This window comes from Tenrec ecaudatus, chromosome 9 (assembly GCF_050624435.1).
Source record: "Tenrec ecaudatus isolate mTenEca1 chromosome 9, mTenEca1.hap1, whole genome shotgun sequence".
Lineage (NCBI taxonomy): Eukaryota > Metazoa > Chordata > Mammalia > Afrosoricida > Tenrecidae > Tenrec > Tenrec ecaudatus.
Genome location: NC_134538.1, coordinates 133478697 through 133550785, shown reverse-complemented (window position 1 = coordinate 133550785; position 72089 = coordinate 133478697). Strand labels below are relative to the sequence as shown.

The window sequence follows — 72089 nt, the reverse complement described above, 5'->3', positions numbered from 1 at the left end:
GAAGAGACCAATCCCTGGAAAAGGATGTTACATTTGGTGCTGCAGAAGAGTGTAAGGAGGAAGCGTCTTGATGAGATCAACTGACACAGTGGCTGTAACGATGGGCTCAAACATAATGATTGTGAGGACGGCACAGGACCAGGCAGTGTTTGCTGTTGTTCTGTTGTGCACAGATATCCTCCTTATGCATCAGAAACAACTCAACCATCTTTACTTTTTTTTTTTATCCTTAGCGTTCTTCAATAGATTAGCATAGAACAGTGAGTGCTTCCAGTTCTTCATGTGTTTAAGCATTGCTGTTGGTATTCTGGCAATTCCTGGTGTCTTCTTTTATTCTCATGCCTCCAGTGCAGCTTGGAAGTCTTCCTTCAACACTCTCACTTCTTAATTGAACTTGGCTGAATACTGACTAATATTTTTGGTATGGTTAATCTGTAGATTCCTCCCATATTATTTTAACACTTTCTGGATCTCTCAATCATTTGTTCATGGAATCCTTCAAAATTACAACTCAACTTGAGAAATACTGAATGTGTTCCTTCATTTTATCTTTCTAACTCCAGGCCTTTGCACATTATCATAATTTTATTTTCTCTTTGAAATGTTTTGTTCAGCTCATTAACTTCAGCTACTCTATCTTCAAGAACAGTGTTGAGAGACTCTTCTGACATCTACTTTGGTCCTTACTTTCATTCTTGTCCTTTTTTTAAAAAACATTTATTAGGGGCTCATACAACTCGTATCACAGTCCATACATATACATACATCAATTGTATAAAGCACATCCATACATTCCCCGCCCCAATCATTCTCAAAGCATTTGCTCTCCACTTAAGTCCTTTGCATCAGATCCTCTTTTTTTTCCCCTCCCTCCCCGCTCCCACCTCCCTCATGTGCCCTTGGTAATTTATACATCGTTATTTTGTCATATCTTGCCCTATCCGGAGTCTCCCTTCCCCCCTTCTCTGCCGTCCCTCTCCCAGGGAGGAGGTCACATGTGGATCCTTGTAATCAGTTCCCCCTTTCCAACCCACTCACCCTCCACTCTCCCAGCATCGCCCCTCACACCCTTGGTCCTGAAGGTGTCATCCACCCTGGATTCCCTGTGCCTCCATTCTTGTCCTTTTAATGAACTTTCGTTTCCTATGACCTTTGCTTTCTGCATGTATGATGTTCTTTATGTTATTCAACAACTTCTCTGGTCTTCAGCAATCAAGTAAGTGTTCAGTGCTTCAAATGTATTCTGGAAATGGCCCCTGAATTCATGAAGAATATACTCAAGGTAGTATGTTGACCCTGGTAGACTCGTTTCAATTTTCTTAAATATCAATATGAACTTACATATGAGCAATTGATGGCTTGTTCCACAGTTTTCCACTGGATTTGTTTTGGTTGATGATATTGAATTTTTCCATCATCTGTTCCTACTGATATAGTCAATTTGATTACTGCACATTCCATTTGATAAGGTCTATATTTACAGTTGTCATTTATGTTACTGGAAAAATTTATACGTACATATACATACACATATATATGTGTGTGTATAGTGCTGTATGATCAGATGATATCCATAAACTTTCAAGGAAAAAAAGTTACTTTAACACATTATTAAATATTATACATCGGGCACTAATGTCAATAATAAAGAAATTCATGAATTTTATAAACTTCTGCATTCTAAAATTGATCAAACATGCAATCAAAATGTATAGATATGTATTGCTAATTGGAATGTAGCAATTGGAAAAGATGATGAATTAATAATTAGAAAATAAAATTTTGGTGCTAAAAACAAGAACATCACAGAACTGGGTAAGACAATCACCTTGTCATCAAAAAGACCTGTTACCAACAATACACAAGTGAGTCAAAACTTATTTTTGCAAAATCACTGACAACTTTTAAAAATAAAATATCAAAATGTGCATTTTTTTTCTTGAAATATCTTCCGTCTAAGGCTATCCTTTTATGGAGGCAGTGTTTCCATTTAAAACTTCCCCGGGATTTCTGTGTTCTACAATTTACAGCACTCACCAAAACAGCATTTTTGACATCCCCAAATGTCTCAAAAGAGACTCCCTTTAAATGTCCTTTGATTTTGAAGAAACAAAGAGTCTAAAGGAGTAAGATAAAGTTGTATTGTGGATGGGGTAACATTTTCCAACAAATTTATCACAGGACAATCCTCACTACCACTGAAGAGTAGACACGAACATTGGCATGATGGAAACAACTGTCTTGACACAACTTTCTTGGCTATTTCTCTACAGTGTGTTTTTCACTTTTCTTAAAACTTACTCAAAATAAGCTTCTGTGGTAATTCTGTGTCCTTGGAGAAAATTTATGAAGTTTCCTTTTAATGGGATCCAAAAAGAGGCAGTCACCACAACCCTCCTAGCCCATGCCTTGAAGTTAACTGGATCAGCAGACGACCTCAAAAGTCAATATTCTGCTTTGACCTTATTTTCAAGGGTGTCCTAGGAAACCTGAGACAAATGTATTACTGAGAGATCATGTTACCCACTATCTGACACAAGAGTAAATACATTTTGTTTTGAATAAATACATGCATGCACAAACTGGAACATGAGGGGTGATACTCCTTCACTACAATGCATGTTTATTTAAATCAAAAGTTAAGTTTTAATTAGAGGAAAGAATAAATGAATATAGCAAAAGACATAGAACATTCACTTCTCAGCAAACAATGCTCTGTCACGGTGTACGATCCTAGGAGAACATAAAGTCCCTAACGCATGTGAACAGTGCAAAGAAAGAGGAGTCCACTCCCACTGGGAGAACACAGATGAAAACTAAGTACGTTACTTGCCAGTTTCTCTAAGGCAAAACCTTTCCTAGATTCTTTTGGCCCTAAGTAAAATGAACTCAAAGAACTCAGAAAAACACCAAAAATTCTTATTGTCTAAGTCATGAAATTTTAAGAAGTTTTAATATGAAAAAATATATATCTTGGCAGTATCCATTTATCCCCACTGATTTCCTGAAAATTGTGTTATGAAACAGAAATGTTTTTATCCATATGAACAATGTTATAATTCAGAGTCAACTTCTGACCCACGGGCTTAATATTAAAGCCATGACTGAAAGTGACCAAAAAAATCAGTAATACTAAACTCATCAATTTAAAAACCTAAAAGTAATAATATTAAACTTCAAATATCATAGATTGATGACATATATGTGAAATAGTGATTATAAAATATACAAGGTGTACAAAAATGTGACATGACAAAGTTACTCTATCATAAACTTGTCCAGAAACAAATCTAGTTATGCTAATGATGCTGTGGCACTACCGATTTCTAGAATATTGATGATGATAACCACCCAATAACATTCCATTGATATGAATTTTGTTTATAATTTAAAAGAAATTTTGGGGAGATTTGTTTTGATTAAAATAATTTGGTGCCTTCTTAAAATACTATTTAAAGAGGACGAAGCAGCACACAGTTGAGGTTGTCCATTACATTTAGAACTACCTCAGTGAACATCCGTATTCACTACATGCTTTTGTTATTGATGTGGGGAAAGCGGGGCTTTCTTTTCCAGGAGAGTCTCAGAAATTCACAAGGGCAGTTCCACCCTGTTCTGGAGGGTTTCTGTGAGTTGAAATTGACTCAAAGGCAGTGATTTGTTTGATTGTTTGTTTGTTTCATTTGTTGGTTCTCTTATTGAAAGGAACCCTGGTGTGATAGTTCATGGTCCACTGTCCAAAACCACCAGTTGTTCTGTGGACGCAGGCAAGGCTTTCTACCCTGTCTCGAATCTCACAGAGGCAGTGCTAACGCCCGATGGGTCCCTGGGAGTCAGAATGCACTTGAGTGGCAGGGAGTGAATCTGCTCCTGATGTGGCAGTGAGGAAATGGTGGGGTTTCTTCCACTACAAAGTTGTCATCCGAAGTATGGCATAGGATGGACTGCCCTTTCATCATCTCTCTGATCTATGCTAAAATGAGCAAAGCTAAATTGCACAGAATGCTGGAAGATACTGGGAATAATGTCTGCTGGAAGTAATAAATGCTACCAGAAATAGAATTCTTTTGAAGTAAGTACAATCACATTATGAATAAAATGGAGTAACATTCATTCATCAAAATTATTAACTATTAAAAGCACGTCCATAATGAAACCTGAGGGAGAAAAATTAAAAGATAAAGGAATAACTACTACCACCAACACCCACCATCGAACTTTTAAAAGTAAATTTTAAACGCTCACAGCATTATGAAAGCAGAAACCTCATGCCATCTATGACTACACTTTGATGATCCTGTAGCTGGTCAGAGAAATGACATAATTGGATGAGTAAAAGGCTAAAATAATTCATGAAGTAGCAGAGCAACAAATTGCTGAAATTTTAAAACATTATTTGACCTTCATCAAAATGACAGAAAATGCTAATGAAGAAATTTCACATAAGAAGTCTTATTACAGTATGTCTTGCTAATAACCCAAATACAAATAGCTTTTTAAAATTCATATTCCCAAAATAGAGTGATTTGAAACACCCAGTGAAAACATGTGTTAGGACAGGTCGACTAGAGAAGGAAATCCAGAGACACTCATATGTGTATAAGAAGAGCTTCGTATCAAAGAGTAATTGTACATTCCCAGCCCAGTCCAGATCAAGTCCACAGAGTGACATTAACCCTTCAGTCCAATACTAGTCCAAAAATCCTTCTCCAGACTCATGCAGTCACATGCAGTAATGAAAAATGCAGGAAGGGCACAGGCTGCTGGGTGCAGTCAGATGGAAGCATTTCAGCACTGGAGCGGGTCTCCACGAGGCTCCTCCAGCTCGCCCAGTGTCTCCACAGCAGGAAGGTGAAGCCCAGAGAAAGTGTGTCTCACTTCCAGGGATACAGAGCGGAAGCTCCCAGAATCCTCATAAGAAGGCCACGCCCACAGGGAGTCTTCATCATGCTGTGACCTGATTAACAAGCTAGACTCCACCACTCCATGTATCTATCAAGTTGACATAAAATTACATAACTACCACAAAAGGGGGAAAAAATTCACCTAAGGAAAAAGGTGGTTCATGTCTGCTAGTAACGGAATAAAATGAAAATAATACAAAACCAGAAAACATATTTTAACATGACCAGATAAAGTATATAAAAATGCTAACAACTCTTCTAAAGTAAAGAGATATATCCTGCCCTTTTAAATGGTATTTCATGGCCAAACGTACTAAGTAATAAAAATTACTATTGCCTGATGAAGCAGACAACTTTCTTCTACTTCTTAAATGCTTCCTGCCCCCATTATCATGATCCCAATTCTACCTTACAAATCTGGTTAGATCAGAGGATGTACACTGGTACAGACAGGAACTGGAAACACAGGTAATCCAGGACAGATGACCCCTTCAGGACCAGTGGTGAGAGTGGCAATACCAGGAGGGGGGTGGGAGGTAGGGTAAAAGGGGGGAAGCAATTATAAGGATCTATATATACCTCCTCCCTGGGGGATGCACAACAGACAATTGGGTGAAGGGAAATGTCAGACAGTGTAAGATATGAAAAAATAATAATAATTTTTGAATTATGAAGGGTTCATGAGGGAGGGGAGAGGGAGGAGGGAGGGAGAAAATGAGCTGATATTAAGGCCTCAAGTGGAAAGCAAATATTTTGAGAATGATGATGGCAACAAATGTACAAATGTGCTTGACACAATGGATATATATATGGATTGTGATAAGAATTGTACGAGCCCCAATAAAATGATTTTTTTAATTACTGTTTCCATTTTATATTATCAGTGACCTCAGCCTTATACTCTCCTTGATGGTCAATAAATAATTTTTTATTGTTAAAATGGATCTACTGCTTAATTGATGACAACATTAAACATTTAATTAACACTTTTTTACTTACAAAATTAAAATTCTGATTATGTACAATATACCTATGCAAACATAATTTATCTATTTCAAACACTGGTAGCTCTGAAACAGAAATTAAATGAGACTTTGGTGGCTTGAATCTAGCCTAAAGTCTGAACATCAGGTTGGTGTTTCACTTCACGCATTACAGGCCTACATTCCTGCACAATCCAGTTACAAAGAAGAGGATAGAGGTTTGCATTCGATAGTGAACATATGCAAAAGCTCATGAGTTAAGGACAGAACCAAAATATATCAGCATGACCAGATATTATAATATATACTTGCATAAATATGTGCATAGTCGCTATAGAAATGTGGATGTTGGGATAAAAAATACCACCCTTAATGACTGACACTGTCCAATATGTGAAACTAAAATACCGCAGTCAAAGCATGCTGCAATTCTGCCAGACGAGTGACTACATTTCCTTCAAAATTAATGTATTCAGAACTTTGCACTATTTGGATTTTATTTAAATTCAGGTCTTGGGGTGGGGTTCTTTTGAGTTATTTTTAGCTTTATTCCATCGTCTTTCCAATTCAGATTCCATTTCTGCTTGTTATGTGTAGGACTACAGAGATTGGCCTTTCCAATGAATTTATTTTCTTTAAATAATCAAGAGCTCTGAAGTCGCACTCACTGTGTGAAAAATATTGTCAGATGGCCCAGGGACATTTCTGCATACTCTGCCACTGTAAGCAAGACCCTATTTAACAGCTGCCTTGTCATTGCTGCTAGTGGGTAAGCAGAAATGCAGTACATCGAGGATTTTTCTAGAAGTGGGGCTGAGGTCCAGCCATATTACTTCCAATAATACTTGTGTCTGTAATTCATGAATGTAGCTACTGGTGGGCAAGAAGAGGTCACACTAATTTATGGATTATAGAGTACATCAAGACAACTATAGCAAGACATTTAAATATAAAGGTAAAAATGTATATAGTTTTATACATTCAGAGTATATGAGAGCTAATTCTTTAACATCCAATTTTTCTGAGCCTAAACCACTGCAGTAGGTAAGCCTGTCGCACCTCTTCCGGGGTCTAAAAGACCAGAGGTCACTTTGAGCACTATGTGCACCTGCGCCCAGCCATGGCATTTTCAATCACCTCATATGCATATGAAAGTGGGACACTGAAGAAGAATTGATGTGTTTGAATTAGGGTGCTGAAGAATAATGAACGTGCAAGGGACTTCCAAAGTAACAAACAAATATCTCTGGGGAGAAGAGCAACAAAAATGCTTGTGTGAGTCTGGGTAGACTAGAGAAACAAATCCATGGACACACATATGTGTATAAGAAAGAGATTTATATACAAGAGAAATTGAACATTGAGAAAACATTCCAGTCCAGTCCAGTTTAAGTCCGTAAGTCTGATATTAGCCCATGTGTCTGATACCATTCTATAAAGTCCTCTTCAGACTTACAAAACACATGCAATGATGCTGAATTTCAAGATCACAGGCCAGTGGGTAGAAAATCTTTGGATCCAGGGGCATTGGAAACATCTCCGTGCTGGCAGTGGTCTCTACATGGCTTTTCCAGCACTCAGTACTGCATCAGGGTGGGTCCATGTGTCTTGTCAGCTGCTGTGTGTCCCAGGGTATGAGCAGAGATTCTCCCACCTCCAAGGAGGAAATTTAGGACTTCCCAGAATTCTCAGAAGGCCATGCCCATTCAGAGGCCTCATTGGCTATGATCTGATTGACAGGCTAGACTTCCCTCTACATTCTTATTCCTTAAATTGATAATTATATAACTACCATAATGCTCCTTAGACAGAAGGATGGCGAAGACTTTGTCTCACGTATTTGGACAGGTTATCATGAGACCACCCGCTAGAGAAGGACATCCCACTTGGTAAAATAGATGGGAAGTGAAAAAGAGGAAGTCCTTGAGAGATGGGTGACACAGTGACTACAAGAATGGATTCAAATATAAGATCAATTGTGTGGATGTTTCAGGACCAGGAGGCTTTTCATTCCACGTGTCGGAACTGATAGTATATGTCAGAATGGACTTGGTGGTACCTAACACCACTAACAAACCCTTCTGAGGTTCCCAGGGTCAGATAAATGGTTAACCTGCTCATCCTCTAATCAAAAGGCTAGAGTTGACATCTACCTTGAAGTACCTCAAAATATCAGTGCTTGAAAAACTCTATGGGGTCCAGTTCTAATGTGACACACATGGGTCTCTCTGAATGGGAAAGTCCTCAACGGCAAATGGTTGATATTGTGAACTATTTCTTAAGGGTTGGGGCCAGAGAACTCACAGTAAAGAAAAAGTACAATAACAAACCACTGTAATGCATGTGATAAAGGTTTTGATTCATCACGCCTTTGTCAGTTTGGCACATGTGGTGACTTGCATGTGGCTATGATACTAGATGGCATACGTCTGGTATATCAAATACCAGCCGGCTCACCACAGTGCACAGATTTCAGAATATGCCACAGACTAAGACCATGAAGAAATGCCTACTTCTAAAAATTGGCCAATGAAAAACATGGCCTGACTCACTCTCTTTAGACACATAAGTGGAGGGTGGATCTCATAGTCCTGAAGTTAGGGACCAGGAAAGTGAAGGAGATACCCAGGGAGAAGGATTGACAGAGTGGCTGCAAGAGCAGGTTCAAATACAGTAACAATTTGGAGGATGAAGCAGGACTAGGCACTTTTCTTCCGGCCCGGCCACCAGGGGTTGTAGTTGATTCCACAGCAGCTAGCAACAAAGGTTATAATAAAAAAAATTAAGAATACACCTAAGGTAGGATCTTAGATAATAAAATTTATAATGACGCCAATATTGGATGACACAATTATTCATGTAAAGATATACCATCTGCCTTGACCATCAGTCTTTGCGGTGGTTTCAACCAACTTCCAATTTGCTTTCCACTCGTAGGACTTAATGGGATGCTGCAGAACTGAGACGAGACCTTACTTGACAAGGGAACTAGGACAGGCAGACCCATACCTTCAAAAATCATCTTGAAAATAATAAAAACAGGACCGATCATGGTAAAACATTTCCTGAATTCTGGGGCATATTCATTACCAAGGCAATTTTATAACTGCATAATATAATTTGCGGTGTTGTTATTTTGAATAACACTTAGAATGGCTCCTCTTTTTCAAGTATGATCTTGTGCTCATACTCTCAGATCAGCACTTTGTTGGTGGGCAGATCTCACCCCTGTGTTTTATACATATTTATTTCTATTCACAAAAATGCAGCTGAATGCATCCTGGTTAGGTAAATTAGCAAATTGGAGCTCAGAAATTTGACAGAGATAAAAAAAAAATCTAGTCTACCTCAGAGGTAGAATGTGAATATTGACTAGCTCTACCACTCCTTGCTATTATTTACAGATTACAAGTTCATTTCCCCCATGGTCCTCCCAGCCTCACCAGCTTCCCTGCACAGCACAAGTCCTGTAGTTCAGATTGCTCTCATCTCATCTCTTCACATTTCAACAGTCTGTTCTCTATATACCTAATGCCTTGGTTCAAATCTAACCTAACTCTGAGTCTAGTTCCCATGGCTACCTTTTCCAATACCCCCAAGCCATCCTCCTCAAGTTCACTCAGCATTTTATTTATACTTCTTTGGCACTCTTTCATTATGAACTTGTACTTCAGAATGTTATGTCTCAACTTGTAGGCTAAGAACTCCTTGAAGAACCTGAACCACATCTTATTCATCTTTCCTGTGCTCAGCATGGCCACCCTATCTAAACAGGTGATCATAATCGCCTGTTTTCATATTGGTTTATGCTTTTCTGCCATATTATGACCATTAACATCTATTTCCATAGTCTCATCTCCCGTTCTTCAATTATCTTAGTCTTCAGAATCAACATTTCACTGTCTTTCAAAAAGTGAGTCCAACTTTCAGAATTCTATTTAATTCACTCCTTCTCACTTATACACATTACATCATTATTTCCTCAACTTTAGTATCAGCCTATAAAATCCTCCAAAACTCAATTCTGCTATTACCCCATACAGGAAAAATACTTGTTAGCTCACCTATTATAAACCTTTCCCTCTTTACTCCCGATGATCTGTAAAGGATTTATCAGCTGCATTTCAGAAGGCTGTGATTATGACAAAACATAAAGGACCATGCATGATATTCTTCTTTTTCACATACCCCTGCAACCCATTATAGCACAAAGCCCTGCCAGTAAACATTCATTTAATGATAGCGTGACTTGACTTGGATCTATGAGTTATAAACTGCAAGTCTGCAAAATATAACAACATTAAATAAATCTTCCCTCATGTTCCCACTATACTTTGCCCTGGTACAGCAGGGATTCTATTGTACTGTCCTCACTGGGATGAATCTGATGGCAGGAAGGAGGTCGGGAACCTTAATGACTGACGCTGCCCAGTGTGTTCCACTAGAGTAAACAACACAGAGGAGAAGCATGCGGCCACTCCATCCACCAAGTGAAGACAGTTCTTTTCCTTGAACAGTTCGTGCCTTCCGTGCTGGGCACTATTTGGATATTTTGTTGAATGTGGATGCCTTTTTTGTATGCTTTCATTGACGTCTTTCCCACGCAGGCTCATATTTTTACATGATGATGAAAACAAAGGCAATGCATAAAGATAACGGAAATGTTCATCTAAGCACTCTGTCATGAAGCATTTTAAACATCAGATTTTGACCTTTGAAGCTCTAAAGGCAAGGACAGTATACTTCATTATTTTCATTTTACCAAGAGTGCTACCCCTATTCAGACATATTCTGGGTCAATGCTGTGGGTCATCTGATTACATCTATCTCCCTTTAATTCTGGCTCAATAGTCCTCAAGCAACCTTGATACCAGGATTTTTATGTACCTTCAGATGTTGCTCTGCCAACAGAACACAACAGTGCTACTTTTCCAATTTTCTGGTTTTTACTCTTTATGATCAAATTCCTCATTCAGGTTAATAAACTAAATCTAGGTACATAGTTGGAGCTCATTGATCCTTTCTGTCCTACACATTGTAGCCCTTTGTCTGTCTTTCTAGAAGCTGTCTTTCTAGAAGCTATGCCATCAACTTCTCAATCATCAACAAAGTGACACATGGAGAACAGGATTCAGGAAAACGTTCAGATTACAGTAGACTAGGACTGAAGGCTTTGTGCTCTACCTCCAAAAATTAGGTAATGAAAGTCCCACGGATCATAGCTTTGAAATAAGTTCTCTATGATGAAAATCACTAAAGCAAACAGTTATCTCAAGCATACCAACACAGTTGAAGCATGGGACAATCTTTCATTCTATTTTACATGATGTTGTTAGAATCAAAAGCCAACTCAATGCTGCTAACAGCAACCTCTAGAAACTTATAAGAGGGCACCAAAAAAAGAAGCAGAACAGCTCCACCGGGCAGAGCTTTCTGAGTATGCATCTTTGTCTACAGGTGAGCATCAAGCAACTCGCTCTGAGTTAAGTGCACCCAGTGGCATTGCCTGGGAAGGTTCTCTCTGGTTACAATAAAGTTTTTTTGTACAAGCAGTCTCGCTCAATTCTTGTTTTGTTTTTTTTTTGTGATGACTGATTTAAGAGAACAGTGGCTGTGAATTTTTGTTTCTGGCTTGGGAAAAATGCCCCAGAAACTGTTGTGATGTTGAAAACAGCTTACTAGGACTGTGCTATGGGAAAAACTCAGTGTAAAAGTGACTCATTGCAAAAAAGGTGAAATGTTTATTGATAACAAACCTCATTCTGGATGTCCACCAACTTCCCAAACAGATTAAAATGTCAACAAAATTTATGCACTTGCGCTCAAAGACCAATGATGGAGCAAAAGAAAAGAATTAAGTATAGTCTACTGAATAGTACCCAAATAATGGAAATTCATTGTATTATAAGTAATAAATATTACTTTTATAATTATAGCCTCTGTCCAAGTAAGACATAGTCTATTCTTCACTTTCTTTTAAAAACAAAAGCATTTATGAGTAAATTATATTTGCAATCAAAATCAATTTCTCAAGTATAACCTTATGTAAAGAGTTTATTATTAAAGACTTAATATGTTAACACAATAATAAATGTTGTGTTTTGATCCAAAAAACAAAGGAGAGATAAAGATGGGAACGTTTTCCGGACTATCTTGAAGCTTGGTTCATCTAATAGTAATGGAAGATTTGGGAATGAGAAGGGCCACTATGAAATTTGTGTTCGGATTCTGACTGACAAGAAAAAAGACCATCCAGTGGAAACATGCCATGCTTTGAAAGAACAGCTCCAAAGAAACGCAGACATTTTTGCTAAGGTCATTACTGGTAATGATACATGTGCTATTCTCATGACCCTGAAAGCAAACATCAGTCAAGCCAGTGGAAGAAGCCATTGTCACCTTGTCCAAATAAAGCTCATCCAGTGAAATCAAAGATGAAGATGATGCTCATTTGTGTTTTTGATGTGAGAGGGATAGGGCATTTGGAGTCCATTCCAATAGGTCAAATTATTAATCAAAGTTTCTATTTAGAAGTTGTGAAAAGATTACAAAACAATGTGTGACAAAATAAAAGGCCTGGTTTATAGTAGACAGGGGGCTGTTTTTGCTAACACAACAATGCACCTGCTCACACAGCCATCTCACTGCACCAGTTTTTGGCAACAAACAAACAAACCCCAGCATGCCTCTCTTCTTCCATATACTTTACTCACCTGACCTCACTTCATGTGACTTCTTTTGGTTTTCAAGAATGAAGATGGACATAAAAGGAAAATGAGTTGAGTACACAGAAGAGGTGAAGAAAAAAGCAAGGAATGTGCTGGCAGTCATCCAAAGACATGAGTTTGAAAAATGTTTCAAAGAATGGAATCACAGATTTGACAAATATATTAAATGTAATGGAGAGTACTGTGAAGGTGATAAGGTTGTTTTGTAATACACACACACACACACACACACACATGTGCGTGCACACACATACATAAAAACAAACTTTTTGGGGGGTTACCCCCTTGGAGATCCATTAAAGAATTAACCTAAAAACCATTGTTACAGTTGAGATTCTGTGTCATCAGGTTGATTTCAATTCATAGTAATCCTGTGCACAACAGAAGGAAGTGATACACATTCCTGGGGCACCCTCACATTCGTGACTCTTGTAGCCACTGTGACAATCTCTCTCATTGAGAGTCCTCCTCTTTTCCATTGACCCTCGATTTATCAAGCAGGATACTCTTCTCGTGCCTGATAACAGACCCAAAGTACACAAGATGAAGTCTCATTCCCTGGCTTTTAAGGAATATTCTAGTTGTACTCTTTCATACATAGTTTTTCATTATTTTGGTAAAGGATATTAAAATTCTTCACCAACACTGGAATTCAACTACATAAATTCTTCTTCAGTATTCCTATTCACTCTCCAGTTTTCAAAAGCACAAGAGGAGACTGAAAATAACAATAGCTTGCTTTGAACTCCTCTTAGACCTGAGATTGACCTCTTGGCTTTTTAACACTTTTAAGACTTTAATATGTTTACAATTTTGCCCAATGCTGCTTCCCTGGTCATTGGTATGAGTCCAAGTAAATTGAAAGTTTTGACAACTTCAATTTTTTTCTCACTCATAATGATGTTGTTTATTCGTCAAATTGTAAGTTTTCTTTTGTTTCCTTTAGGTTGTGGTAAAGAGACTTGATGAAGATGATAATCAGGTTAGCCTTAGATTCACTAACCTTAAAGGTCAGTGAATCAAAGCAACAGCCATTCCCTGGAAAATGGGGAAGGTTTTCTGCTCTCAGAAAAATGGACAGCCTCTAAACACTCGACAAGGTCGCTATGAGCCAGAATTGACAGAGAGAGTGGGTTACCTGTAAGTGTGATCCATAATGAAGGCAGTAGTCTTTCATCTCCATCAGTAAGTGCTTCCAATCCTTTTGGTTGCCATCAAGCCAACCATCTGCATAGAGCAGGCTGTTAATGAAGTCTTCTCCAATACTGATGCTGCACTAATCTAATATATTCCAATGACTAAGATTTCTTGCATATTGTATAGTTTGCATAAGTATGATGAAAACAGACAAACCTAGTGAGCAACTTTTATAACGTCAAAGCACGCTAAGTCCTCTCTGAATGAATGCCTCTCGGTCTCTGTTCAACAGCAAAATTAAGTGCTCTAGAATTCCCACTTGGCAAGAGTATTCATAATTTGTTGTGATTCACATAACCAAATGACTTTGCATTGCCAATAAAAGGCAGACAAACATCTTTCTGGTATTCTCTGCTCTCAGTCAAGATCCATGTGACATCAGCAATGTTATCTATTATTTCATGTCCTCTTCTAAATCCAGCTTGAAATACTAGCAGTGTATTTTTATATACTGCAAATCATTTTTAATTACTGCAAGAAAATTTTTATTTGCATGTGATATTAATGATCCTATATGAATGATATTATTTTATAATTTCTGTATTTTCTCAGATCACCTTTCTTTGGAATTAGCACAAATATGGGTATTTTTTCCACTTGGTTGGCCAGGTAGTCGTCTTCCTAATTACTAATGACATAATGGAGGGAGGGCTTCCAAAGTCGTATTTATTTGTAGAAAGACTTCAGTTGATATTCTTTTAATTCCTTGAGCCTTGTTTTTCACCAAAGCTGTCGGGCAGTTTGGACAAGCCTTCGGTACCATTATATCTTGATCATATTCTACTGAACATCAACCAATTTTTTAATGCTTTTATTGGGGGCGCTTACATCTCTTATCACAATCCATACATTCATCATTGTGTCAAGCACTTGCTGCCATCATCATTTTCAAAGCATTTTCTTGTTACTTGAGTTCTTGATATCAGCTCCTCATTTTTATGCCCACCCTCCCTCAGAAGCCCTTGATAAGTTATAGATTATTATTTTCATATCTTACATTATCCTCTGTCACCCTTCCCCCATGTTTCCATTGTTTGTCCCCCTGGAAGGGGGCTATATGTTGATCTTTGTGATAGATTCCTCTTTTCTCCCCCCACCATCCCCTAATCCTCCTGGTATCTCTATTCTCATTGTTGGCCCTGAGGGGTTTATCTATCCTGGATTCCCTGTGTTGTGAGCTCTTCTCTCTAGCAGTGTGCACATTCTGGTGTAATCCCATTTGTAAGGTAGAATTGAGGTCATAATAGTGGGTGGAAGGAAGGACCAAAGAACTAGAAGAAAGTTGTGGGTTTCATTGGTGCTATACTGCACTCTGACTGGCTCCTCTCTTCCTTTTGACCCGTCTGTGAAGGGATGTCCAATTGTCTACATATGGGCTTTAGAGCTCCACTCCAGCCCACCCCCATCCCCCACTCACATTGTGTATGATTTTGTTCTGGGTCTTAGATGCCTTATACCCGATCCCATCAACACTTCATGATCACACAGGCTTGCGTGCTTCCATGTGGGCTTTGCTGCTTCTCAGCTAGATGGCTGTTTGTTTATCTTTAAGCCTTTAAGATCCCAGATGCTATATATTTTGATAGCCGGGCACCATAAGCTTTCCTTACTACATTTGCTTATGTACCCGCTTTGTCTTCAGTGATCATGTTGGGAAGGTGAGCATCACAGAATACTGGATTGCTAGAACAAAGTGTTCTTGTGCCTCAACCAATTTTTATAGGCACAATGACTGGTATTCTTTAGAGTCCTTCCATATTGTACCCATAGAGCTCAATATTACAACTGAAAACTTGAATTTCACTTTTTTCAGCTTGAGGAAAGCCAAGTGTGTTCTACCCTTTTCATTTCTTAAGTCAAGGTCTTTTCATCTTACATTATAATGTTTTATTTTGCATTCTTAAGCTGTTCTTTGAATATTTATCGAGCTATTTTACATTATCATTTTCCCATTCATTTTAACTACTCAATATTTGAGAACAATATCAAAATTTCTTCTGACATCCACTTTAGTCTTTTATTTCATTCCTATTTTGTAAAAAGGTACTTGAAGAAGAACCAATGGTACTGAAGTAAGAAATTCAGGCTGCACTGAAGGTATTAGCCACAAAGAAGGCTCCAGGAGTTGGTTGATGGAATACCAAATGAAATGTTCAACAAACTGATGAACGGGAAGCATTCACTACAGATGAAGCACTCACAAACTGATGAACTGGAAGCATTATTCCAAGACATCTGGAAGGCATCCACTTGACCATCTCAAGTGGAAGCAACTCATATTTGTGCCCATCCCAAAGAAAGGTGATACAACAGAATGTGTAAATTATAAAACATTGTCATTGATACCACATGCAAGTAAAATTTTTCTGAAAGTCATCTAACAATCACTTCAGTAGTACATTAACAGAGAGCTGTCAAAGGTTCAAGTCAAAGTCAGAAGATGTGGAATAATGGATATTATTGCTAATGTCAGTTGGATCTTGCCTGAAAGCAGAGTATACCAGACATATATTTCCATGTGTTTCATTGACTATGCAAAGGTATTTGACTGCATGGATCATAATGAACTATGGGTAGTCTTGAGAAGAATAGGAATTCCTGAACACCTAATTGCATTAATGCAGAACCTCTTCATGGATCAAGGGGCATTTTTGTGAACAAAACAAGGGAATACCCCATAGTTTAAAATCAGGAAAAGTGTGCATCATGGCTGTATCCTCTCATTATACTTATTCAAGACGTATGATGAGCAAATAATCAAAGAAGCTGGATTATATGAAAAAGAATGCAGCATCAGCACTGGAGGAAGGCTTATTAACAACTTGTGATATGCAAATAATACAACTTTGCTTGCTGAAAATGAGGAAGACTTGAAGAACTTGCTGATGAAGATCAAGAATCGCAGCCTTTAGTATATATTATCATTCATTTTAAAGAAAACCAAAAATCCTTACAACTGAACAAGTGGGAAAAATCATGATAAATGGAGAAAAGATTGAAGTTGTCAAGGATTTCATCTGTTTTGGATCCACAATCAATGAAAAACATGTAAAATATAAATAAGATCACTGTCCTGCCAGAACAAAATCTGTCTAGAACATAAGTAGCTTCAAGTTACCAGTAAACAGTCTCTGTTATAAGGAAACATCACATTCATAAGCAATGAATAAAACTGTAAAATGACTATGCTTCTTTTTACCAATACAGATAAACTCACTCTCCAGTAATCAAAAATATATAAATTAAAACAACAGCTAAATGTAATTTCCCATCAGGGGGGGAGGGGATTGACATTGTGAACGATGTCATTTTGCTTAGATCCACAATCAATTCCCAGGGAAGGAGTAGTCAAGAGATCAAATGACTCACTGCTTTAGGTAAATGTGCTGCACAAGACCTCTGTTAAAGTGCTGTAAAGCAAGGATGTGGCTTTGAGGACTAGGGTATTCATGACCAAAGCCGCAGTGCTTTTCATACTCTCATATGCCTGTGAAAGTTGGATTAAGGCAGAGTGAAGAAAGTTCAGTGCATTTGCACTATGGTGTCAGCCAACAATATTGAACATTAAATGGACGCCCAAAGGAACAGACATATCTTGGAAGAAGGACAGCTGGGAGAATAATATGACTCCATTTCGTGTACTTTAGACCTATTTTCAGGAGAGGCAATCCCTGATAAGGATACCATGTTTTTTAAAGTCGACTGGAATTGGCACAGTGCCTATATCAATGGGCTCCGGTATAAGAGCAGCGATGAGGCCAGAGCAGGAGCTGGAAGGGCTTTTTCTCTTGTACATAAGACTGCTAGGAGTGGGAAGTGACTGAACGGCACCTAACAACAACGATCTCTCTAATGACCTGTTCTATTTTCACATAGGATGTTCTTGTGTCATCCTACAACTTATCTGGTCTTGTAGTTTTGAGTAGTCCCAAACACTTAAGCAGCTAATGACTCAGCTACTAAGCAAAAAATTGGTACTTCAAACCCACCAAGAGTTATATTGAGAAAAAGACCTGGTGACTCGCTCTGGAAGTCAATGTCTTGAAAACCTGAGACCACAGGTATCTTCTGGAACATGTGGGGTCAAGATGAGTCAGAATCAACTAGACAGTAATTGGTTTTGGTTTGATTTTTCATACCATTACTTGTAAAAATCCAATCATCCATCCAATGTCATAATTCATTAACTAGAGAAACATTATGCAGGGCATTATTTTTCATATTTTCAAATCAGAATATTTGTATTAGTTTTTTACATGATAATATCCATAATTTTCTTTCAAGCAAGGATAATTTACTACTGACATTTAGAAACCACTAATTTTGGGGGATACAGCTCATTTTCTTGAAGAAGTTTAATTTTGTTTCATCTTACTTGAGATGGAAAGTGGAAAAAGAGCCTGCAGGAGATGCAACATTTTACCTCACAATACTAAGTTACAAAATAAAACCCTAACGCAATCATCAGAAATCAGACATGTACTCATAAAATGAACCTAACAATAATATGAAACAAATACATGTTAGAAAATCTTTCCTATATGTCCACATTGAAATGAATGGATACAGAGACCACAGGTATCTTCTGGAACATGTGGGGTCAAGATGAGTCAGAATCAACTAGACAGTAATTGGTTTTGGTTTGATTTTTCATACCATTACTTGTAAAAATCCAATCATCCATCCAATGTCATAATTCATTAACTAGAGAAACATTATGCAGGGCATTATTTTTCATATTTTCAAATCAGAATATTTGTATTAGTTTTTTACATGATAATATCCATAATTTTCTTTCAAGCAAGGATAATTTACTACTGACATTTAGAAACCACTAATTTTGGGGGATACAGCTCATTTTCTTGAAGAAGTTTAATTTTGTTTCATCTTACTTGAGATGGAAAGTGGAAAAAGAGCCTGCAGGAGATGCAACATTTTACCTCACAATACTAAGTTACAAAATAAAACCCTAACGCAATCATCAGAAATCAGACATGTACTCATAAAATGAACCTAACAATAATATGAAACAAATACATGTTAGAAAATCTTTCCTATATGTCCACATTGAAATGAATGGATACACTGCATATATAACATAAAATGAGAATATGAAATGCTTTTCTCATTTATTTTTGTGTTAAGTTTACTTGTCCATGTTTTTACCATACATTTAATTAGGGCTAACGCTAACTACCATAGCAATATATTCATCTCAGAGACCTGAAATGTTGGTGTATATGTAACAGTAATTAAGTAGTGTCTCAGAAATACCAAAAGGAAGAGGATACGAATGAGTAATCGCACAACTAATGGGAGGGATTTATGTTTTATTATAATGACTTATAGAAAATTCCCCTACCTTTGTCCTCACGTTTTCATCTCAGGACTTTTGGTTAAGAAATGCGACTAGCTCATTCTGTTCTTTCATGAACTTTTTATCATAGGAGGGGAAAAGACTCCTATGACTGACCAGCTTGAGTGAATAGACTGAGTATTCCCAATTCCTCTACTTTAACTCAACTCAGTTCTGCCTGTGGACAGGATGCATGCGAGTCTGTTTTGATCCACCCCTCCATGGAAGAGGATCACGGAGGTCCAGCTGTGCCGGTGGCTGTAACAGTAGAAGTCTAACTCAGGGGTGAAATCCATTTTATCTGCACATATAATGCATATTCTCCAAGTCAGCTTCTTCTATCAGTAATAAAACTGATACTTTGATCTCCATCTGCCCAGCACCTGTGTCTCTCAGATATTTCTAAATTCTGAAGGGGGCATGATTTATAAGATTTATCCCGCCCCTGAAACGCCAGCTGGATGGTCTTTTGAAGTGGAGGTAAGATCTAAATAGATTTTGTACTGTGAGGCCGCCTGTTTTCATTCACATTCATTCATCGAATATGTATTGAACATTTGCTATAGTCCAGGCATTGTGTATGCAAGGGATATGATAGAAAGAACAGTATAACGCACCCTCTTAGGAAAGTCCACCAAACCCACATCAAGGTTGAAGCTTGCGTGTGTCAAAAGGGAAACAAAGAGAAGAACACATTTGTAGTCTCTTTTAACGGATTTCTGAGTCTAAAATTTAGTATTTAAATATACTGATAAACAGTGTATATAAACGTAATGATGCGCAATACACAGTTTTAAAAGTGAACAAATAAAAGGTGATGCACAACCTGTCCGCCTCAGGGATTTCAGGCACTGCCCAGGGATGTCGGCCATTACTGCATTCAGTCTGCGAACACCGAAATAAACTGTCGAGCAGCAGCCTATGCTTCAAGAGGAGTCAAGATTAATAGGAAATAAAGTGATCTCTTGAATAGCAGCAAGAAATTGTACTGTGCTAGTCTGTTACTACTTCTTTGGATTATTGCTAATCTACATATACTCAGTTAATGAAAGAATGTGGTTTGTCAACTTATAACTGTAAGAAGTTTAAATGAAAATGTCTTTTACAATGTATATGTGACATGTGATAGACCATTACTCTAGGGGGGGGAAATGTACCCATACTTGTCAAGAGTATGAGTTCTTACGTGTGTTCAGATTTATATCCTGCCTCCTGCAGGCTGTTCGACTAGTCAGTTAAGCTCTCTCTGCTGAAGAAATAAGGCATCCTACAGGTTAGCCACTGGGCTGCTACCTGCAGATCTGGAAGTCCACCATCCCCTCCGAGGGAGAAAGCGAAGACTGCCTCCCCTGAACAGATTACCAGTCTGGGAAATCTTATACAGAGTCCAGGTGAGTCAGAATGGGCGTGATAGCAGTGGGTGGTAATGAAGTACAATGAAAAGAATAGTTGGATTATGAAAAGTCAATGAACAGTCCATGTCAACACACAGCAGGACTTCACAGAAACTCATTGTGTGCAATCCAGTCACTACTGAAAATTCAGAGTCAAGGATGGAGATATTTTTTAAATGTAAATATCTTTTTTTTAAATTAGCATGCTCTACAGACGTGTGGCAATATCTTGTCCTCTTGTATTTCTTTTCATACAATCAAGATTTTTTAAAAGTAAATTTTCACTTATATCCTATTTACTCTACATCACAGCTATAATATGTTTACTGAATCTGGCACAAGGTGAGAACTCTGGTGTGGCTCAAATTGGAGCCCTAGTGGCAGAGTAAGTTATGTGTTGGACTGCTAGCCATAAGGTAAGCAGTTCAAGACCACCAGCCAACTCAGAAAAAAAAGGAGGAGGCTTGCTACTCAAATAAAAATTTGCCATCTCAGAAATACACAAGAGCAGCTCTATCCTTTCCTAGAAGGTTGTTATGATTCAGAATCAACCTTGATGGCAAAGAGATGTTGGTCAGGTTTTACTAAAGATTGATAGTCTATAAATCTAATCCTTTCTAATTAGGTTAGTATTAATAAACTTATCAAAATTTGAATAATTCTATCACATATAGTTACTTCTCCATTATTTTTCATCATAGAATTCAAATAAAGCTTAAAGAATACACTATAGTCAAATCGACTTTGACCCACCATCATCCTGTATCCCAAAGAAGTACCCCATAGGGAATCCATGGGTAGAAATCACTAGGAAGGTGATTGTCATATATCCATGATTCATGACTTTGAACTGCTGATCTTTTTGTTAGCACTGAGTTAGCACTGAGAGTTTTAGATGATGAATCAACTCAATGGCAGTGAGTTTACTTGTGTGAAATTATCATGCAGAGAAAAATTATCTCATATTCAAAATGACAAATTCCAGAAACTACAAACCTCAATATATTTTCAAGACATTCTAGAAAAGATATGAGAATGGGAAATGATTCAATAACAGGGAAGAAATTAATTGCTTGTGTTTACAAATTAAGGAAGCTAAACAGAAAAAGGGATAATGACATCAGGCATTACTGTATGATTCTGCAATGTCATTTGATTCAAGATGTACCTCACATCTCAATATTTTTGAGAGTCTTAGAAAGCTGAATTATTTTATGTTTATTGATTTCAAACTCTACAGAATACATTAGTCTTTGTTTTACATGCACAGAATTTATACCAACTAGCAGAGCCTGTATCTTTGTACAGTGGTTCTACTATGTCTAGGCAATTGCTAGACACAGTTGTGTCAATAGATGAGTTTAGGGGCACTTCTGAAATGCTCTCAAGTGTATTTGTGTGGAAGAAGCAAACAGTGGGCTAGTCCTTATAGGAAAGGGAAAAGAGGAATCTGAAAATCCTAACTGCTTGATTTGTGAGAAAAAAATACATCTAACCAGGTTGATAGCATCAAAATGATGGCAAAAATAATTTTTGGTGCTTTTTCTTTGAGTGGGTCAAACTCAGAAATCACTCGTTAAGGACTTGCAGACTGGACGCCGGGAAGCACACAATCACCAGACTACTTGCTCACCTATCCAACAGGACCACAAAAGTTTATGGGAAAAGGCCATTATCTTTGCATTCCATTTTTCAATGCAAACTTTTTGAAGCCCCCTCGTTTGAGTCCTAAAGTAGATGCGAAAGCTGGCACCAAGCAAGCCATTTACTTCCACAAGTTTTCCAGGGCAAGGTTTTTTCCAGCCCCCTGGCAATCTTTCCTCACCGGATGTTGTTGTTGTTTCTCTTAGAAAAGTACTTTCCCCACCCTTGTTTTTCTGCCTTATTTCTTTGCCATTTTAATTCATACCATCTTGCTGTGTTTTGTGAATCCTAAGCTGCCTTGAAAACATTCCAGTATTAAGCAGCACATTACAAAAAGGAGAGAATAAAAAATTAAAAAGCACGTTTAGATGAGGAAGTTCAAGTTGAGGAATCCCAGACATCCAGTACTTGAAAGTCAAGCTTTAAAATAGTAAGCTCCTATTATTTAGCTCACACACTGGCAAAAGAGTTAGAAGATTATAATTTTAATTCTATCTCAATATCCATGAAATATTAGGCATTAGTTTAAGCCTCAAAAAGTATAGGTTTTTTCTTTAATCGGTAAAACAAAGATAAAGCAAACCAAGTCACAGGATTCCATTTGTCTATAACAGAGTAGTCATCATGTATGAGGTATCAACAAAATCAACTTTATATCCCTCCTTTCCAGACTCATTAGCTATATTGTTTTTAAACGTGAAATGCCAGTCAAAAACACAGTCTGAATTATTAGCAAAAAAAAAATTAGAACAAATGTGAAAATCAGAATATGGAAAAGAGAAAAACAAAGTTCAAGATCCTGACCACACTTTCCTATAGTTATTACACTGACCTCAAGGGCTTTGCTGTCTCTCTAAAAGAAAAACATTGGTTTGTGTTTTAAGTTCTGTTTTGTTGTTGTTTAAAGAAGGAAAGTGTTCTGTTATTCCCTTTAAATTCCTGCTTCTAAATTAGAATGCATATGGCCTCTGGATATGTGATGTAGTTAAGTAAGGTTTAGGGGGACCATAAGAAATCACAGAATAAATATTTTCCTGCTGTTTTACTTTAAAATACATATCAACAATTTTTAATATAGAAAAAGCATGGGTATGTCATTAAATAGAATGCAAAATTTCAATACCAATGGATTTGTAGGAAAAAGCCCAAGTTGCATTTCAGGCACAGGTGGCAAACAAGGCTCTGGGATTTCATGGGACACCACCTGAAATATTTCCAAAATACCTGATGCAGCACTGAAAAATCTCAGTAGTCTAAACCAAAAAATTCGTTAGACAGTTATCAGGGCAGCAAATAGAAGTGATCTTTTTAGTGCCCGTTCCCAAGAAAGATGACCCAACAGGAAGTGAAAATTATCAATGTAACTAATATTACAAGTGTAAAATTTTGAAGGAAACTAGTTGTAGTAGTACTTTGTAAGGAGCTGTCAGAAAGACAAGGCAGAATCAGAAGAGAGCAGGGAATGGGAGGATATCAAATGGGTCTGGGCTGAAAGCAGAGAATACCAGAAAGAAGCTTCCTTGTGTTTTATTGACTCTGCATAGGCATTCTCACAGTGCAGATCATGACAAACTGCAGACAACATTCCAAAGAATGGCAATTACAGAACACTTAAGTATACTCATATAAAACTTGTAAACAGACTAGTAGTCAATCATTTACACAAAACAATGCAATACTGCATGGTTTAAAATCAGGAAAGGGCCACATCAGGATTCACAAAATTTATCCATTTGGTATGATGATCAAATAATCCAGTACCATATTATATAAAGAAGAGCATGACATTATGATTGAAGGAAGGCTTATTAACAACCAGCAATATGCATATGACACAGCCTTGCTTGATGAAATCAAAGAGGATGTAAAGTGCTTACTGATGATTAAAGACTGCAGCCTTCAAGATAGATTATGACTCAAGGTAGGGGAAACAAAAATCCTCTAAGAAGTAACATAAATGATCAATACAGAAAAGACTGGATTTGTCAAGGATGTCATGTTCCTTCTATCCACAATCTCTGCTCATGGAGGCTTAGCAGTAAAGAAATTAGTGGGGTGGACAAATCTGCTACAAAATATGCCTTCAATTGCTCAAGAGCAAAGGTAGCATGTTGAAGACCAGCTGGAATCTTACCCAAGGCGTAGTATTTTCAAGTCACGTGCATGGGGAAGAGCAGAAAGAAAGAACAATACAAATGAATGCATTTCCATTATGATATTGGTGAGGAATATTGGAATAATGGAAATAATGGATTTCCAGAAGAAATAAAATCTCTCTTGGAAGAAATTGAACCGGAATGCATCTTCAAAGTAAGTGCAGTGATTTTTCCATCTCACATATCTTAGACATGTTATCAGGAGGGACAAGTCCCTGGTAAACAGACATTCAATTGCAAAGAGAAAACCCTCCAGGAGATGGCTTGACAAAAAATAACCGTCAGGAAGGCGCAGGGCCAGGTAATGTTCCATTATGCTGTACTTGAGGTTGCAATAAGTCAGAAATGACTAAATGCCACCTAACAAGTTTTCCTTAAATATTTTAACCCAAATATCAGATATCAGTAATGAATTCCACTTGCAAGGGCACTTTCTGCCTATATGTCTACCAATAAAAATAGTACCAAAAGCCTCTGAAGCTTTTTCCTTTTAAAAGATTGATCAGAGGAATCCAAGATGACCAGAAAATGTAAAGAACCTAGAATACACCAAAAATTTGTTTTAAACAATTGAAAAGTTAGAAGTCTTCTATGACCTGATTTCAAAATGCCCTATAAAGCTGTAATGATTAAAACAATGTGGTACTCCTGGAAACAATATCGAAATGACTGAAACAGAACAGAATGCCTCAAAATAAATGCTTAAAATAGATGGTGTGTTAGTCCGGGTAGACTAGAGAAACAGATTTGTAGACACTCATATGTGAAAAAGAAAGAGCTTTATACAAAGAGTAATTGTACATTAAGAAAATATCCCAGCCCAGTCCAGATCAAGTCCATAAGTCTGATATCAACCCAAAGGGCCAATACAAATCTATGAATTCCACTTCCTATTTATGAAGCACACGCAATGATGCTGAATGCAGGAACATCTCATGGCAGTGGGTGAGAAGTGTTGTGGATCCAGTGGTGTTGTAAGCATCTCAGCACTGACAGGGGTTTCCACAAGGCTCCTCCAGCTCCCAGGGCTCTGGCTCCATCGGGGTAGCTTCATGTGGCTTCTCGTCAGAAATATCTCACAGGGCGTGAATGAGTGTCCCGCTTCCAGCACGATATTTATCTCCTTAGCACCTCCAAATGAGGTCATCAAGCTGCAACCGTATTGACAAGAAAACGCCACCCCTTCACTCGTAAGCCTCAAATTGACAATAGATTATGTAACTACCACAGATGGTTAATTGATTTTTTAAACTCTTCTTATTGTGCACTGTGGAAAGGTTGACAGTGTTGGTTAAGAGAAATACAGATTGTCCAACAGTGAGATATTTCAGCTTGTTAACATTCTTGTGTCTGTTACCATTTGCCCCAAATATCCAGAATGTAAGCGTACAAGACAGTTTATGTCATTTCATAGAGTCCCTCTTTTCATCGCAATGTATTTTTTTCTTGTTAAACATTTGATGTGAATTAGGCGATGATTACAGAGTAGACCATCAGTTTTGCATCCAACAGTCCGTACACAGTCGTTTCATTACCATCACGCAGCGCACCCCATGTTTCCTGTCTCTGGTTCTGGTTCTTTCCTAGTCCTTCTGGACTTTTTTCCCGGGGTTAACACTGCCCTTTAGATCTGAACTAGTTCATCAATAGTGCAAGGTATACATAAATCAGTAAGTTTTGTTGTTCTCCATGGTGGATTGTTTGGCTGAAAATGGAACCGCGGTGGCAAGAGTTCAGTTCCAGACCTGATGAGTAACTAAGGGCCATAAATAGTCTGGCTTTCCAGAACGCTCTGATGAGTACGCCTGTTTGACCTCTTTTCTGATCTAAATCTTTGCTATGTTCTCTCCCACTCTATCCTGGACCTTCTTATGCAGCGGGTCTCAACCGGTGGGTCACAACAGTAGCAAAATAAGAGTTATGAAGTAGCAATGAGAAGAATTTTTATGGTTGGGGGAGTCACCACAACACGAGGAACTACATAAAAGTGTCATGGCATTAGGAAGGTTGAGAACCACTGTTTTAACAGGACCCCGTTGAGAGCAGTTGGCAGTGGTTGCCAAGAACCATTTGGTTTCACTGGCCTCGGGGTTGTGGAGAACGCTGTTTGTGTGGTCAGAGTTCACTCAACTAATTGTTTCCATGTGTCTTTTAATTTTCATCACTCTCCTATCTTCCTGACACTGCCCAATAGTTGCCCTAGATGGCTACTCAGCAGCGTAGGATGCATATCATTGTCTTGTGGATTACAGGAGAGTCAACTGAATTTTTACAAAAGTGACAAATCAATGAGACAGAATGGTCTTTTTCAATGACTGGTTCTGCAACTAGATAGTTGCTGAGGCAGTGGATTCTTTAATGTGGTTCTTCTATCCAAAGTCTCTAACTCCCTTTTGGTGGTGAGGGAAGATACTGTTAGGACTGAAGTATGAGAAACTGTGAACAGGATGCACCGAATGACATCCCGAGCCCTTTGAGAAACAGGAGGAGGGGTCTCATGAGCAAGCAGCAGGATCCAGGGGTTGCGAGCATCTTCTGGTCCCCAAGATCCATGTGCAGTGAGCCTCCTGGAAGTAGAAGAGAGCTGTAACATCTGAGGAGCAACAGAACGAGGAGCCAAAATGTGAAACAGCTGTGGAATTCCCAGCCCAAAGAGTTGCTGCTTCAGGGGAGGAGATTGGCTTGTGTGGCTGAGTGCTTCTGGACACTAATTGGTGATGTTGGGCTTATTAAAACATGGTAGAGGAGCCAAGTGCCTTTCGGTTGAGGCTTACTGGAGTAGGTGCCTCTGGAAATTTAATTCATGGAAGTGGGCTTGCAGACCCACATAGCTTGAGCTGAATGCCATCATATTGAGGCTCCCTGCAGAGTGGTATGCCCTCTGGGTATCTATTAGCTGCCCTGAAAGAACTTTGCAACAGGTCCTGTGAATAAACCCTTTCATGATTAATTTTGTCTGTGAGTTCTGTGTAGCCATTATAATGGTTAATTAAAACCTAGATATCAAAATGGAGAATATCAGTTAACACAATATCCGTAAGTAAATAAGTGACTTAGATTTTCACACAGTACACAAAAAGTGACAACTAGATCATGTATGCATAGAAAATTTAAATTTGCAACAAAAGAGCAGACATGCTGATTGTCAAAACTCTAGAGGAACCCCTGAGACTGCCGCCTGAGATAGTCTTCAAACATTAAGCTGAAGAAAGACTCAGAGGCCACCATATAGCCAAATAATAGATGAGACTATAAAATAATAACACCTGTAAAGAGTGTACTTCTAAGAACCACCATTTGCCCAAAACCAAAGATGCAAAAACAGGAAGGAGTGGGAAAGCAGATTAATAGAAAGGGGGAGGCTCAAGGAAGAAACAGGGAGAGTGCTGACACATTTTTGGTATTTCAACCAATGTCTGGAAACAATTGGTGCTTGAATTGTTGATAGAAAAACTAATTTGCTATGTCAGATTTCACCTAAAAACAAGAAAAAAATGTTTTTAATTTTAACATGTTTTTGGACAAAAGATTCTAATGGACAAATGACTGAAAGACATACAATGGCCACTAAATATCATTAGCCATAGGGATATGAAAATTAAAAGGGTAATGAGATACCACTATATTCCCATTAGAATTTCTCTTATCAAAAACACTGCAAATACCAATGTTTGCAAGCCTACAGAGATAAGGAAACTCTCCAACATGGCTTTCCAACTTTCCTTCCTTCTAATTTTCTCCAAAGATGTTTATCCCAAGACTGTTCATGTCACTGGAGTACACACTAATCTCCATTTAATTATCTACTTACCGAGAACCTCAACCAATTCCATAAAATTCAATATATGGAACTTGTGATGTCTTTATGTTTACCATTTCCCCTCTCTAGTTTCTATACAGAACTTGGAGAAAATTCGTGACTAAAGGGTTCATTAAGGAAGTTAACCAGTTGTAATACCAGTGAAAAAATCCTCAAGATTGAGTTGTTTATCAGGACATGTTACAAAGTTATTTGAGGTCTGCTAATAAATGCCCAAAGGGGGATACTACCCTACTGGAAGCCAACACCTGAAAGCATTTGGCTCGAGTCCTGTGGGTCCGCAAACCCAGCTTCCTGATTTACGGTGAGTGTCCAGAGACACTACTCCAGTAATCCTCATCAAATGGCACTCAGCTCCACCTCAATGGGTCAGCAAGCCCTGCCTCCTCATTAAAGGGCCCAGGGCAACTTGCTCTACAGTCCGGCCTCCTGCACAAAAGCACTCAGCTTTACTTCCTTTGTGGGTGGGGAAGTCTTATCTCTCTGTTCTGTGCTCTGGTTCTGGTTTTGCTGCTGCTCATCTTCTGGATTAAGGAGGTTCACTGCACAGGAATCTTGGGGCCTGAGCATGTACTACACTCCTGACACTTCTGGTAAAGAAATTCTCACCTGCTGTTTCTCAGAGGATTCCTTTTATACCCAGCAGGTTTGCACTCCAGGGAATCCTGCTCACAATTACTCCCAGGCAAATCCTTTCACTTTCTATATCTTCTTACCAGACCCATGCAGGGAAGTGTTGTTTGAAAGGATTTAGAGACTTTGGATAGAAGATTCACATTAAATAATTCACTGCCCCACCATCCTTACTTTACCTTTTACTATGGTCACTCAATACATAATTATTAATCTCAAATCACCTTTTATTTCCTCCTGACCTCCCAGTTATTGTGTATTGCTTTATTTTTCATCCTAGTCAATGTGTCTGCCCTATTCAGTAATTTATGCTCCATTCCTCGCCTACCCCTGGTTACTATCAAATAATGTTTCTTCCCATATCAGAAACATTTCCGGACTTTTTATTAATAGTGGTCTCATACAATGTTTGTCCTTTAGGACTGACTTGCTGTATTCATATGAGGTCCTACAGCTTTATCCATGTTATAAGCTATTTTACGGATTCTTCAGTATTGATTAACACTGTGCAGTAGAACCCTGGACTTCAACACTAATCTGTTCTAGACAGAGTGTGGAGATATGATGCAGTCGAGTTCCGAAACAATTTTTCCCATAAGAAATAGCTGAAATGGATTAATCTGGTCTCGACCACCAACTTTTTACCCTATCCTTGCCTTTTTATACAAAACATTACATAGAAATTTCAAAGTAACTAAGTTCAGAGTAAAATGATATAATTTAAATAAGAGACACAATAATAAATTTTTTAAAACTACAGTATGGCCCATACCTTGAGATTGATGAGGATCTGAATCTGTGGACACAGATGTGGAGAGGAGGTAGGAGAAAGAGAGAGAGAGAGAGAGAGAGAGAGAGAGAGAGAGAGAGAGAGAGAGAGAGAGAGAGAGAGAGTCATTGTTTGGAAGGGGAATCTCCTTCCATCAAATCAACTGGCAGCTGCTGTCAAATGTGGTCTGCTATTGGTGTCTCCTTACTGTTTTCTAAAAGGGTTTACTAAATTATCATCAACAATATCGATAACAGAGCTAACCAGTTCCTTTTCACAACAAGTCTTTTCAAAAAACTCTTTCTTAGGACCCATCTTTTTTATCTAAAAACAGTACAAAAAGCCATAAAACCTAAAAAATTTATAGCAAAACACTTGGAACACAACTGCAAAAGGTTTAAACAAACTCCTACTAACAACATCAACTAACACCAAATGACTGAAATGTGAACTGCTTTTGTTTAAAAAGTCACGTGTGTTGGGTCGGATACTGATGTTTTTGTTTGAACTCAGATGCAAAATTTTCTCATCATTTCGCGTCGAAGTCTGATAATGGCCAGTACTGATGGGGTCGAGTACCAGGGTTCCACGGTGTCGTATTCTATTGTGTGTGTGCACCAAGGTTAGTTTAACCATCTTCCATTGACAGGCATGCAGGCTGCTTCCATATTTTTACTACTGTCAATGGGGCTTCAATGAGGGTGCTGTATGGGCCATGGTTCTTTCTCTAGAATGTACACCATGTAACAGTCACTTTTTTTAGAAAAAAAATTAAATTTTGAACATGCTGGGCTGCTAACTACAAGATTAGCAGTGTGAAACCAGAAGCCACTCCTTAAAAGAAAAGTGAACTTTCTACTCCAGTAAAGAGTTGTATTCATGGAAAGCTACAGGGTGGTTCCACCCTTGTCTATAGGGTCGGTAGAAGCTGGAATAGAGTTGAAGATGGTGAGGGTGATTTTGGAAAAATGTAGTGATAATTTGACAACCCATGACTTTTACTGTGAAATGCATAAATGGTTCATGCCTTTTAATGAAATTATGTTTTAATATGGTTTGATGTCTTTTGGCAAAAAGCAAGAAAAGAAAATGAATCCAAAAGAAATTGTACTATCAACCACTCTTGAGTACTGAGAAACAGAAAGAGACAGGTTTTGTTAGGGGTATCAATGCTAGGGAGGAACACAAAGCAAAATTAAAATTCCTGATCGGAATTATTAGGGATAGATATAACTGCAACCGTCTAAGGAGACCTGGCAGGCCTATCAGGTAAGAGGTGTGCTGCTAACATCCAGTTCCGAATTTCATGCCCATTAGCTTCTCCTCAGGAGGAAGACAAAACCATCTGTCCCACTAAAGAATGACAGCTTCTGAAACTCCATTGCAGACACGGTGGCCCTGGCTGGGTTTGCCTCTATCAGGAGCCCTCTTTGCGTAACTAGCAGGTGCTCAGATGCTAACCACACATGGGATGAACCACCCCACCCATCAGTGTCACTGGAGAAAAACTGCTGGTTTGTTTCTAAAAAGACCATAGCCATGAAAATCCTACCAGGCATTTCCACTCTGTCGCAATTAGTCACTTTGAATCAGAATTGATTGACAGCACTCAACAGCTCACTATATTTAAACTAATCAAAACAATCATCAAGTCAGTGCAATTTATGTTGCTATTGGCTTCTATTAGTCCAAAACATTATTTCTTCCTACCAGAAAAATATCAAAAATTTAAATATGTGAATGTGTTCTTGCAAATGGGTTGATCTCTATGTCTGTTAAGTTATACAATTTATTTAAACATTTGATGGGAACAGGGATCATATTTCAATTATTCGGGGTTCTAGGAGAAATGTAGCACTTAAATCTACAAATAATCTGAGACCCCTTTTTAGCTTATTACAATCTTCTAGCCTATTAAAAAACTTTCTGAAACTGCTTGTTAGTAAATAAATAATCTGAACATTACTCTTTTCCTATTTGTAAAAGATTCAAAAGCATCAGTGAAATGGCCAAAGGGCACCAACTTGAGAGAATTAAGTCAGTAGTAGCTGTCAGTAGTAGCTAAGTCCCTAAATAATCCTCAAAGTACTTTATGTCTTGAATAAGCAGGAGTTGTCAAATATGTTTGCAAGAACACATTGAAAGAATCTTTTCTCTGGAGTTTCAGACTGGATCAAGATTTTGTTGCCTTCTGCCCAAAGCCATTGCAGGATTTCCAGAGTAAGGAGAAAGTGTAGTGTGATCCTTCAGGGGAGTTAAAAAGAGCAAAACACACGCACAGGATTTCACTGCTTTACAAATCAGGAACATTTCTTAGTGAAATTCAAATATATGTCTCTATGCTTTAATTTTACTTTATAAAATAATCTTAACTCTTTCTTTTTGCAGTGCCCAGGCAACAAGTGATCCATGACTGTAAATGCCACAAGAGCAGGGTCATCTTATTTCAATGTGTAACATGAAGCCTGGAATACAGGCTTTCACCAAAAAACAAAAAAAAGAAAAGATTCTATATAAAACCAAGTGCTTCCACCTACACAGAAGTTTTGGACTCAGCAATGTGAGTAGACCACAAAATGTGCAGATGTGTGCATTATCATTTAAGAAATACCACTGAATCACTTGCAACCCAAGTAACACCAAGGGACGGAGTAGATCTGCCCTCAGGATTTTCTTGGCTGTAATCTCTCCAGCACAGTCACTGGGCAGGGTCACACCAAAATCTCCTGGTTCAGCAGCCGTTGTGTTAGCTTGCCTATTATGAGACCACCATCCTTCCTCTGAGAATAGCTAGTAGGTCAGTAAAAACCAAACGAATCCATGGATTCCAGTGTTTAGTTCCCAATCTTCACAAAAGCTTTATGAGAAATTACTATTTCATATAGAACACAGAGGGAAAGAAGTCTCCTTGGTGCCTAATGCAGCTGTGGCTACTGGGGTGCACAAACACAGGATCAAGAATAACAAGCGGCCCTCTAGCTGAGAAGCAACATAGCCCACATGGAAGAAGCACACCAGTCTGTGTGATCATGAGGTGTCGAAGGGATCAGGTATCAGACATCAAAGAACAAAAACTCATATCTTTGAGAATGAGGGGCAGTGGTGAGTGGGGATCCAAAGCCCACCTGTAAGCAACTGGACAGCCCCTTACAGAAGGGTTATGGGGAGGAGATGAGCCAGTCAGGGTGCAGTGTAGCAACAATGAAACACACAGCTTTCCTCTAGTTCCTAAATGCTTTCTCCCCACCCACTATCATGATCCCAATTCTACCTTACAAATCCAACTAGACAAGAGGATGTACACTGGTACAGATAAGAACTAGAAACACAGGGAATCCAGGATGGGGAATCCAGGATGGATGATCCCTTCAGGACCAGTGGTGAGAGTGGCAATGCCAGGAGGGTGGAGGGGAGGTGGGGTGGAAAGGGGGAACCGATTACAAAGATCTACATATAACCCCCTCCCTGGGGGACAGGCAAAAGAAAAGTGGGTGAAGGGAGATGTCGACAGTGTAAGACATAACAAAATAATAATATATAATTATAAATTATAAAATGTATATAATTTATCAATTATCAAGGGTTCATGAGGGAGGAGGGAGCGGGGAGGGAGGAGACAAAATGAGAAGCTAACACCAAGTGCTCAATTAGAAAGCAAATGTTTTGAGAATGATGAGGGCAACAAATGCACAAATGTGCCTGACATAGGGAATGTATTCATGGATAGTGGTAAGAGTTGCAGGAGCCTCCAATGAAATGATTTTTAAAAATAAAGATATCTCAGAGCAATAAAAATTGTAATGTGTTAAAGAGTTGTAGACAAGGTTTGGCCCACTTCAAGCATTTAATGATGTAATGATTTTTCAACTACACATAAGGTAGGAGATTTACTAAATTAGATAACATTTTTCTGAATGTTAATAGTATAGTTCAGCAGATTGCTAGACACACCCTGGTGGCTCAGTGGATTACACATTGGGTCGCTACCCCAAGAGCAACAGTTTGAACCCACTGTCCACTCCATAGGAGAACGATGGAACTTTCTATTCCCATCAGTATTCACAGCATCAGAAACCCAATGGAGCAGTCCTCGTCTGCCCTAGAGGGACACTGAGGGAGAACTGAGTCATGCAGCTCCCCTGGATGGAGTATCTATCTGGTTCTCCACCTTCTTAAGGCCGCAACCCTTTCCTATAGTTCCTCGTGTTGTGGTGACCCCCCAACCATAAAATTATTTTCATTGCTACTTCATAACCATAACTTTGCTACTGGTATGAATCTGGGACCCCTGTGAACAGGTCATTCGACCCCTCAAAGGGGTTGCGACCCACAGGTTGAGAACCGATGATTTAGAGTATGAGCAGATTTCCTTAACCTATGATAGACTGGTTTATAATTGCCATACAACTGAGTTTTTCGTTGTATTTTTTATTAGGAATTTTTATTATAAATTAGGTGGGGGCTACATTCCAGATCATCAGTTTTGTATTTAACAGTTCAAATTACTAACCAAGCCCCTTAATAGTTTACTCTCTGCCCGCCCCTTAGCTCTCCACAAGTCAGAATGGACTCAACAGCAACAGACTAATCTAAGAAATAAAAAGTTAGACTATACATGTGGCTCTCATTTTGCTATCTATAAATAATTTAACCCCCCTACAAGAAAAGGTACACAAATATATATAGTCTTCTGCTGGGAAGTGCAGTTCAGTGCAAGGAGGAGGTTCACAGATTCAGTAACAGCGATATGCAAATAGCGTGAGGCAGTGATTTTGTGCCCACAACCTCAAGGTCACTTTTGTGTGTTGATTTCTGATGCTCTAAGAGTGGAAAGGCACCCCAGATAGAGTGCAGACAGGCCCCTCCCTGGGCAACAAATCGACAATTGAGTCCATTGGAATAGATAACAGAATAAAAGGAGAAACACATATATCAGGTAATGTCGTTACGCTTGAAAAACAAGCACAAATATTTGTGGTTTTTTTTTTTTAAGATGCTGGAGGGTTGCTGAAGGGAAATGTCATCATATGATCCAGGACTTATGAGGACACTACGGGGTGAAGACAGACTTCAGGTTTGTCAGGGAAGGAAACTAATGTGGACTGACTCCCGAACCTAACTATTGCACCTGTCCTATCTAATTTAGTCCTAACATGAGGGATAGATTTCAAAAACATAGTACAAAGGTTGCTGTGATCATACAGCTAGAAACTTATGCTCAAAAAATACACAAAAAAAGATCATGTTCGCTGTAAATACAGGTAAGTTGCAGAGGATAAAAGCGCGGGAGCCATCATGCCTTATGTTTATGTGCAAATTAGATGATAATGCCGTGCTGAGTCTGATGATTAAAGGTGGCCAGCGGAATTTAAAGCAGTGAGGAAGATCTGGAGCAGTCACAGAAAATGAAAGAATGGGAGGGAGTGGGAGAATGAGCTAATCAAGAGGAAGTAGTAAAAAGACTGGTAACAGATGTCAAACATCATTAAGTAATAACGCAACTAGAGAAAATGTATTGAGTTCTTATTATGTTCCAAGCACTGGCCAGTCCTTTTATATGAACCCTCATTTAATACCCAATGCATCTAATTAAGTGAGTATAATTATATATCCCTATATTTTAGATGAAAATTAGAGTTAAGTAATTTGACCTTTCACCACAGAGGGATGATTCAAACTCTCTTTGGCAGGTCTGGAGCTCCTTAACCGGGTTTCTAGTGGCGCTATAATGTGAGCAATCTGAAATCCTACTCTGTCACAAAGGAAGAAGATCCTTCATCTTTACAGCAAAGACCTACTTGGGCCTAAAGAACTTCAAATAACATTATCTTAGATATCAAGACTTCGACATGATAGTGCCAGGGCTAAAAAATGGCTCTCAAATGTTCAGATAAAGTGCTTGGGGGAAAACGTAATAAATTCATGCACCGATGTGAAAGAAAAGTATAATTTTAAGCTATTATATATAAACCAGGGTATGATTTAACTGGCATATCAACTATATTGGCTTACTTACGACAAGCTTTTATATTAAAAGTTTTACCAAAGTGGATATTACGTGTGTCAAAGTAATCATTTGCTATATATTAGGCAAACCTGTGTGGAATCTGTGATTTGTTTCACCCTGTATAACATCTATGGTATTTTAAGTATACATACATCAGTATAAAATCTTTTTAAACTGTTACTTGTTACTTTATTTAAATTTAAAACCCAGTCATATTTGTAACCATAACTTTTATTTTTAACTTTCAATTCTTTGTTTTTATGTTAACTTCTATTCTTAGACCATTCTGTCCAAATCCCTGTTGGATTTCAGTTTAGAGCCTCATCATCGTACGGCTCCTGTCTTCACTTGTGCACTATGCTGCTGTAGCACTACTGAGTAAGGCCAAGCATAGAGTTCTGAGAATCAGTATGATCGGCTTGTTCTACACATATTTGTTAGCTTATTCATTTCTAAACCTTCCACAAAGTTGAGGAAACAAAATTATACCTATTGCAAATGATTCCAATTCATAGTGACCTCAGAAGACAGAGCAGAAAGCTCAGGTTTCAGAGCTCTGTTTTAAGAAATGTCGATGAACACGTACCTTTCTTCCTCGGCGCTGAAAGGTATCACCAACCTTTCACTTAGTTAGCTAGCAGTTGAACGCTTAACAACTGAGCCATAAGCAATTCCTACAAGGTACATAATAAGACATTAAAAGCAGATCTGCCCCTGAATATTGAGGGATGTCCCCAAAGTACTAAACCTAGGGGCAGGCCGCCACCAAGCAAACACTGAGATGTTCCTGATGGGGCTTCTGTGGCAGGTAGAAGCTGGGCTATAAAAATGTGTGTGATCAGTTCCTGTTCCCCTGAATGACGGCTTTCAGTTATCACCGTGTTGGAGGGGCATATGGCTCACTAAATGGAGAATGAAACCTAGAAACCTCGTGCGAATGAAATACTAATGATCAATACACACAGAACTTATTACAGTGACATAATTCTATAGCCTCTAGAGTCCTTTCACATGACCATTATGAGGAATTTCCCAACTGTATGGCATATATATGTGTGTGTATATATATGTGTGTTTTTATTATTTCAAACAAAGAAACTAATTTCAAGGAGTTATACCATTAATCAGAAAAATTATGAGAAATAGACTCAAGATGACTTTTTGTTTTAACATCACCTCTTATTTTTTTTCCATGGAATAAAGCCAATGAAATTAGTGTTACAAAATCTGGGGTGTTATTAGGTTCTATACCTCAAAAAAAGTGCATATGAAAATATTTTTAAAACAAGTAAAATTTCATTCATGAAAAGGAAAACTTTTATAATTCTTTGGAGCTCCCAATGAGCATGTATCTGAATTACCTGCCATTTTTATTAAAACAGATTGTTGGCCCTGGGCTCAGAGTGTCACCTGAAACAGGTCTGAGGTGGAAACCCCCAAATTATAATCTCCAGCAAGGGTTCCCCCTTGATGCCAGTTTTGAACCACATTATGTAAATGACTGACCTCAATTGAAGTTACTTGTAAATAAATATGCCTGAGAAGTACCAAGGGTGCATTTTGAATAAATGCACACAGAGACATAAACAGAATACTAAAGTAGATCACCAAGATTTTCATCCAATCCTCTTACAGAATGTTTTACAGAGACCTGTTTTACAGAGGGAAACTATAAGATGCTTCTAGCTTATTTCAATGATCTCCAGATTTGAAATTAATAGTCCAAGATTACCAAACTAGGGAATAAAGTACCATACATAAAGTACCAAGTTTCTCAGCACATTTTTTATGCCATTTTGTGGTAAAATTAAGTGCCTTGGCTGATTTTCGGGTTGGTTTATACTCGAGTATATATGATAAGTCTCATTCCTTTAATGAGATTAGTAAAAAGCACCAGGAGTATTGATTATGGGGTTACAAATAAATTTTAGCAAGTAAGCAAATTCACAAATGTAAAATCCATGAATAATGGGGTTGACTATTTTCTTAACTACTTTTTACTATATCTACTTAAAGGAATGAGACTCACTTTATTCCCCAATTTGATAATCTTAGACTATTAATTTCAAATCTGAAGACCATTGCAATAAACTAGAAACATCTTATAATTTCCCTCTGTAAAACAGGTCTCATTCTATAAGATAAACTGGATGAAAATCTTGGAGATCTACTTTAGAATTCTAGTTATGCATTGTGTGCTTGTCATACATTTTTATTTACAAGCCTACAAAAGTCACAGCCTCATCAATACTGAAACCAAAAGAACTAGATGGTACCCAGCACTATTACTAACCATGCTAATCATGGCCACAATAGATGAGCCTTGACAGATTGGTAAATAGATTCCCAATCCTGAAAAAGTATTGACTTGCTAGACCAAAGAAGACCAAAGCACTCTCTGAGAAGAGTGACTGAACATGCACTATAACCTTGAACTGAAATTGTCATGAGATTACCTTTTGACAAAGTTAGGCAGCAGTACAAAGCAATGTCTACCACCCATGGGTATGGTACTCTTTTTTAAAAAGTCCCTAAGCAAGCCAGAGAACAATGCTTACATAAAAACCATGATAGGAATGTAAGGAACCAAGAAAACTATAGTACCCGAAATGGGACATAAAAAAAAAAAAAAGAAAGAAAGAGATTGTAGACTCATGATAAAAAATGTCACTAAGTCACTGAGCAAGTTGTATAGAAATGGTAAAATTAGACCTTAATTTATTAGATGAAATTTTATTGAAAACACATTAAAATATTGCTTTACAAAATAATTAGCAAGCCTCAGTAGTATTTGCTTATTAAAATTAACAGATGAAAGAAAACTATCAACAATGAGTCATATATTAATAAGATACATATAAATTATATACAGATTATATATACAATCTGTGTTTATCTGAATTATAAACAAAACTGATGGTGGAGTATGCTTTCATTATTGAATGGACTGTAAATGAAACTTAGATTGAATATGGAGAGGATGTACAAGCGTAGAGGAGGAGAGTGAGAGAAGAGGATCGATGATGTCAGGCTGAAGGCAGTGACGTGGACTCTCTTGGTTTCTTGTTGTTCAGGGACAGAATGTCTCTCGAGACCTTTTGTCTTGAAGCAGAAATGACTTACTCAAGATTCCATTCACTTTCTTCTGTTCCCTTATAACAATTACCTACTCTTCTCCTCCCATGAAAAGTGACCACGTCTCTGACTCACAGGCAATTCTTAGAATGCCCCAAGACAGGCACAAAATCCAGGAAAATTATTTTTAAATCTAATATGTACTAAGCTAAATATATATATCTGGACAGATGAAACACTCATATATAAGAATAACAATTTCATTAGAATACATTATTTCTGATTATCCTTTTGATCGGTGCTCATATTACAAGAGCATTCTATGTAATCTCAAAGATGTAAAAATAGCAAAATTGTTTATAGTCTAGCTACAAATATTTGTAGCTTCGTTCATATCACAAATATAGTCTATATAGTTAAAATTAGCGTAGTAGAAAAACAGAAAATAATCAAGTTAGTTATACATATGAGCACACCAACTATCTGGGTTTTGATTCACAGCAAAATACTAGTAGCAAGAAAGAAATCAAAAAGGAAATACACTATAAACTGTACAGTCCATATAATGTTGGAATAAATGTTATTTTTGTCTTTCCCTGCAGTATGGAGGATTTAATAGCATTGTCTCTCTTTAATTCAGTGTGGGTAAGCACGGTAGGTTCTTACAGCATCGTATACAAAAGAAAACATAAAATTAAAAAGATAAAACAAAAGGGGAAAAAATCAATGAAGTAACACAATGTTAAGAAGAAGTAACATTTAAGAGGAAATCAAAGGAAGGGAGAGCAGCTGAAAAGACTCAAAGGAAGATAAAGGGCAAAGGATTTAAAAATTAAACACAGCGACGAGATTAAAGAAGGAAAGCAAAAGGCAGTGCAGCAGGATTTAAGAAGCCGGTAAAAAGAAAAGACAAGCAATGACGACAAAGTGCCAAAGGAAATGTACTCCAAGAAAAGGGAAGAGAGAAAAGGGAGTGAAAGAAAGAGCAGCTGAAAATTAATGTTAAGACATATCAGAGCACAGATATAATGTTCATGGGCTTCTGATTTTGTTTTAATCTCCTTTTCTCTGTTATTGGTTAAAAGGAAACCCAGTTGCTATGTTTCAGTTTAAAAGAAAATTTCCAATGCGCAGCAACCCAGGGTAGTTTAGCAGAAAGCAATCTGTTCCTTGCTACCAGCTAGTTCATGTCACTACATCTCTCGGTTCTTTAATTTTTAGACTCAAAGTGATTGTCACCTTACCTCGGACGCCAAAAAGTCGACTAGAGGTTGTGGGTTTTATTATAATCACCACTACTTCTCTTTAATGAAGTTACTATTTTATGGTGAAATAAGTATATTTTCTAATAGATTACAAATAAACTTATCATTATATAATAAACAGTTGTTTTCAAAAGGAATAGGGCTGCAGAAAGTTTTAGAAAATGAAAGTGACACTTTTAGCTGTCAAAAAATTGAAGGGAAATGTTAGTATTTAAAGAGGAAAAATATGGGAGATGTTAGATGCCCTGAAATATCCTGAAGATTCTGCAGATATAAACATGAGTGATCAAAGCATAGTAACCAAACCCTATCTTCATCTTATAATGAAATATTAAGTATGATTGCATGTATTTAAAATGTATACAATTTCTGAAACTCTAATTCTTAAATCAAGAGCTATATTTTGCTTCATTAGAATTTAGCCAAGGGATGTCCACTTTTTTCTAAAATCATATCATCACTCATAGCAATGCTGTTCTTCATTATTTGACATTCTGGTAGAAAATGGCATCAACTTGATTTCACAGATATGGTGATTCAATATACATGGATAAGAATGTACTAAATAAATGTCTGGCCATTTATATAAACATATATCAATGACAAATTATATTAGAGCTTTACATAGCTTCTGTTCAAATAAATATATAAATAGATTTGAGAATAGTAAAGACAGTGCTATAATATACTTGCTATTAAAAAATGTTATTAGATATGAGAGCATCAAGGGCCACTGACCTAAGGCTTAGGAACTGAGCTACAAGAACTCTTTAAGATCAGAGGTGATGGGGCTCAGGTAAGCGACTGTTCACGAAATAAGCGCATAGAGGGAAAGCGAATACAACATCATTTCGACACAGCCCGCCACTCTCCATTCATAAGAGCTTACTTCTATTAAACTGTAGGGAATCCTTTCACTGCCTCAAAAGCCAAGAAAGCTAATGTGATTACGTTAAATGTATATAACACCGTATTTTGATTAGAGCCTCTTTTCTAGTACCTTTAGGATCAAGTGTTTAGCAATAAAGCTTAAAATCATAAAAACTTTATATTCAAGCTTTACTTACACAAGAATGACATACAAACTATGACTGACTTTCATAAATCTAGATCATTTAAAAGTATTGTTGGAAAGTTCATGAATGAGGTGACCTGTTCATAATTCATCAACAGAAGAACGACGGGCCGAATGTCCTTAGGCCACCATTGCATGGAGGCCCGCTGGGAAAGGCTCTGTGTTTGAACTCCCCGCTCTACCTCCAATCCTCTCAAGAGCAAAGAGAAACTAAAACTAACAGGGAAGATGGAGTTAAACACGATGTTCATTGGGCAACAGGTTACAGGCCCTCTCTTTGGATTTCATATTATTGAGGAATTGTTTCTCTTCTGTCTTCCCGTGCACAAGAAGATATTTCATAGGCCTCCGTGGAAAGTGGTATGAAAAGCTTCCAGTTAAAAACAAAAGTAGATCGTGACTCCCAGCATTTTCCCCGTCTCCCTCCCTAAACCATGTAAAAACAGCAAGTACGGGCTGTCCAAAAAAGGAGTACACTTACAGGGATAACATGTTCAGTAAGGAAGACAATAGCAAAAGGAATGTCCAAGTAGGAAAACAAGTACATGACTTGGCACTTCTCATAGAGCTGACTCCTTGGCCGGTAGGGTGAACAAGACAGGAAGTGATTTCATCCATAATTCTGGAGCTTCCCAACTGCATTTTTATTTTAGAGATAACTCTTCTATTAGGTCTTTAATGGGACAAAGACAAGACACATATAAATCACCCAGATGAGAGAGTCCATACTGATGGACACATGACTAATTGCAGAACATGGAAAACAAAGGAAATGGTAACAAAATCATGGTTGGCGGCAGATCACGTCATCACGCTTGCAGGTGGGATGATGTAAGTAAGAAAAGTCTCGCGGTTGGGGCACTTACACAACTGATGCCTATGAAGGCTGAGCGAACTGCTGCACTTAAATCACACGGTACCCCTTTTCTGCACAGATGACTGCCGCATGGTCTACACACAGGTTCTGCATGTGCCTAAGTACGTGTTCTGGAGTTCCTTATTCTTCACCATGGTATCAACAAAGTGATGTCACTCACACAATTGAATGCATTTCCATATTCAATGAACCACAAATAAACATCTTACTGGCATTCTCTGCTTTCAGTCAAGATCCATCTGACATCAGCAATGGTACCTATCTTTCATTCCACTTCCTCTTCTGACTCAGACTTGAATTTCTATGCGATCCATGTCAATGAGCACTACAACAGTTTTAAAATTATTTTCAGCAAAATTTCACTTGAGTACATTTCTTCAATGGTTTCTACATTCTGTGGGCTCACCTTTGTTTCGATGCACCAAATCCGGACTCGTGTGGGCCGACTTGCTCTCTTCTTTATCCCTGGGACACATGAATGAGTGTGTCCAGGAGTCTGCTTGTTAAAACACTGCAGTTGGTGGTCTGTCAATTCTTGGGAGTCTTGTTTTTAACCAATGTCTTCAGTGTACCTTGAACTTCTTCCCCTAATAGCATCAGTTCACTATAATGTGCCATATCTTGAAATGCTAGAATGTCAAACAATTGTTTTTGTACAGTGATTGTATATTCCTTCATCTTTTGATACTTCCAAAATCATTAAATATTTTTCCTACAGAACCCCTCAATATTGAAAGAAGAAGCCTGAAGGTCTGTTGGTTTGGCAGGATATTTTGCAGTTCTTTCAACATAATTCAGCAACTACCTTTCTCTCTTTTAGGTTTCTTATGTCAGGTCTGACACATTTCATTATAATACTTGTCTTCTTGAACCAAACCTTATGTTCAGCACTTTTACATCATTATCTCTTCCATTCATGCTAGCTACTAGTTACACTCAAGAATAAATTTCAGCTTCTCCTGACATATATTTTGCTTGTTTAATGACCTTCTGCTTTCTTCAGTTAAGATGTCCTTGATGTCATCTCATCACTCTTCAGGCCTTTGGTCATAAGTTCAATAAAAATCAGAATGCTCAATAAATAAAAACTAGCTCAACAAGCATACTTTACATGGATGAATGAGAATTTGTAAAACCCAAAATAGAATAAGACTAAAAGCAATCAATTATGGAATTATGTTGATCTTCACAAGAAATAAGAACAAAAATAGTTGAGTACTTGCTGGAACTACCTGACACTTGGCTATCTCTACAGAATTGAAGTAGTAAAGCTAGTATAGTAAATAAGTATTCTGAAGCTTCCTAATTTTGTGGCCTATGAAAGTGCTACAAATAAAGATCAAGATATTAACTACATCCTATTTAAGTCTCACAGATTACAGCATAAAGCAAAAATATTATCATTGATTCTTTAAAATAAATAAAATATTCTCAAGTTACTCAAGTTAAGAAGAGAAAGCACTGTACTAAGTATTTTTTTCTTTCTTCCAAGGGAGAGATGAGGGAAAGAAAAGATGAAGATTAGATGTTTATGAAACTTGTTTCCATAAATAACTTAAACAATATCTGTTTAAATATATGCATTATAGAAATGAAGATTTTGCTTCAAAGGAAAAATCAGTTCAGTAAACATACTTTTAATTGGAGAAGATATTACAGAGACTCTAACAGAATGTTTTATATATCTAGTGAGCTAAAAATATTGTTATATATTATAGAAAAGTAGTGTCAATGCATAGACACATGATTTTTGTATATGAAAATTAAGTGACTCAATCATAAGATGACATTGTCAAGAAATAATATTAATAGGATGTAGGCTTAGGGTATGGCAGGTGGGGAAGGTAAAACATACAAAAAGAAATATATACAATTTTTTGAATTCTGTTTTTCTGGGTGGCTCCACTTATCGTGTAATGAACATTTCATTTCTGCATAACTGATGGGATTAAAGCCTTCAACTGTAGCGAATGAATCACTCTGGATGTAACCCAGCCCTTAAATGTTATTGCTGATCTCTCATTTTTCATTGTCTAACAAATGTGTTTATGAATAAACACCAAGAATCTGTATCTTCTACACGATGGATCATTCATGTGCTCCCAATTCATTCATTCATTCATTCATTCAATAAATAGTATTGATCTACAACAAGCCAGGTAATGTATTCAACGACAGACAACCAAACTCACACATCCCATGCCCTCATGGAATCCAAGCTGTGACACAGTAAAAGAAAATAAAGGTGTGGGCATTCCATTAGACAGAAATTTCAACAGTAGCTTACAGAGCGGGCTTCACTGAAACTCAGGCTCCAAAGATAAGAAGCAGCAGCCCATGCAAAGGCAGGAAAGAAAGCATTCCAGGAGAAGGAATGAGCAAGTGCATAGGCCCCCCAAAGACCGGTATTTAAAAACTGATGAAAAGCCAACCATCACAGGCAGAATGTATACGGGAGAAAACGGAAGCTGATAAAGTGGAAAGTTTGGAAGCAGCCAGATTATAGAAGGCTCTTTAAACCAAAGTAAAAGGTTTATTTTACTTCAAGGACAAGGAAAGGTTTGAACCCTGGGGAGTGATATGATCCGATGGACATTTTCAGCAAGACACCATGACTGTATTCTGTGCATAATATATTTTTGGTAGGGCTCCAAACCAAGATGGCCCTGGTACAATGAAAACTTCTGTCCTAGTGAAGACTACAATCTGTTCTCATAATGTTTTTAATACATCAAAATATAAAGCTCACACACAATCCTAATTATAGTGAAAATAAACTATTTCAAGAGGTAGCATATGACCAAGAACTAATGACATGAAGGATGAAATTCTAGTTCCAATGAGGGACAGGCTCTAGGAGGTGATGGAATACCAACTGAAAATTCTTCAAGTGCTCACCCATCTACGCAAAAAATAATTACCTGGCCCACTGTCTGCCAAATAGCTATAATTATGTCCATTCTTAAGAAGGTGACCCATTAATATCATATGCGAGTAAATTTTTTCCGAGGATAATTTGACAATAGTTATAGCAGAACTTGAACAGGAAGCTGCCAGAAATCCAAACTGGATTCAGAAGAGGACGTGGCACGTGGGCTATCACGGCTGAGATCACGTGAATCTTTACAAAAATCGGACAATAGCAGAACGACGTTTCCCTGTGTTCTATTGACTATGAAAAGGGACTCAGCTTTTCAGGTGATAATACACTACAGATAACAATGAGAAGACTGGAGATTGCAGCGCACTTTGTTGTCTGCATGCAGAACATAGCAGTTGTACAAATAGAGCAAGGAAATACTACATGGCTTACAATCACGAAAGGTGTGCATCAGTGTTCTCATGCTTACTCAATCTGCATATTGTACAAGTAATCAGAAAAGCTGGACTATGTGGGGAAAAAACAGCATCCAGACGGGAGAAAGGCTTATTAACAACCTGCGGTATGCAGAAAGGGGCAGGGACCCTGCTGGCAGAGGTTACACGCTGGGCGGCTCACCACAAAGTCAATAGTTCAAAACCACCAGCAACTTGGCAGGAGAAAGATTACGCTTTCTATTCCCATAAAGACTGACAATCTTAGAACACACACCCCCCACCACCTCCCCGCCACCAGGCAGTTCTGCTCATGGTGTAGGCTCTCCTGGAGACTCATTGTGACTTGGAATTGACCGGGTGACAGAGATTTTGATTTGGGGATTTTTTGGGTAAATCATTTGTCCCAGCAGGGTCATTACTTAAACTCATCTAGGTAAAACAACAATAACTTCAACTCCTTTCTTTTCCCTGAGCCAATTGCTAGCGTTTTTCCCACTTCTGAACACAAAGTAGCAGTTCCATCTCTCTTCTCTAGCTCAGCATCAGAATCGACCTGATGGCGAGAAAATTTGATTTTTGTCTTGGTTCGTTTGGGTTTTACTCTCTTCTAGAAATTAAGCTATGTGATTTATATGACATTCATATTAAGGTACAAAACTCTGTAAGCTAGGCTGTGATTTTTAAAGCCTTTCTACAAATGAGTGAATTAAAGCTCAGAGATATTACATAATTTGTCTAACCAAACCAAACTCCCTACCATGCGGAACGGCCCCTGTGAGTTGCTGAGACTGCCACTCTCTATGGGAGTAGAAAGCCTACCAGCGCATAGTCAATAAACTACAGCACCGGAATGAAATCTTGGTCAAAATCCCGAGTCGGGTGTCACTAAGCATCCACCAAGTGCTCAATGATGGGCATATATCAACCATGACTCCAATGGTAATTCAACAAAATCTTGACACTACAGCTGGGGGAAAAAATGACCCTTTGGCATCCTTTCAGCTAAAGAAGACTCTAGCAACCGTCCATAATTAACATGTTGACATTTTAATTGTGAAACAGAAGTTATTTCTACCTCTCTTTAAAACTTAGCTACAGTTAAACAGTTGGCAATTCCAGGCTTCCACACTTGAACTTGTTAAAGGTAATCCAAAAACAAATTACTGAAGTACTAGCAGAAGCAAAAGCTAAACAAAAAATGCTACTTGTATATTTGTAAGCAATTAAAAAGGGAGAAAACGTGCTGCCTTCAAAATACCCTAAATTTCTGAACAGCTTTTCCAAAAGGAAGCAAACATTTTTTGTCTTCAAGACAAAAAAGCACAACTGGATTTTCCACTACAGACACAATGCCCAGCCTTGATGCTGAAGATCCCTGAAGCCCCATCACCACCAACTGCTCTATCTGTGGAATGTGCTCTTTGAACCTTACAAAAGCCTTTCTTGCATTCTGCAAACAACTGCCAAGTGCAGTATTTCTCTGATTTCACCACTAGTGTTACATTGCCCCCTCCTTTTCCTCTCTACAGCCTACCTGCAATATCTACATTTATTAATGCATACAATAATCAGCATTCCTAATAAAATTGAAACTTGTTCTAGGAGTATCACAGTTGGACTAAACATAAGATAAAATTCAACAGGTACCATGTTTTTTTGTTTTAAGAACTTTAATTCTATAGATAGATTCAAGTATTGAATGAGGTTAGTCTACTTAATTATATGACTGGTATCTTTGGCTGGAAATCTCTCATAAAAAAATGCAAGCACGACAAAGGCCATATTTTTAAAATCTAAAATACTCTGCCAGCCCTCAATAAGAAAAAAATAAAAGAATTGCCCACTAAGAAGGTGGGCAAAGGACCTGAACAAAAGTTATACAAGGGCAGAAATCTGAATGGTCAATAAACATATGAGAAAATGTTCCCAATCATTAGCCATATGAGGGATGCAAATTAAAGTAACTATGAGATGCCACCTAACACCCTCAAAGACAGTGCAATTCAAAAAATCAGAAAGTAGCGAGTGTTGGAGGGGCTGTGGTGAGAGAGGAACTCTCAATCACTGCGAGTGAACCTGTAGGTACGTACAGCCATTATGAAAATCAATTTGGTGTTATCTAAAAAAGTGGACATCAAGATACCATGTGACCCAGCAATCCCCCTACTGGGAATGTAGCCAGAAGAGGCATGAAAAAAAGCATGGTCAGGCATCTGTGCTTCATCGCGGCACAGTTCACAGATGCAAGGAGTTGGAAACAACCCAAATCTCTGTCAACAGATGAATGGATTAAAAAAAAACTGTGGTACATACATACAATGGAGCACTACACATCCGTAAAAAGCAGTGATGAACACAGGAAACACACCACCACATAGAAAGAACTGGAGAAAATTAAGCTGAGCAGAGTAAGCCAAGCACAAAGGACAAGTACAACATGAGTCCACTGCGGTAAACTTAAAAAGGGGGGCAGATGGGAAAAGATACATACATTCCTGGGGTGAGATCCAGGTAGTATGACAGGAGCCAAACCCAATCCAGGGATACATATGGCAGCCAACTAAATAGGAGGGGGAAAGAAAGAAGAAGGGAAAAAAAAAAGACATGGGTGGGTAGGATCAGGGTACTAACCTACCGAAGGGGAAGGGTATTGTTTATATCGCCACAGGAGAGGGACCAAGAGACCAGGCTTCAACCCTGTGTGCCAAGACATTCATAAAACATACCAGCATGTAGCAGGAACTGATAGAGAGGTCTGAGAGACACCCCCCCCCCAACCCCCAGAAGAATGCACTCAGAGGAGAGCGCTGAAGCTACAGCTTGGGGAAAGGGGCATGTCTGACTGGAGCCCCCAGAGAAAATGAAGAGGGAAGGAAAGTGAGTGAACACATCCTGGCCCACCAAGCCCCGAGGATGCCATTCCTGCTCAGAGCCAACAATGCACAGAGAGGCCCATAGGGCCTGACTGGCCCCACCATGAGATACAACTTCCCTCACTGAACCATAGCACTACAGGAGATAACATTAGAGGGAAAAATGATATTAGGGTTGTTGTCTATATCATGTAAACTTTGACCTATGGCAATTTTATACCCAACTGAATGAAACACTGCCCAGCCCTATATCATTCCCACAACTCCTGACTATTCGAGTTCATTGTTGCTGCTACTGGGCAGTGGATGGCCAGCCCATTACTCCTAAATTGTCTCAATCTGGGTGCTCCTCAGCAACCTGTCCACATGTGTGACTCTGATAGTATCTGAAATACCAGTGGCATTGGGACAGGTATCACAGCACTGTGAATGCCACCACGCTGTGACAAACTCACAGGTGATGATGGGATCACCTTGTGCTACAGAGAATGGAGAAGTGCCTTCCCTGAGATCAGCTCATTCACGCTTGTTAAATCAAGACTAGGCATTGGGGATATGGTGTTGAACAGGGTATAAGGAATTAACTTACTAGTGAATGTAAATAAGAAGAATGGAGACTAGGGTGGTACCTGTGTAGTGTCAACTAGTATTCTCTACTTTATTTTCTAGGTTCTAATAACCATTGCAATGACTATACAGAATTCACCAACATATGTCATTATGAAAGGTTCATTAAGGAAGGTAACAGGTTGTAATGCAAGCGAGAAATGCTCAGGGCAGGTCACAAAACTCTTTCAGGGCTGCTCCCCAAAGGTATTCAGCTCATAGGTCAACAAACCCAGGCACCTGAACTAAGTGCCCAGAAGATCCCCACTTCACAAACCACCCTACTGCCCCAAAGCACTCAGCCTTACTTGCTCTGTGGGTTGGGAATTCCATCACACTCTTTCATGCTCATGGTTCAGTTCATGGTTCTAGCTGGGTTTCAGCTCCTGGTTCAACTGGGGCTGCTCCTCTGAGATCATTGTGTCTTCTGGATCCAGGAGGTTCACTGCATAGCATCTCGGGTCCAGAGGACAAACTGGTTCTTGTTGGTAATGAGATTTCCCCCTTCTGCTTCTCAGAGGGTTCATGTTATACACAGCAGGATGGCATTCCAGGGAATCCTATTCATGATTATTCACAGGTGACTCCTATCAGCATCACTCACCACATTCTTACCAGACCCAGGCAGGAAAAGTTATTTGGTGGGAGGTAGAGATTTAGCTAAAAGAGCCACAATAAATATTTCACTGCCCTGCAGTACCTATACCACTGATCCTTAAAGTCTAGATAACAACCAGCTATGTTTTTGTATCTAGATACCATATACATTAGCATCAATCAATATAATGAAACTGTTAAAAATTACATTGCTTAAACTGTCTTAATTAGTGAACTAACCATCTATCTAAATACAGACTTAAGTAGTAAAGCAAGCATGTCCAATCTCAAGTCGTTTTAAGCATGAACCAATTTTAATAAAGATAGGGAAGAAAAAAAGATTCTTTGAAATCTGCAGAACAAAAGCAAAGCTCTCTTTTGCAGAAGCCTTCTAATAATACCATTTATGCATAAAAGGTATTGACAAGTTACAAACCTGGCGAGAGTAGGATATTCCATTAAAAAATACATTCTTTTACTGTTAAAAATACATATGTAGGGTTAGGGTTAGGAGAAAAAAATACATATGGATCCTGTCCGATAGGACTGCTATGAGTCAAAATTGACTCAATGGAAGTATGAGTGTGCGTGTGTGTGTGTGTGCACGCACGTGTGCAAAAGCAAGCGTGAGACTGACTGACTGTTGGGGAGAACTCTGCTGATATCCAGAATGAAACAGGAGGACGAACACGGATTGGAAGATATTTGGGGAGTAATATACATTACTTATTTGAAGAGGAAAAGTATTTACTAGACTGAGACTAATTTAGTGTGTGAAGGGTTTGGCAATAGGAGAAGATAGACATTAAAAATGTTTAAAAGAAAAAATGATGACGAACTAATTTGGATTTTGCTCTGGAGACAAAATTAAGACCCTAGATTAATGGTCTGGCTTGAGTCATTCTATTAATAGTACCTGGCTGTTCCTATGCCTAGTTAAAAAAAATTAATCTACTGGTATCATCTACACAAACTATAAAATAAAAAATATATCATAGTCATCAAGCGCACTGGGAAGGACTAAACACATGTGGGCTATTGTCACAGGGGGGTCCGACTCTCCTATGGGGTCACTCACTATGAGTCAAAATTGATTGGAGGGCATTGAGTTTGATTGTTTTTTTTTATTGTTCATTTTGAATGATACAGAAGTTCTACTTCTAGGTAAACAGATATGCACAATATGTAAAAGATGTGGAATCTTTAGATTAGTATTATTTCTAATAGCCAGAAGAGGAAAAGACTCCAAATACCCCGAGGGGATGGGTGGAGAAAAACAGCTACAAGTGAATTGTAGCACATCATGCAATGCAATACTGTCTAGTACTCAGACCAGATAACTGCACACAACCATGTGGTGGCAACTTATAGCTTCACATTGCGAAACAGCAGACACATATGATACTACTCACTGCATGATTCCATTAATATCAAGTTCACGCACAGACCACACGGACTCTGAGTTGCTAGGATAGCTGCACCCTGCTGGCAAAAGAGGAGAGTAACTGAAAGGTGGGACAGGATGGGGGCTGGGTGAGTCCTAAGAGCTAGCAGCAGACTGTTTCTTGAGCTGAGAACTGATTACGTAGGTGTGTTCATTCTATGGAAATTCATCAGGAGGTACATTCAACTACGTACATCAATATGTATATGTATGATTTGTTCCATGTGGTATGTAAGTTATACTTCAATCAAGGCTACATTAAAGCAAGAGATAAGACATTGGTCTTTGTGTAGTGATACAGATAAACTCCAGATATATTCCATTTTTAAGGGAAAAAAATTCAGGAAGGCGCATTTACGATGCTGCAAGGTGTGTAAAAATTGTAATCATAGAAGGAAAACTGCAAGAATATCTATAAATACCAACTTTAGGATAATTAAAAATTTTTAAAGCTATATAGAGTAAAAGGTCCATGATGAGACAAATCCATAATCACATCTGTGGCATCGTATTCCTTCCAAACAGTGAGCAAGAGCAAAGTGAGCATCATCAAATGTTCACATATGTCAAAGGTAGGTTTGTGGTTCCCATTACATGACTTCTGCATGCTTGTGCTATTTCAAAATAAAAGCCTTTCAAAAGGCTACCACTTGGAATTATGGCCTGACAGGAATCTCTGAAATGATTGTCGATAAAAGACATCCTTAATAAATATGTTCACATCAGCAGATTAACAAATGCTTTGTAATACGTTTAAGCTATGTGAGCTGGTTGGTGTGTGTTTACTTTAGGAAAGATTTTAATTCTCAATACAGGCAATATCATTTGAACAAAACAAAGTATATACCTAATAAAATTTGCATTCTTTCAAGCAAATCAAGATGTGGGGTCTATTCATTTGCACAGGAAATAAAAGAGCCGTCTACGGCCATACCACCCTGAATGCGCCCGATCTCATCTGATCTCGTAAGCTAAGCAGGGTCGGGCCTGATTAGTACTTGGATGGGAGAAAATAAAAGAGCCATTAAAATATTTCAGAAGCGGAAGACAGTGTTCTTTCTTATGGTGGGGAAGATATATTTTCAAACTACTCTTTGATACCTGACCCCAGGCCACTTTGTTGTCCCTTGCTGTTCTTCTACGTGGCTCAACTCACAATGGAGCGTGTGTGTAATGGTGGCGACGTGGGGGAATTACCAACTACAGAACATGGTCACTAAAGAAGGAAGCAAAACGTTTTAGTAACACCCAGTCCCATGTCCCAGATAGCACTCTGGATCATTAAGTTGGCAAGGAAATCCCAACTAGGTAAGAGGTCCCTCAAATCAGTGTGGAGTTGACCACCTTTTTTGTGTGTTTAATGAGTTTTGTCTTACCATCATCTTTAAAACCCAAAGAAATGCAAGAATACATATCTAAAGCATAGGTTCTACATATTTCTCAATAATAATAATAACTAATAATAGTGATAACCACTTGAAACAGAAAGGTCAAGCTTTCATACTAAGCAGACTGATGGATTTCACATGAAGTATTATTCTGTTTCTCTGTCTTGATCTCCCTTCCTGACCCCCCTCCCGCTTACAGTTCCTTAGAGCAGTAATTAGTCAAGATTTGAGGTACCTACTCATCAGTCACAAGATACAAAGCCAGAAAAAGTTATTTAGGGAAACTAGATGGGCTTAAGATGTCTCAGGATACTGATAGCTAATTTTATTAGAAAGGCCTTGGAGATTATCTGAGACCATCAAGCATTGTGCCTCCTTTTACTATTCCACAAAGGCTCAAATCAGTTAGAAAGACCTACAGCTGAACAATCCTTCCTAGGAATTTGGCCCTTGCTATTTAGTCCACGTTCAAGGAGATACGTGGTACTTTTTCAGAAGGATTCTGTTCTTACACCATGCATATTATGGCTTGTCAAAATGGACACTTCTCTTAATACACATTTAATAAATAAATTGGATTTGTTTCCCAGATTTCTACGCATCTTCTCATGTTGATCAATGCACAACTTTTTGGATTGTAATCAAGATGTAAAAGTGTATCATTATCTGAATTACACACTGAAATGGGTAATGCATGATAACCATTAAGTCCCCACAATTACCTGGTGGGAATTGACAGATGAAATGTAAATATATATCAGATATTATCTTAAAGATTTATAAACATTCCAGGTAGGTTAATATAAAGTCAGGGAAATATGAGGCTAACATGAAATAAGAATGGGCTAAGTATTTCCACATGGTCAAAATCCATGTTTCCTGAATACCAGAACTATATTCTTTCTAGAAGAATTCACTGTGATTCAGAACTTTCAGACAGAACAAATGGCTACAAGAAATTTCTTAGCTCTATCTCAATTATCTCTTTGCATACAGAAAAATGCAGAAAAGCTTGCCAAAGCTGAAATTCATGTAATTTGAAAACCTGTCAGAGAAGGAAAATTCAACTGTTTTTCATAAAATGAGAGGTCAAAAAGTGGTAAGACTGAATCCTATCAAAAGCAGAACCTAAAAGATCTAAGTCCTTTCCAACCCTGGCTCCCATAAGTCTCCCTTATGTCTCTATAATACATTATGCATACTAGAGAAAGAGACATGAGTAAACATATATTTGTGTATGCACACATCCACACAGTTTATTTATATACACGCACACACGTGCGCGTGCAATCTTACAAACATAAAGAGTAAAAGAGAGCGATGACCACTATAAGCATCCACAATGTGTCAGGAAAGGAGTGAGCTAAGTGGCAACGTGGGCTAAGTACTGAGCTGCTAACAGGAAGGCTGGTGGTACCTACACACTAGAGGCTTCCAAGCAGAATGAGGAGCTGGCCTGCTTCCATGAAGACTTACAACTGTGGAAACCAATGGTTCTGTTCTCACTGTCCCCCAAGATCACTATGAGCCAGTAGGTTTGGTGTAGTGTGGAATGTACCAGGTATTTTTTATATCTAGTCATTTCATGTTCAGTATAATCCCTTGAGAAAGTTATTATTATTGTCTTTTTCGTATGCACAACTTGCCCAACATCAATATTAAAAAAAAAGGATGTGGCAGAAAAAAATGTTTTACTCCAGGTCTGACAATTGCAAAACCAGGTCATCTTTCCTCCATGATCTGCTTATGGTAAGTTTTAAATAGAATGTAAGTATCACTCTGTGCCTCTATCACATTAAAAAAATAAAATCATTCTGGCACTAGGAAGAAATAAAGTTGGTTTTTAAAACAAAATCTGACTTGATTCCCAAAATTTCAATATGGCAAAGGGAAAGTTGCTACAAAGATAATTCTTGGTTAAATATGTTCAGAAATGTAATTCCTTACTAATCTGTGCCAGAAAAAAATCAAAATCATAGATTCTTTACAAGTGCCAAGATTTCAGAGGAACAAAAAAATAAATAAATGAATGCAATCATAAGAAAACTTCCTTAGCGGAGAAGGTGCAGTCTGAGTGTCCCACGAGAATCTCTGTCTTCTGGATTGAAGAGTTTCAATACAAGAATCTAGGACATGCCCCACCACCACCACCTGCAAGCCACCACGTTTTCAAGCTGGGTCTTGCTTAGTCTTCCCGCATAAGGAAATGGCCAGGGAGCTCCCAAGGTAACGGGATAAACCAGAGCAGCTCTGCGTAGGGTGGGAAGGCCACGGCGTCCAGTAGTGACTGGCTGTCGGGGTGAATGTCATGCTGGTGATGTCCTACGGGAGCCTGGTGTTTGTACTACTATTTATTTTTGTGAAGAGGCAAATCTGTGCTTTGCAATGAGATCTCTCAGGGCAGCCCTCATGTCCCTGTGGAACAATACCCCCAAGGATAGGAAAGAAGAGATTGATACCCGACTCTCCGGAGTTCAGGATCTCAAGTAGGAACCCTGGCTCCTTGCAGATGATGATGCCAGACTGCCACAGCTGGAAACCCAGGGAAATCAAGACTGCTACAACTATCTGTACAAGACGAAAGCTCTGGGTGCCATGCGTGTCTCTTGCATCCCATTTCACACTGAAGGTCGGCATCCTCATCCCCTAATGGACAGAAATTGCCATTCCTATCTGCTCCATCTTCGGAACGCTACTACTCCTTTCAAGGGTGTGTGCAAGGCCCTCATGGATCCCCTGTTGCATGGCTATGAGGCAGCCCGCTACGGGACAGAGGTCTTTGGCCAGAGTGAGTACCTGCGCTCTTAGGAGGCCCTGACTGTGCTGGCCACTGCGGTCAAAGCACGAAGTGGGAACTCTCAGTGACACCACCAGTCAGCAGCCAAAGACCTTACCCAATCTCCTGAAGTCTCCCCTACTACCTTCCAAGTGACATAGCTCCCCTCCAGTCAGAAGAGTAAATGTGGCAAGCCCTTCCTTGAATTGAAGAGCTTGCAGGACAAGTGTAATACCCTGGGGAGTACTCTGAGAGGGACCTGACAGACTCGCTGGAGATGAGCCAGGACTGGAGAGTGCTTGCCAGGCAGTCCTCAGGTCAGCTGGCTGGTGGGCCTGCACTCTGTTGTCCGACACTCCCGATATGTGCAAGATCATGCCTGGAAGCCCTTGGGGGATATTTCTGAACAACTATTAAAACTATTTTCCCCAAAAGCAAAATAAAAAGAATCTAAGATCCAAAAAATAAATAAATAAAACTTCCTTAGCATTTGAATTGAGTCCAGCGATAGCCAAAGCCGGAGGAAAAGGTGGGTTTTTATACTTCATCTTTATGAAAAATAAATTCGTTGTTGCTTTTAATGTCTACTAACCAAAATGTGGCATTTGCTCCCTGGAAGATTAAGCATTAGAAAAGTGAGGAAGAACGATGAAAGGAAGAAAGAGGAAGAGAACAAAGAAGAAAGAAAAGACAAAGGGAGGATGTGGTGACCAAGAACCCCACACCTGACTCTCTTAAACCTACAATTATAACGACATCCAGAAGCTTACTAACAGAGACCACAGAGCAATGTGCCTAAAGTCTTTATAACAGATTAACATTAGAAATATCAAATCAAAATACAATTTAAGGGAAAAATTGTTTCTAAAGATTATGACCAAGTTTACACACCAAAAAAGTATTTAAGTGAAATAAACACAAACTGTACAGACAAAATAAATTGTTCTTTACTATGAGATAGAACTTTAGCTTACTATAAAATTGAATGTTTGCTCATATTTAATGTAATAAGTCGCTAATCTGATTATTTCAATTCACATAGAAATGTGTTTTAAAAGGCAGACAGACGTATGCCAGGTAAATAAATTGTCATAAAAAGTCTCTAAATATGTACAAATACATCCATCTGCTCCTAGGAACACCACTCCTTTGTGACATCACAAAACATTGATTCTGAAATTCTATTTCAATTGGAAATTTTAAATCCATTTCAATACATCACATTTGCAATTACTTCACTTTTCCAAATAACTCTGCTTCACAGAAACACGGAGATTGATCCTCTCAATTATTTTAACTATGAATTGTGTTAGACATGCCATAGGACTATAAACTGTGTTAGAAAATTCCCTTAGCGAAGAGGCATAGCTCAAGAGATTTTTATTAAGTGGATATCCATACAGGTAAACAGTGTTTCTTATACACCAAAACCTCCAGGGCCCACTCCAGTCTTTGATATCTCCCTCCCCTGACAGTACAACCCTTGTCCAAGCTTGGGGGCAAATCAATTCTTGTATTCCTACGTATTGGTGTCAAGTGTTGGAATTTTACATACAAGAAATCAGTGAATGCCATGCTTTTGTGTCTGGCGTTTGTTCACTCAATGCTATAGTTGTGAGCTTTATCCCTGCTAGTCCTGCTATGCTGTAGCCCGGTCCGTGGCTGTGTTCCAGCGCAGCCATCAGTGTCTCAGCACAGCGCAGTCAGTATATGCCAACCCTTGACTCCACTTCAAAACAGCAAATCAGAGTTCACCAGTTCACCACATTCATTTTTTTACGTCCCATCATGTTTTTCAATAATGAAAATGAAAGTTTGCAAAGAGGAGGAAATATTTTCGGGTCAGTAAAACAGAATGATACTCTCTAAAGGAGAACAAACCAGTGTACACCTTCACTGACCTCTGCATCTAGAAATCTACGGGACCTTGGTGCTGCTGTGCCTCTGACCTCATGTTTGCAGTCCAAACCACACTGGCCGCCGCTCCTGCACAAGTGCACACTCACATAGCCTGGGAGGGTTGGTCCCAGGACATGAGGGTTGGCCAGGACACAACTGGCAGTGGATTTGGTTTGTGGTTTCTAAATCTATGATCGAGAGATAGAGTTCCATTCCCACCTCCTGAAAAAGTTGGCTTGAACATCTTAGTCCAAAACTAAAACATGTATTTTAGTATGCATCCATAGTTTTTGTTAAATTCAGGGATCCCAACTCACACTTACGGACATGGTGGCTCTATGAACACCTTCCCTATTTAAATAAAAAACAAACTCACTGCCACTGAGTTAATGTGACTCAGAGCAGCCTGAGTGTGGGTTTTCAGTAGACTGTAGACAGGAGTTGAGAGCCCAGTCTTTCTACCCAAGAACTGCTGGTGGCTTTAAACCGCCGACTCTTTGGATCACAGCCCGGCGCATAAACACTACACCATAAGGGCTCCCAATAGCGGGGTTAAATATAAACGTAGAAATTAAAAGAGTGTTCTCACTGTAGCATGTCTTGACAATTCTGCCTGATGCTGTGTCAACAAAAACACCATATTTAAATACATAAAGACTCATGCTTCAATCTGGGAGACAATTGGGGAAATGCATGACTTGGTCATACTGAACTCTAATAATTAGTTCCTTTTGCATAATCAAGATGTTTAAAAGTCAAACAATCTGCCATTGAGTATATCAATAGAGGAAAAAACAGGATTTTTTATGCTTAAGCCAATTTTTTAACAGCTAATGTGTAACATCACACATTAAGCACCTTATCACAGGATGATACACTAGGTAACTCTCTAGAAAAATGTGCTGACAAAGCATATGGGACTTCTCAAATAACTGCTCTCAAGCAAAATTAATTTCAATTGCCATTTTCCCTTCACAATTCTAAACAGTAACTGGGTTCTATCATTCTATATAATTATTAACACCTAACTTTTAACTATTCTTAATGAAGGAGGATAGCAGTCTTTCTGGTGAACTGAGATCAGAAAATGTATATATCTTATAGTATTTTATGGAAAAAATTCAATCCAGTTTCTTTCAACATGCAAAGTGAACAAAAAAGGGCTTCATGTCTCTTACAGTGAGGTGACTCTAAACAGATATGTTAAGATAGTGTTGTCCTCGATTAGGAAGCACTATAAAAGAAAAATGAAGATCTAAAGTTCAGAGCAAAAGGGATTATCATAGCACAATTGCAGATATTCAACTCAAAGAAAATTACCTTCTCTTTATCTGAAGAGCCCAGAATTCTTGAGTTCTCCCCATTATATACACATCAAATTAATGCATACTACACTAAATATTATTGTTGTAAGGCATCACCTCCTGTTCTTAGCTAATACATGTTAACAGAAACCAAAATAAAAAAATTGCCAGCCAAAATACCTGCAGGAAAACAAAATAATAATATCATCATAGCATTTCCCACTAACACCTGAAGCACCAGAAGAACTGAGGGGTGGAGAAGACAGAACGACAATGACTCACATTTGAAGTGATGGGCTTCGATTTTCTCTCCCAGGATGAAGGCATGTGATCCAGGCTCTTACAAGGCTGTTTTCCACGATGCTCTTCTACTTCCAGAATACGTCAGGGCGAAGCTTCAACTCACTCTTATTGTCTGTCTGACCTAGGGGGTGATTATACTTTAATCAGTTATTGCAAAAGACATCAGACTTGTTTGTCCTATTCTACTGGGGGAGGGGGAGTTTCCATTATTTTCAGTTGGCTGCAAAGTGAATATAAAAAAATGGGAATTTTCGCAGTTGAACATCATAACAAATAAATCTAGTATTCTAATATATCCCAAATGAAGCTCACATCTATCACCTTTTTCATTTTTTATAGCTAAGTAGCACAATTAGAGATAATTAATGTCCAAAATACAAATGACTACGGAGGGCTACTCAAATGTATTTTTTTCAAATGTATTTTTAAAGACTTTACCATAAATTTGCAAATCCATAAGTCTGAATGAACAAGGAGACAATCAGATGTCAAATATTTTTACTCATTCATTTTAATGTCTTTGGGCTAAAGAATTATATGATGATTACAAAAGTGTAAAGCAAAATCCCATCTTCCAAATTTTTAATGGAACGATGTTAAAAAAGGTAATTCCAAGAGTGTGAGACAGACCAGCAAAGTGTCTGTAAGCAGAGTAAGAAATCTGAAATAAGACTTTTAAAAATGGGACAAAAGTTGGAAAGCTGCTGTTCTAATACATCATATTGGACATATCGGAGTGAACAACCTGGTAATATTTTAAATCTGGGTTCATCATAAATCTTTACCAAATCTTTACCATGTAAAATGCACCACACCCTACCTTTAAACAGACACAGAGATGGGATGCAGGTGATTACAAACATTCTAGCATAGGATTTTAAGGGACTGACTCTATTCCACAGGTCTTATCAAAATACCAATTTCTAATCATGGATATTTTCCGCCTCAGTAAGTATTAAAGTAAATTTCTTCAACTTGAGCCATGACTAAGAATCACACCCTTGTGATGTCTTAAAGTCACGTGTAGTCGCTTCCCATAAATACTAAAGCAGAACGCATGGGGGAGCATTTATAACAAAATAGGGAATAAAATAGAGATTATTTATTTTTTTAAATATAAGGAAGTGCTCAAATTTAAACATAGATAGCCTGCTAGAAATTAAAGGCTAGTTCTTGCTCAGAAACTCAAGACTATTATATTGATGATTTATTTAAGGGGAAAAATGTCATCAGAAAGGGAGAATAGCAAAAAATAATTATTTAAAGAAAGCCATTCACTATCAGAAAAGCTAAATATGAATATCAAAATAAATGTGGTCCAAAAGAATGCCTCTTGAAACCATTTATTTGTTCAAGTATTAATGTTCTCATGATCCCCTTCTGTTTTCCGTCATCATGTGTGGTGTTTAGAATCATTTACTATCACCCCAAAATGGCTTCAAGGTGACACAACCACCCGAATTTGATCAGCAACGATGAAAGCTATTGATAATAAAACTGATTCAAAGTGAGATTTCAGATTAGAGAAAACTGTTCCTCTCTCTTCTGTAAAGATCTAACAAACATTGGTCTAGTCTTATTCCGACAAGAGTATCAACATGCACTTTCTAAAAGAACCTTTCCATATGGCTGTTGTAACACGGGTTCATGCAGGTCACTGGGTTACGAAAGTTCACTGCACGACAAATTCTCCTTGTGCTTTAATGTTATGTAAATCTGCCCTCATTTTGAAAAGATTGAACTAGCCCCTACTCAAAACAAGTTCTCCTTTGCAATCACCTTCACTTGCTGCCATGCAGCTTTTAAATCACTGAAAACATTCACTAAAAGGCTAAATAAGAGCCATATGCACCTGTTCAGGCTTACATGCAATCCGACTTAAAGGCACATTCAGGAATAGACCTGGTTCATTACTCAGGAACTGTCTATAGTTTCACTTTAGTTTTGAGAATACAAAATAGTTGTGCACCATTTGGGGTCAGTGCAGATCAATGCACATTCCTTCAAGGAAGTCTTTTGAACTGGCAAATGATGAATGATTGACATCAGGGCAAAATAAGTAACAGAGTTTAGCTGACCTAGATTTATGTCATTTGCAGCAAAACCTAAACTACTTAATATCATCCATATCTACCAGATGTGTCAGTATAGGCAACATCCTTAGCATATAGCTTAAGTGTGGCCAAAAAGATGTGGAATTGCATGACTTTCCAGGAAAGAACCAAATATTTATCCTTGTTTTGTTGTTGTGAGTACTATCCAGGCTGTTCCAACTCTATATATAACAGAACCGAATACTGCCCCTTCCAACTGCACCATCATCATAACTGTGATATTGACGATCATTGTTGCAGTCATTAAACCAATGCATTTCATTGAGGGTCTCCATCTTTTTAGCTGACCTTCTATATTGCCAAGCATGGGCAAAGGTTCCTTTGAAAGTCACGTCCAAAGAACATGACACAAAATCTTGCCATGCTTGATTCTAAGAGGCATTCTGAATGGATGTGTCTTATAGATACACTATATAGGATTTCCAAGGCTGTAAATTGTTTTATTTTACAACTGTTTAATTAGCGAGTGATTTATATATTGTATAATTGAATCGTTCAGCCATTCAGTCATATCAAGGAGACTTGTACAATCACCCCCACATCAATATTTTTGAGAACATTCACCCTCTCGTGGTTAAATCACCTTCAAGATGTGTTACGCAATCACATTAATCCATTCTAGTGCTCTACCCCCCATCCTGTCTTCACCAATCCCTCCCAAGATCCCCTTACCCTCTCCATCATCCAGCTCCCCATCCCTGCATTCCTTATAACCCCGTATATTAGTTATTCCCTTTATTCCTCCACTTCTCCTGTGCTTCATGGCTGGGAGAGCCCACAGAAAATAAAAACAAACAAAAATGTGCTCTAAGGTGGTAAGGCTAAAAACAGTGTACAAAGCTACAAATAATGCACAAGAAGGGACAGAGCCCCAACAACATTCAACAAGCCTGGGAACAAATGTCTGTCATGGAAGCAGTAAGAGAGACCGCATCCAGACATGTGCAGGTCTCATCTATAGGGTGGTTGGCTGGCCAAGTGTCAAGGTCCATCCATCATAATCAAGATGGCAAGGGTCTCTACCTGTCAAGACTGTCAATCTTCATGGGAGCATAGAACCTCATCTTTCTACCTTGGGTTTGAATCCCAAACACTCAGATTAGCAGTCTAAACTTAACTCACTTGGCCACTAGAGTTTCTTAAATACATAGCATAGGGATGTTATACCCAAAAAGACAACCCCTAAAAAAACTACTCCCTGCTACTGAGTCATTGCTGATTCATAGTGACTCCTTGTGAGTCTCCAAGACTGTAACAGTGTATCAAAATAGGAAGCCCAGTCTTTCTCCTGTGGAGCAGCTGGTGGTCTCAAACTACTGATGATAGGGATCACAGCCCAATGTATAACTGCTGTACCACCAGGGCTCCTAGTGATGATGTAAGCCAGAGCACAACTACTTTAGAGGGCTTTCGGGGTTATAATCTTGAAAAGTGAGTGCCACATTTTTATCCAGTGGAGCAGCAGGCTTGTTCGAACTGCTGATGTCGCCCTAAAACGGAACCATGTGTTACCTGCCTTCTTCTGTGTACCAAGACCTAACTGGACTGTTTGGTTCCTACCTTTACCTGCTTTCAACAACCTCTTTTCTCACCTGGAATGGCTCTCTCTGAAAATCTATACATCCACATCCCACTGCACCATTTGACCTTGATTCATTTATCATCACCTCCAGAATAATTGACTCACATATATTCTCTAAAGCTCCCTTTTGAAAAATGTTCATTATGTCTACCATGCAATTCATTTGTCTAAATGTCTGATATCTCACATTTAATTAAAAGTGATCTGAAAATACATCATATTTCTTTTTTATCTTTCTGTCTTTCTTGAACACCCTACCTTTAGGATGGTGGAACCACTGAACCATATGACAAGGATGGTAGAAGCGGAACTAGGATGTGGTATAAATAAAGGAAGCTTACATTAGACCCTTCTTAACTTTATTTACTTTTTCTGTGTATCCAGCTCGGGAAACACCATGGCCTCCCGTTGTTTCTCAAGATAGAAACAGATTGTTCAAAGACACAGCTCACCGGGCAACAACACCACTTGTGACTGACTTCCCTAAAAGTTAATAAAAGGAGCAACATAAACAAGAACCTGAAATTGCATACTGGGTTTTAAATGTCTATGGAGAAATTCTCAACATCAAATTACAGATGGACTTTCATCCAAAACTCATTAGATGACAATTTATGTTCAAATAGATAGCAGATCTCACACACATCGTGAAACCAAACTCACTACCAAACCAGAAACCTCACTGCCATCCTGGCAATGCCAACTCATGGCCACCCTGCAGGTCAGGGTAGGACTGCTCCAGGTTTCTGAGATGGCATGGGAATAGAAGCCCCATCTTTCTCTGGCTGCACAGCTGTTTCAAACTGCTGACTTTGAGGATCTCAAGCCAACACGTAACTTCTATGTCACAAGCGCTCCTGAAAAGGGACTCTAAAATGTGTATCTGAGAGAAAGACAATGGAAAGTAGGACCAGAAGTAGGATACCCAAGTGTTAGCAGGTACAAGATGTTAACCAAAGAATACAACATCATGTTCCAAAATCCTAATTATACTTAGTAGTAAATTTTAGAAAATGTATTTATTTACACTTGATTTTTATTGGGACTATGAGTCAGAATCCTGATACCAATGGGTTGGGTTGTTTTGTTTTATTTTCCCTATTAGGAAAGGAAAATTACCTACATAAAGTTAGAGCCCAGCTTGGTGCCTGGCATAAAATGAGTTGTCAGTGAATTACCAGGCTCTTCAAATCAGAACAACTTTGTGAGTCTTTGGCTCACTCCCACAATTTAGTTTCCTAAAGGAAAGTGATTGTCTCAGGAGCGCAGAGTGTGGCACAGATAAGACCTGAGCCCAGGATAACTGCTCTCAAGCTAGTAGTCACGCCTCCTGGAAGCCACATAAACCAAATTCATTCAAAATCTAGGTAATATGTAAATAGATTCATGCTATGCTTCTTCACAATACGAAGTTTCTCCTAAATGGCATACCTAGTCAGAATTAGGAAAGGTAGAAATATTTGTACATGAATTCTTCAGAGCATGCTTCGACCACAGTTTTATAGATTGCATATTGAACAGATTTTATTTCTGCTTTGTTAGTACCTACTTATAACCGGCCCGGTCCAGTACAGGTATCAGGCTTCCTAAACAAATTATCTTCCATTCTCAGAAGGGCACAACCAATATCAGCATCAAGGGATTCATATTTCAAGGAGATCTACTTATTTTGCACATAATTTCTGAGAATTTCAGTGTATATTAGCTTGTTTATGAAGTGGAAAAGCACCTCAGAGCAAGTGGGGTAGTGGGGGGGAGGGGCCGAGGGGGAGAGCTATATTATCTGTCTGGCCTTGACAATTCAGCTTGGACAACGGTATTTTCTAAATGTACCCTATTCAGGGCTGGATATGTAATTACCTTCAGTTCATAGTCTAGACATTAATGCTTTCACAGTATTTAAGACTCCTTGTAACATGCTTGCAGCTTTAAGTAAGCAAGGCTAAATCTTGACCAGATAAATTAGCAAAGAATGCAATAAAAGCTGCAATAAAAGAACTTTATCCTACAAACCTTCAAGTTGCTGCTAAATGAGATTTCTTTGAAATGCAGATCAGTTGAACTAGATTAGTGAATTTTAGCTCCTGTCAACATCATAACAAAATACAAATACAATTGTTCACTGGCCTTATCTCCATGCTTCCATCTGCTGCCTTGTTATTTACTTTCCTTGATTTACTATGCAGATCTAAATAAGGCACATCAAGGAGGGCTTACAACACAATGGCTTCTTAAGCTTTACATCAAGGTATTTGAAACTGAAGCCAGGAAAGGGCTGCCATCAAAGACATATCTCTAATGAACTTCCATATCAGAGAAGGTTTGGTATTTAATACTGCTGTGAAAAGAAAGAGCTACAAATCAGAATGGCCTATGAAAGAAAATGCCTACAAATCTTGATGAGATTAGCACCTCTGAGAATTAATATCCCAATAAAAATGATGTCTGGTACCTTGAAGAGTTGACTTCCAACCTTTGCACATATAATGCACTGTGTCAAGAGCAGGGGAATCATTTGACAAGGTTAAAAGGTCAGAGAAGAATTTTTAATCCTCCCTCCCTGCCCCCCCCGCACACACGCCCCTCCTGCACCCCACATCCAAGGTAGAAAATAATATTTTCAATACTCCTGTTTCTTGTAAATCCTCATCAGGATAAACAGACTTCAACACAATTAACAGATTTGTAGCATCCATTTCTATGTCCTAGGCGTCTTGCACTCTTTTTTCAAAAGGGAACAACTTCGCAGTAAAATAAGGTAATCTGAAATGACAGCATGCAACATTTGTTCTTCGTTCTCCCGCTTCCCATTTCTTCCCTGCAGCAATCTAAGGCAACTTACAGGGTAAAATCTTCAGTCATTTTGCAAATCCTGAGGTCCCATTTTTATTACATGCCACTATCCGGTTTAAGAGATTCCCTGAACAAGGAAGTTCCTTCCTCCTTCTCTTTCCCTTAATTATGTTTCCCCATTTTCATTTCTAATAGGCCAACAGTGAACAAGACAATAATTCACAAACCTCGCGTGAAAGTTTCCAGCAAACTCTGCTGGCATCGCTATTTGACGACTCCTTTCCCATCAGCTGTAAGGTCTATAAACAAATGATAGGCTTTATTCCCCCTTCCTAAAGAAAGCATTTCAATCATTTATGTCTTTCTATAGCAAGTTCCCACAGCATGTTCTGGGGATCAATCAGCTCCAAACCAAAGTAGACATGTTTGTCGACTGCAGTGCCTGAGAATCCTGCTGCAGGCTCACCAGATGATGAGAACGGAGGTAGGAAGCGCATGGGGGCCCCACATGGCAGCCGGTAGCTTCTGGGCATGTCAAACTTCACAACTACCCTACAGTCAGTGACAGCAAACCCCTTCCCTACTCTTGCCTCCAAACACAAGCTTGCCTCTCTACCCTCCCTCAGAATTGCAGGCAGTCTTCCAGAAACGAAGCCCCGAACTGAAGCAGCCTCCCAGGACTCCACTCAGCAATCACAGTGCTCTGTTTGCTGGATTTCACTTCATGGAGGCGAGGATGTCCCAGACTGATTTACAGCCACAGACACAGTTGCCTCTTCCCCGGATGAAATGACAAAACAACAGATTTGCATTTGCAGACGCAGGTGCAGTCACAGGTTTGCCTACTGGTGACCTGCAACCTGTAAAGGAGGTTTATCTGCAACGGCGGTCTCCCAGGTATTGGTGCTGTGATGGGCAGTCAACACGCCACCATCTGTACAAGTGTGTGTATAAAATGACAATCAGAAGGGAGAGATCCACCTCCCTCATCGTTATCCATATGTTGAAACGGGAAAATGTGTACAGATTGGGCTATTTTGCCATCAGTCCTAGATAAGAAGAATATTGACATAGGGAAGGAGGCGTTCAATTGATCACTTTACAACCATTATTTTCATCACTCTGGCTGCTGTAAGATACCAGATACTGAATTTTAATTAGAGTATTATTTTATAGAGAGCAACGTTTTTACAGGATTAGTAATTCTAATTGCTGGGACAATGAGCAAAAGAACTACCATCTTGGATATTTATTGCCTTAATTGTTTTCCTTGGCTATTTTTGTTACGCAAGCAGTATTTTTAGATCTTGAAACTAATAAAATTGTATGCACCGTTTTCTTAATTTCTTTCACCACGGCCTTCCATTTAGACAGGTGCATTTTTCTACTGAGCCTACAGTATTCTTTTTGAGTAAAAAAACTCCCTCCTCCTTCCACATTAATGTAAAAAAAGCTGCGTCTGAACATGACCCTTCAGTGAGCAGAGTGACTTGTTCCACAGTTATATTTTCATAAGGTAGTGCCAGAGGCCCCAAGCTCCAAGATGTTAGATGCTCTCTTCAGTCTAATTTGCTTGTCAAAAGATGTTACATTCACAGGTCTGTAATGTCCAGATAAACTGCATAATGGCAAAAAAGTAAATAAAATATAAGACTAGACTCTTCACTTCTTTTAGAAATAAATTAGAAGGAATAAAAGTTTGTCAAGTGCAATCAATCTCTGAATTATCAGTAAAAAGAACCTAGTGCCACATGATTGTAAAAATAAATTTTCATATGCTTACATGTGCACACACGAGTGCGTGAATTTAAAAGTAATTCTCTACATCGAAGGCTAAAAACTCTGTATCCTTTGAAAGAACAGAAGCAGCATGAATAGAGCAGACTAATTTAAAAATGTTGAAGGGATCAGGTAGCAGACACCAAAGAACAAAAACCATCAGAGTGTGCTGACCTTCCCTATATAAACGCTGAAGACCAATGTGTGCATAAGTAAGTGTGGTGAAGAAGGTTGATGGTGCCCGGCTATCGAGAGATATAGCATCTGGGATCTTAAAGGCTTGAAGGTAAACAAGCGGCCATCATGCTCAGAAGCAACAAAGCCCACATCGAAGAAGCACACCAGCATGTGTGATCACGAAGGGTTGAGGGGACCAGGTATGAAGCACCAAAGTGGGAGGGGGAATCATATCGTGAATGAGGGGGAGTGTGTGATGGGGACCCAATGCCCATCTGTAGACAGCTAGACATCCCTTGCAGAGGGGTAGTGGGGAGGAGATGAGTCACTCAGAGTGCAGTGTAGCAACAATGAAACTCACAACCTTCCTCTAGTTCTTAAACGCTTCCTCCCCCCATTATCGTGATCCCATTTCTACCTTACAAACCTGGTTAGACCAGATGATGCACAGCAGTATAAAAAAAGAGAAAATAATAATAAAGAATACTTCTGAAACATAAGTTTTACAAAAAATAATTTTATGAAGAGGTTTCAAAATATTAGTGGAAAAATGAAATTAAAACAACAGTGAGCACAAGAAAGAAGAACTATTCTAAAATGTCCCATGGTGATGATGGTTGAATAACTCTTTCTAATATGCCTGTGCTATTGAAATGTATGATATGTGAATTAAAAGTCAATGGAACTATTTTTAAATCATTTTATTGGGGTTCATACAAATTATCACTATCCATACATACATCAGTGGTGTCAAGTACATTTGTACATTAATTGCCCTCATCATTCTCAAAACCTTTGCTTTCCACCAAAGGCCCTGGCAGCAGCTCCTCATTTTCCCCCTCCCTCCCCAACCCCCTGAGCACTTGATAATTTATAAATTATTATTTTGTCATATCTTACACTGTCTGATATCTCCCTTCACCCACTTTTCTTTTATCCACCCCCCAGGGAGGAGGTTATATGTAGATCTTTGTAATCAGTTCCCCCTTTCCACCCAATAAAGATATTTTTAAAGGTAATTTTTTCCCATTCCCCCACCCTTCCCTGCCAAATTACAAAAATAATCAATTCAAATTAAAGTGACATCTAATCATTTATTTTAAATATATTTACAACTGCAAATGAATTACCGTTAAATGTTATTTCAACCTCTACGTATATTAAATTTTTTGCTACAATCATATTTACTTTTTGTGTGATTGTCACTTGGTTGTCTATTTGTTTTGGAGAGAAGGTATCCGACCAAAGGAAAGAGGAAGGCTAAGTCTGTCCTTGTAGGCAACTGGTGGAATTGTTTTCCCTTTGTTTTGTTTTGTTGCTAAAACACTTCAGACTAAAAATACCATCTAGGGGAAAAAGCCAGGGTCTTCGGGGGCTGCTTTTAACAACTGAGAAGAGACATCATTATGACCCCTTCAAAGCCTTTCCAAAATTTTTAAAACTAAAACGATATACTCAATAGGTAGTAACTGCCTTTTCTAAACCACAGTAATCCATCATGGGGATAAATATTTAGACACTATTTTAAATGTGTACTATGCACTTGAGAGAACATTTTAGTTCCAGGCTCTCATGTAAATACAATCTGATCAAAAACACTCTGCTTGTACAATGAAAGCCCAGCTAGAAACACAACAGTGCAGCCAAGGAGTGAAAAGTGATATCTTGAAAAACCACAAGCAGGGTAAAATGACCTCCAGTGATATAAACAATTGCCATGTTAAGACGTTTAAAAAACTGTTTTGGTGAAACAGATATAAACCATACAAACCTAATTGTGGCAGACATTCACTAAGTTCCTCCAAATTTTACCACTTCTGAATAAAGATGGTATATCTATATGTTATGAAATAGCATGCTGCAGAAAAAAAGAAAGGATTGGCTCTGTATATGGGGATAGGAAGCCACCTAACAAGTTGTTGCTTTGGTATTTTTTAATCATTTTATTGGGGGTTCGTACAACTCTTATCAAAATCCATACATCCATCCACTGTGTCAAGCACATTTGTACATTTGTTGCCTTCATCGTTTTCAAAACATTTGTTTTCTACTTGAGCCCTTGGTATCAGCTTCTCATTTTCACCCTCCCTCCCGGACCCTCCCTACCTCATGAACCCTTGATAAATTATAATTTTTTTTCATGTCTTACACTGACCAATGTCTCCCCTCACCCACTTTTCTGTTGTCCATCCCCCTGGGAGGGGGTTATTGATAGATCCTGGTGATTGGTTCTCCCTTTCTCCCCCACCTTCCTCTTAACTTCCTGGTGTGGCCACTCAGTATTGGTTCTGAGGGGTTCACCTGTCCTAGATTCTCTATGGTTCCAGCTTGTATCTCTACCCATGTACATGCTCTAGTCTAGCTAGAATTGTAAGGTAGAAATGGTGGGAGAAGGGAAACATTAAATAACTAGAAGAAAGTTGTATGTTTCATCTTTGCTACACTGCACCCTGACTGGCTCATTTCCTCCCCACAACCCTTCTGTAAGGGGATCTTCAATTCCTACAGATGGGCTTTGGGTCTCCAATCTACACTCCCTCTCATTCACAATGATATGATTTTTTTGTTTGTTTTTGGTTTTTGATGCCTGATACCTGATCCTAATGACACCTCATGATCACACAAGCTGGTGTACTTCTTCCACACAGTTGTTTTTTTAACTAGGAAGCTCCAATTCTTACAGAGAGTTTTAAACATAGGTTCCTGGACAGAAAAAAGACATTGGTGTATGCCATTCATGATGCTCAGTTTGAGCTAAGGATGCTGGACTCAATGGCAAATGAGCTTGGAGTTTAGATTTCAGGTCACACAACTGGTGTGTCTACTGATCTTTTTTGCATAAAATTTCTCAAACTATGAAGTTCCTGAGGGATGCACACAGTTAACAGGCTTAGCTGCTGCCTGAGAAGGTTAGAGATTCAACTATACCTAGAGGTGCCTTGGAAGAAAACCTTGGTAATCTTTATGGGGGAAAAAAATACAAACAACTAATGAGGATAAAGAACTTAAATATGAGAAGTAAAACAATTAATCTCTTAGAAGAAAACCCAAGGGGTATGTGCTGCTATAGGACCTTGTTAAATAGTATTCAAAATTATTAATGCCTAAAAACAATAAAACTGCTATTTAAGATATTTCCATATTGCTTCTTGATTAGTGTCCTCATTTGCAATATGCTTTCCTTTTGTCTGAGCATCATCATCTTGTCACTGCAAGAGTAAGGTACCATTCCGTTAGAGCAGCGGTTCTCAGCCTGTGCGTCACGACCCCTGTGGAAGTTGAACGACCCTTTCACAGATGTCACCTGATTCATAACAGTAGCAAAATTACAGTTATTAAGTAGCAATGAAAATAATTTTATGGTTGGGGAGGGTGGTTACAACAACATGAGGAACTGTATTAAAGGGTAGCCACGCGAAGAAGGTTGAGAACCACTGCTTTAGAGGTTTAAATAATAGTCACTGTGTTTGATATATCAGAAATAGGCAACTTCTCTGAACATACTATATGTTTATCTTGTAAAGAGCCATTTCCTCTTCTGTTGAACTTACAGCAATTGTTGTGACAATGTTTTCACTCTTTGGACACTTTTAGGAATTGCGTAATGCACTCTTACTATTTCCTGATAATTATAGGGGTAACACAAAACTACAATGAAGGACAACATTTCAGCCTTTGTTTATTTGGCACTTTTTCTCTTTACGTTCTATGTTTGCTTACTGAAGTATCAAATGCGAGTGAATAAAAATATATCTTTTCATCAAAATGTAAAAAAAAATTAAAAAATGAATAAAGAGATACCACAAGCATAGTTCTAATGTTTATACCTATGGATGGAATGAGCAGGACTACGGTGTTTAGAATACACTGTTGTGAAGGTGAACCTCGAAAAACAATAAATGATGTAAATGTGTGATTTCCTCATTGTACAGCTGTCCAGCCACTGGCCTTAGAGAGAACCCTGTTCGCAATTCCATTTTAAAAACTTGTTTGAAGAAAACTGAACAAAAAATTAGATACCAGTTCTGCTGAACCTGTGCAAACTGGCCGAATTCTATCACTCCATATATCTAATAATTAAGGAGTCTGGTGGAGTAGTGGTTTACTGACTGGGTTTCTAACCACAAGGTTAGCTGTTCAAAATCACCTGCAACTGCTCTGCAGGGAAAAAAGACCGCTTTTCTTACAAAAATTTACAGGCTCAAAAACCAAGAAGCAGTTCTATTCTGTCCTGTCCTGTTGCTAAGGGTCGGAATTGACTCAATGGCAGTTAGTGTGGTTTGGGGAATATATCTAATAAAAGTTTAATATCCAGAACATGTAAAGTACTTATAACAACTTAGCAGAAGAAGCCAAACAGTCTAATTAAAAAATGGGTCAATACACTTCTCCTCAAAGAGGATATGCAAACAGTCATAAAGCAAACAAAAAGTCACTGAAGGCCCTTTGAAATTAGGAAGAGGCAAATAAAACCCACTCTTAGGTAACAAGTGCTGGTGAGGATGTAGAGAAATTGGAACTTGCCTCCATTGTTGACCAGAAAGCAAAATGGTACTGTTTTCCAACAAACGAACAACAATTTGTCGATTCCCCCAAACTTGAAATATAGAACTACCTTATTAGCTATAACCACAAGCACAGATACATATCCAAGGAATTGAAAGGAAGAATGCAAACAGAGCCTGTATACCAATGTTCATTGCCACACTAGACATAACATCCCAATGTGGGAAACACCCTGAATGTCCACCATAAAAACCAATGGATTTACAAAATGTGATTCATACCTCCAGTGGAAAATTAGGCAACCTTAAAAGAGACGTCCTAATCCATGCATGGATGACCCGTAAAAACAAGGTTAGTAAAATAAGCCAGCTACAAAAGACAAACACTATGTGATTCAACTTGTATAAAATAAACAAAGGTAGAAATACCAAGAACCAAAATTAAAACCTAGCTCACTGCTGTCAAGCCTGTTCCAACCCACATCAACACTATAGGTAGAGTAGAACTGTACCTGTGGGTTTCTAAGGCTTTAAATCAGCGGCTTTCAACCTGGGGATCTAACAACCCTTTTAAGGGGTCACCTGATTCATAACCATAGCAAAGTTACAGTTATGAAGTCGCAACGAAAATAATTCTATGTTTTTTTGTGTGTGTGTGGGGTCACCACAACATGAGGGACTGTAGTAAAGGGTTGCAGCGTCAGGAAGGTTGAGAACCACTGCTGTAATCCTTCCAGGAATAAAGGCC

The 72089-nt window shown here is 38.4% G+C and overlaps 1 pseudogene; it reads left to right on the top strand.

Annotated features, from left to right (window-relative positions):
• Nucleotides 1-41762: 41762 nt before the first annotated feature.
• Nucleotides 41763-55148, top strand: LOC142456153 (protein C1orf43-like; annotated as a pseudogene).
• The last annotated feature ends 16941 nt before the right edge of the window (nucleotides 55149-72089 follow it).